Source organism: Acomys minous, assembly GCF_964271855.1.
Source record: "Acomys minous genome assembly, chromosome: 10".
Classification (NCBI taxonomy): Eukaryota; Metazoa; Chordata; class Mammalia; order Rodentia; family Muridae; genus Acomys; species Acomys minous.
The window spans coordinates 37,521,615-37,593,703 of record NC_140491.1 but is presented as its reverse complement, the minus strand read 5'-3'; the positions used below and the strand labels follow the sequence as shown (position 1 = coordinate 37,593,703).

Sequence of the window (72,089 nt, the reverse complement as noted above, 5' to 3'; positions counted from 1 at the left end):
TGTCATCTTCTGAATTTTTGTAGAAGCAGACCCAAGTCACTGTCTTTTCTATTTTCTCCAGAGCCACTGGCAATTCCATCATGTTGTGACCCACTTCCAGTGCTGTCTCCTGGGATAGGCTGTTTGTCTTTTAAGAACTAGCCGTTGTCCTTAGAGTTCACGTTTAAAAGACTTCCTGAGTGTTCAGACTAATTCGGTGCCTTAAGGACCCTCCCTATTTCAGTCGCTTCACTCTCTGCCAAGACTCCCGCTTTTAACTCTAGCAAAGAATTTTCCCTACAACAGGCTCCTAAGTCACAATCCTTCTTCACGAGCAAATTATTCCTCTCCGTTTCTTCTTTAGAACACAAAGCCTTTGGCACTCTTTCCAGAGAGCAGTTGTCTTTTGTCTCCCCCTCCACATGAACCGGCTTTTGCAATCAGACCTGTATAATCTGAGTAACTCAAGTGGACAAATGACCCCTATACTGCTTCTGTATTACAACTGTGTGGTGAAAAAAAAAAAGTGTTTCTACTGCTGAGATGACAGTAAGGTGGTGGTTTGGTTTGTTTGGTTTTCCTTTGTTTTTCTGTTACTAACTGGACTTTATACTACAGCAAGGGCAATTTAGACTTACAGGGGCATTGTACTTTCAAAATAGGTGTGAAAAGTCAACTGAGACAATGTTTTTGTTGTTGTTGTTGTTGTTTGGTTTCTATTTCGTTTTTGTTTGCCTGTTCAGTTTGTTTGTTTTTGTTTCTTTTCTTTTTTTTTCTTTTTTCTTTTTTTTGAGATAGGATCTTCAGTACGCAGCCATGATTGGCATTGAACTTAGAGTTTCCCCCTTACTCTTGATCCATCTGCGTCTGATGCTGAGATCATGGGTGTTCATACACCACTACCTGGTGAAGGAATGAAGCAAAGTATTTTGTAGCTCTAGCCACCGATGTTGAAGCCATTGCTTGGCCTACTTGGGAATTTTCTATTTTGAGTATTAATAACCCACCTGTTTCATAGGGTAGAGAGAGGGTTGAGGGAGGGAGAAGTGTGGGGATATCATCACAGCAGGAAGTTGTGTTCTCATTCATGTAGTAAGATACAATTAAGATATTTCAAGAGGGCTTTCAGGGGGCCTGGGGGGGGAGAGAGAGAGAGAGAGAGAGAGAGAGAGAGAGAGAGAGTGTCATGCCCATGCCTTTCTCTTAAAGTATTATTATTTGTTAAAATACCTGCCTGATGTTATATAGATGAATCTGGGAGCTTTAAACAAATCTGCTGATGTGTCTTGTGAAAGAAAAGAGACGTGTACTTTAAAGTGTTCGAGTTTTCAGAGGGCTACTTCAAACATTAATAAAAAGAAAGCTGCTCTAAATGCCTTTATTCTTATCTTCATAAACCAAAGAAATCATGAGCCTTTACCACTGACAAACACTTCTGTCCTAATTATTTATATTGAAGAACTGCAAATTGTGTCTATGCACACAGTGACAGAACGGAACCATTCATATAGTTTTAACCCTTATAATGTCCTTACTGTTTATCTTTAGATAATCTTAGCAATATCTCAGGTGCTTTGGGTGCATTTTTACAGCTGCTGTGACAAGCTATCTTACAGAGTATAGAAGAACTGATCAGTCAGTTACAAACCAAAAGAGAGATCCCTTGCATCTTCAGCACAGCATTTGTGTTCCACATTCCAGGTCATGATTAATAAAACACCAAGGAGACACAGACACACAGACTCCTATGCAAGAAGAAACGTGCAAAAGCAACAGAAACCTCACCATAAACCATTAGAACAAACCCATTGACCCGGAATGATATTTATTCTCTTAATTATGTTTTGCTAAAGACTGATAATAAAAGCAATCTTCTAGGGAAAGACTAAGGAACGGCTTTAGAATAAAAGAGATTAGAGAAAAATGAAAATGGAATGCAATGCATATTCCATGACTTTTTTTTTAACTGTAAAAGCATTATTAAAACATTTGGTAAAATCCAAATTAAGTCTGTAAATTATACAAAAGCATTATGTTACATCAATGTTAATTTTCAGAGTTTGATTTGAATACAGATTTTCCAAGCCAATTAGATGATGACACAGACTTGCCTAGTTAATTTTAACAAACGATAGAAATATAAAATTCTTGAGGCATTGCCACAATTTGATTTGCCTTCTGTGATATGTGACGTCATGTTAGGATGGGAGATTTGTTTGTTTTTCACTTATTTTTAATTGTGCTTGTGTGGTGCATGTCCATGTGTGTCTGTGTGTGTTTGTGTGTCTTGTATGTATGAGTGACATGCCCAAGGAGATCAGGGAATCTGGAGTTAAAGGGGTCTGGGAACCAAACTTGTCCTCTCTATGGGCAGTATGTGCTTTTAGCCTCAGCATCCTCCGCCCAGTCCGTAGAGTGGGAAATTTCTGATAAAGACAGACTATGAGAGAATTCCAGCTGGAGAGGTGAAGGGAAAGCACTGATCTGTTTCATAAAATGATCATACAAATTAGGTGAGGTATGTGTAAAGCTCAGAGGACACTAGAGCTGGTTGTACATTCAACAGTGACTGTTATTCTTTCTCATGGATTCTATAGTTAAAAAACAAAAACAAAAACAAAACCCCAGAAAAACTAAAACTTGTTATCTCAATTACATTGTGATGCAAACAAATGAGACTATTGGAGATATCCTATGTTCATTTTAGGGAGGAGAAAATATTATAAATGTTAGTTCCCAGCCAAGGCTGCACAGAGAAACTCTGTCTTGGAAAAGCAAAGCAAAACAAAACAAAACAAACCCCCTCCTAAACAACAACAAAATCTTAGTTCCTACATAAAAATCCTCAGTCATACTGGTGGAACTTTCCAAGGACACTCCAGAGTACTATCCTGATACTAAGCCTTGAAAAGCATGCCTATGTATTTCAAAGTCTCTTTTGTAATATAGTCTGGTGTACTGCAGTGTTTATTAAACTGTGGGCGCTGTCACATTCGTAGGCAGCGAGGCCTATTCAACAGGGGCAGCAGCCAGGAATGCACAATAGTTGAATTACAACAGATCAGAATGTCCAGAGTAAACTGCACGTACAAAGGTAAGCGTTGCTTAATGACTGTTTCAGTAACATATGTGTGTGTTGGGTTACAGTATAAGGAATGCTCCTCACTGTGAGTTTTGACCAGGGAGCAGGCTGGGAAGAGAAGGGCTGATCTCAGGACAGTCTTGGCTTCAATGTCTAACTCATTGGAAAGTACATGCAAAAGAGCATTGGGCTGACCCCAATAGTCTCAGAACAAACAAACAAACAAACAAATAAAAAACCCTAACAACAACAAAGATTGTTTCTCTTGCTCCTGTCCACGGGAAGCTTCACTTTCTTCACTGCGTACCCAAACTGGCACCACAGAGGCCAGTAACAGCAAAATCCATAACAGAGGTAACTGTGTGGTCTGTGTAATGATCTACACCAGCAGCATCAGGAATACAAGGATTGGCCTGGAACCTGAGGCAAAGGAAATAGTCTGTAAAACTACAATAAGTAGCGTTTATTGACATCCTCAGTCCCAAGAAATAACTATGACCCTATTTGTAAAATGTATTTATTTACCTTCACTCACTCATTCCTCCTCACTTTTGTTGTTTGTTGTTTGGGGACAGTATCTTGCTACGGTGCCCAGGCTGGTCTCAGGTTCACAGTCCTCCGGCCTCGTCATAGTCCTCTGCCACCAGGGCCAGCATCTAGCCTTGTGCTCAGTAAGTCAGGTCTTTCCTTAGGAGCATGGATGCCCTCCCCTCCTGGTACTGCAGTGGGCCTGGTACTGTTGTGGCTGGCCAGAGAACAGCTTCCACCTGGCAGATGAGGAAACTACCAGAGCTGCTCATGGAGCATCAGTCACTGAACCCAGAAAGCCCAGGTTACCATAGCAGTGGACCGCTTCCCCTTTCTTTGCCTTGCCTCACTTGGACCTTTCACTGTGCCGAATGTTCTACCGAATCCCAGGGTTTGGTTTCAGGGCTTGATATTCATCAGGAAGTGACCTAGTTGCCTCTTCCAGCCATTTCCATTCCTCCCCCCCCCTTCCTTCCTCCTCTTTCATGAACATCCCTAGATAGGCCAGAGCTTAGGAAACTGCACTAAGCACTGGGCAGGTTCCTTTTTGCCTCCAGAAAATGTGGCATCCTTCTGCCACCAGTCAGGCACCCATTTGGAATCACAGGCTGTTGGTACAGGGAAGGCAGGGAATTACATTCTCTTCTCAGGCGGCCGCTGCCACAGGCCTTCAGTGGAGTTCAGGCCAGCATTTATAGACAGGCAGCCAGAGGGAAAAGGGCAGAACCAGAAGGACAGACATACTGAGTTAGGGACGTCGCTGCCTTCATTTCTAGGTGACTAAGTTACATCCTTCTATCACTTTAAGATAGACTATTACAGTATTTAATTTATAATTTAAGATAGGATATTCAGACATTACGTATTTGAAACACATTGGCTTTAGATGGACCTATTGGTTTCAGCTGACAAATTGACATACTTCTTAAATTTAGGAAAGATACCTTGTTTAATATTTATTTATTTATTTATTTATCGTTTTATGTGTTCTGGTGTTTTGCCTACAAGTGTGTCTGTGATCACTAGCATGCCTTGTGCCCATGGAGGCCAGAAAAGGACATTGGATTTCTTGGAACTGAAGTTGTGCATGGTTGTGAGCTTGTGTGTTTGTGCTGGGGAATAGACCCAGGTCCTCTGGAAGAGCAGCCAGTGCTCTTAACCATTGAGGCAGCTCATTACCACTTAACCTTGAACTTGAAGGAGCTGGTGAAGCCACAGAGGCTGGCTTGCTTGCTGATTCGTTTCTTCTTGCTCATGCAGGAATTTGATTGAATATTTCTTTTTCTTCTTTTCTTGAATTTTCTTTGTCTTAATTAAAAAAAAACCTTGCAAGTAAATCACATGTTTAATGTCCTAAATTGCAGCAATACAATGGATAAATATATGGATATTGTGGATTTAAAAGGTCTTTATAATCATGTGAATTTGTGAAGTTCAGTGAAAATACCGCATTTTGTTGTAGGCAATAGAAAAGTGTTTGGAATCTTGGACTGCACTGACTTTACTTTTTCCAGGTTTCTCAGTATAGATACTGAGGTAGGTTTTTTATTTGTTTGTTTGTTTCTGGGTTTTTTGTTTGTTTTTTTGTTGTTGCTATTGTTGTTGTTTTAGAGACAGACTTTCTCTGCGTAGTCTTGGCTGTCCTGGACTTGCTTTGTAGACCACAGTGATCCACCTGCTTCTGCCTCCCTGAGTGCTGGAATCACAGGCACCGGGCACCGAGCCTGATTGATACTTAGTTTTTAAATCAAGAGAAGTTCTAAGCACTTTATCTCACCTGTTTACAGCCTGTTTTCTGCTGGAATGTGCAGCAGCCTTGGTCTCTCTGATCCTGGGAAGCATTCTTCCCATGATTTCCTCTTATATCGCTGTACACTAAGATTTCTAACTTTATTGACAAATTATGCTACTTTTAGCAACAAAAAAACGACTATCATTACTCTGTAAAAGCTGCAGTGCTAAGAATAATTCTAAGCAAAATGGTATAGAAAAACAAACAGTACGAAACAGCTTTTTCTATTCTCTGCAAGACCATCTGTTCTAAAAGGGGGGAAAAAAGGCTTGTTCTTCCTCGAGTTATATTTTAAAGGGTTGAAGCAATCATTCAGATAATCGGACTTCACTGCTGTGAAATTTCATCAAAGTGTCCTCAGTCCTTGAGCTGATGTATCCAGGTCCATTTTGCCAATCGGATAAACCCTGCCAGATCTCTTTCCTAGAGGCATGAGTGGTTAACTTGATCTCATTGCGCTGCAAAAAGAGTCTGTGCTACATATCATTTTTCATAAGCGCTATTTGTTGTGTTAGGAAAAGTCCGGCGAGACTCCCTGTTAGAACGGATGTTGGCTGGTGCGGGCGCTCTGGTAGGGGAACCTCCTTTGCTTTCTACCGAATGAAGAAGGTTTTGGAAAAAAAGCAAGGAAAAGGATGCAGGGGAAATGAGCACATGGGTAAATAAAGACTTTACTTCTCCGGAAGGGGTAGTTTTAAAGCGGCAGGGAGGGGAATCTAGGCTTGGTGGTGCGCAGCTTCAATCCCAGCACTCAAAGGTTGAGGCAGAGGCAGGGGGATCTCTGTGAGTTTTCATCTACGTAACAAGTCCCAGAGCAGCCAGAGCTACACAATGAAGCTCTGTTTTTAAATAAAATAAATGGGGCTGGGGGGCGGGGGGAGAGAAAAGAGGAAAATATGAACAAAGAAGAGCCCTAAGAAAATTCCTGATTTGTCAGCATTGCGTTCATTTTCCTTAAGATTCTTATTCTCCCCTCCTTCTCTCTCCTTTTCCCTCTCTCCTCTTCCTCAGAAGGCAAAGGGTTTGAAGACAACTGTCTCTTTTTATATCTTTGTAAAGGCCAGGCAGTCATCCCAAGCGCCCCACTTGCCAGACCAGCACTCAGAGCCTTTGCCTTGAAAGAGCACTAGGTGGTGCCCATTTACTTTGCAGTGAAAAGGGGATTCCCCAGGGGAGCGGGGCCGCTCATCAGGGCCGGGCTGCCTTTGGTGCAGTCCTCCTGTAAGAGGCAGCCAGGAGAATGGTGTTTTGTTTTCTCTCTCTCTCTCTCTCACTTCCTTAAAGCATCCTGGACTTGCTCTTTTTGAGATGGAGGTTTAGCTTGAGGAAGAGTGTGCCTTTGCAAATGTGGGGGTGGGAGTGAAGGGGCCCTCAGCCACTCCCTTTGCAATGAAAATGCTGCGGTGCCCTGCCATCTGTGTGTATAAAAGTCACAGCTGACATCTCTTGCCAAGACTGTCCTCCTGCTAGATCATCTGGCCAGGGCAGTGCACATGCTAGTTTTATTTTTCTACTTTGCCTATAATAAAGCTGCAAAAAGAAATTAAAAAAAAAAAAAGAATAAAGGTGACTCTTAAATTTCACTTTGTCTCCTCACAAAAATAATTCTCTGTCAAATTAAATCCGGTTAAATTGAAGATTTTGTATGCCGGCATTGATTCCCAAACCTGCTGCTTGAAGGGGCTTCTTTATTCTGCTGGGCTTATGCCTTTAAAAAAATAATCTTATTAGGCATGCTGAACAGCTTGTTGCTTTATGTTCAAGGAGAGCAGGTAACTGGCTAAAATTATGTGTTTTTTGTTTTCCTCTGTTTTATACACTCAAGGGCTGTCAGATCTGTTTTAAAAATGTTGAACCAGTTGGAAGTTTTTTTTTCTTCTTTCTAAAGATCTGTAGCAACTGGCACAATCATGCTATTGTCACTAAATAGAAAGAAGAAAAACACTGATTTTTTTTTTAAAAAGTAGAAATATGTAAAATGTTTTTCTTTCAGTGACTCACATCTTGAAGTTTAACTGAGTGAGCTAGGTCCTCCACAGGTATTTATTTGTTTTTTTTTTTCTCAAAGAAGGCAAGAAAAATGCTTTTCTCAACATCAAACTAGACTTTTCTAGTAGAGCCTGAATTCTGTCACAGCCAAGGCAGAATAAGACTTAGTTTCAAGAAGCTAAACTAAGGCAAAGCTTTATGAGGCCACGAGAACAACTTCTGAGCTCTTGCTGCTGGGTCATATGTCATGGCATGTGGCAGTTGGCTGCTCATTAATTCTATTTATATTAGTGTGAGAATCCACCCCACTGTGTACACATGTGTTAAAATATTCATAAATTATCTTTATTTGGAACAAATATACATTAAATGACAAAATAAGACCATTATTTAAACACAACACTAGTTAACAATCAAACACGCATAGCTTTTTCACTGCCAGTATGCTGCAGTGTGTTTTGTCAGATGTGAATGAACTGTTCCATCCGGTATTTCCCTGAGAAACTTCACCTTTTGTTTTTCAGTTCTGCAAAGGAAATAGATTTCACTGAAAGGAATAGATTTGGGAAACAAAGGAGGTTCTGTTACCTCGAACCAATAATAAACTTGACTAGAGCAAATAAGATACGCACCTTCTCAGCCCTCGGAAATCACAGGAAGTGGCCAGTCATTCATGTAGACTTGAGCTGAATTGGGTGGTGTTTCATGAAAACATACCTTGAGTTAAGCTGATCAGATGAGGTCTTGATAAAGTTGGCCAAAAGATAGAAATTTTAATTGTGTACTTTTTTTTGTTCTCAAATAAGGGTTAAGAAAATTTAAGACATGGGGAGCTGAATCCAAAAATCAAAGCACGTGACTGCTTTTAGGAAGTTAGTGTTCCCCTGGGATACAACCCGAATAATGCTGTGTGTGCATCCCATGTGGTATATGTGGAGGCCAAGAGGTAGAGAGGTAGACAGTGGGGTGTCTTCCCCAATATCTTTTCTACTGTGCTTTGTGAGTCAGGGTCTTCTGGAATTTCTCTTTTTTGGCCCACGGGATACTGCTGTGAAGCTGACATGGTGGAGGTGGTTTTCCTCACTGCAAGCATCCTGGGTGGGTACAAAGCACAGCTAAAAAAGATGAGTTCCTGTCTAAACACAAAGTGGTCCTAGATAGAAGTATATTGCCTAACTCACCTACCTCGTCACCTTCTACGTCAGCACCAAGAAAACATCTAGGACTCTTAGCTGTTAGGAGCTCACTTCAGATTTAACTGGAACAGTAAGAGCGCTATATTTCCACCTACTTGCCTATTTGTAATATGCTAGAAAGCTGTTATAAATGTAAACACAGTCATTGAAAGTACCATTTTTTTTTCTAGATTGAAACGCAACTGATAAGTAAAGCAAAATGAAACAGTCTGGATTAACTTCATTATTACTGTGTGTTTCCTTTGAAGAAAAGCACACTTAGGGAGGCATGTGTAAAGATGAAGTATTCCTTTCCATGGGGGACAGTGCTTGCCTTGGAATGAACAAGAATTGCACATAAATTGTATTCTTGTTTGCTCTCATCAGCCCTGATGCTCTCACACAGAGCTCTGTCTTCCACTTGCCTTTAGAAAGGAATTTTGTTTGCATATATACCGCCCCCCTCTGTTTTTAGTCTTTTGAGACAGGGTTTCTCTGTGTTGTCTTGACTACCCTGGACCAGGCTGGCTTTGAACTCACAGCAATCTGCCTGCCTCTGCCTCCCAAAGGCTGGGTTAAAGGCATGCATGTGCCACCACACCCGGCCCGCTTATACACCTTTTAAGGAAATGTACATTTTCTTTTCTAGGCAATGCTTTAAAGTGTGAAACAATCTATATCTATAAAAAATATGCCTTTATGACATTATTTGTAACACCAAGCATTGGAAAGATTTTAATTATCTGAGAACAGGAGCTGGGTTAGGAAAGATGGCATTGGGGCTGGGGAGGTGGCTCCATGAGGAAAGTCCCTGAGCATAATCATCATGGGGACTCAAGTTCAGATCCCCAGCACCAGTGTGAAACAGCTGTATGGTGCGGTGCGTGCATGTGGCCCTAGTGCTGAAGGGCCGAGAAAGATAAATTCCAGAAGACCCTGACTCACAAAGCACAGTAGAAAAGATAGTGAGGAAGACATCCCGCTATCGACCTCTTGGCCTCCACATATAGCACGTGGGGTGCGCACATGCACATAGCGCACTGAAGCATATACACATACAACAAAAAAGGTAGTAACATTCACTTGATAGAAAATTATGCTGTCAACAAAAATCATGGGTATATAACAATGTGGGAAATAGGTGATTAAAATATCAAGTGGGGAAAATCAGAATACAAGATTAAGTTGTAACACAGTTGCAATAATGGGAAAAAAAAAACTAAAGAGCACACACACACACACACACACACACACACACGCACACACACACGTGTCTGCCTGCCGTCATATGAAGGACCCAAACTGATTTTGCACCTGTTTTCAAACTTCTATTATCATACTAGGATAATTAGAATGCATTAAATTTTTTTTTAATCATTAGGAAAATCAGGAGTCAACTCACATTCCCCCTTAAACATCAGTTACTACAGACTTCTGAGAGAAGTTGGATAGTTCCCACTTCTAATAACATTAACACTGAACTCTTTATCCAAGGGTGTCTTCTTTTTTAGTAGTCAAACCCAATTTGCCTTTGACAGCATCATAATCCCAAGTACATTTTATTAAGAAAAAAGACTTAAACATATTTCTGTGTATTATATTGAGCTCAAAACCAAAGCATTTTCACCTATCCGTTCTCAACCCCCCTGAGCAGCCTCTTCCACAAAGGAAACAAAGGGCGCATATCAAAAACACCACAAACTCCTTTCATGATGCTGAGAAGTTAGAGGCACACTTTCATGTGAATTTTGGCCTCTGTACAGCACCACTATGCATCGTTTTCATCTGAGACCTGAACATATTGGGGAAACTAGAGCCCTCCTTTCTTTTATCCTGTCATTTTCCAAGCCTCCCCCGCGCCGCTGGCAGTGATGGGCATATGGCAGGCACCCTCCATGGAGTCTCAAACAAGAGGAGGGACTTGATTTCAATTCCTACATCCTGTCATCAGTGACTCTTGGGATATTTTGTTCTTGCAAGGCTAAGGATGTGATTCGAATCTGCCATACGGACAGAGCTCAGCGGGCTGCCATTTTTACCACTGGAGTCCTCCATCAGTTAATTAAACATGATACAACCACCACATGTATTTGTAAAGTAAGATTAATATGGTTAAGTCGGTGCAAATGAGGAGTCTCCCCATATTGGAAGATCACACTTCTCGAAAGTCAATACTTTTAAGCAGCCTTCGTCACTTTAATCTCTCAGACTGCTTTGTGCAACTTGAAACCCTGAGCTGTCATCTTTAGCCAAAAATACAGCATAACTTCCTCAGCTTTTACCCCATTGTTGAAATCAGCATTCACAACGCTGAGCAAAGATCAAACCTTTCAGCGGACTACAGGGCTGCCTCTGACCGCCTGCGACACCAGAAACACATTTAATAAATATTTCATTTTGTTTTAACATGAAGACTTCCTCTGTCCTCCATTTTTTCCTTTCCCGGGGAGCTCAAGGCTACCCCCAAGCTGTGCATTCCATCACTGTGGTCAGTTAGGTTTATAGCCTTAATAAAAGGATTTTCCCCTCCACGTGCTAGGGAGTCTTGTTAAACCAGTGCAATTACAGAGACACAGGATAGGTGCTCTACAAAGATCAAAGCTCACCTAAAGAAAGCGCTGCAGGAATTCAGAGTTCTCTTTGAAAAGTGCTCAGTTTACAAAGTATAGAGGCATTAAACCCCAGGAATTACAAAGAAAAAAAAAAGCCTAGTTTTGAATAATGTTAAAGTCTGACAGTAGTTAATACGTGATCTCTGTCAGCCACTCGGAGTATTATTCCTAATATCTGCTCACAGCATACCAATAATAGCTCCAAAGGAACCATTATGCTCCAAAGACATACGCACATGATGGATCCTTAATATCGAAAGCATTACCTACTCAGTAGGTACATTTTAATCTCCATATCCTAACTCAGGGGAAGGGTAAGAAAATAGCCTGTACATTTCTGCAGAAGGAGAACAATGCAGCCAGTCTGGGTCTGGAGCTCGGTGTTGGCCGGGAGGATCCCCCAGCTTTGTTTTCCACACTGAAGGAGAGTGCATGTTCTTCTGTCCTGGGCTGTACTGTCTCTCTTCAGCATCTTCCCCTAGGGCAAGGAAATCCACCCAACTATTACTGGGAGTGGAAACACCCAAGCTCAAGCAATACAATGTCCCTACTACTTCAATAGAATGTGTCATCCTTCCTGCACACACACACACACACACACACACACACACACACACACACACACAGCATGCGCACACATAAACGGGTACATGTATTGTAGTAGCTGTCATTTTTTTTTTTTTCAGAATAACATTGATAAACCTTGGTATTGTTTCCTGTTCATAACACCATATGGCTGGGAAGATTTTTGTGTCTTTTTTTTTTTTCAGTTTCTCCCCCTTTTGCAGCCTCTTCCTCCTCCTTCCATGATTACCATTATTATTACTATCACCATCGTTATTGTTATTATTACTATTGATGCCGCCTCTTGCTCTGTAGCTCAGGCTGGCCTTGAACTCGCAATTCTTCTGCCTCAGCTACTTGACTGTTAGAAACACAGGTCTGAGTCACCACACCGGGCTGGGCTAAGATTCCTCTCTTGATTGCTTCACCCTCAAGCCTGATCGTGTCTCTGATGTCAGACAGCATTTGATACAACAGGATAACGGGGATGAACCCACTATTGACTTCCGTGCGTCATCCGAGGAAAACGAGTTAATAGGCAGCTGTTCAGGCAAGGCTCCCCATGCCTGTTATTGCAGCATCGAGGGAGCTAAGGCAGGGAGAACCGCCATGGTGTAAGGGCATCAGGAGCTACAAAGCAAGCACCTGCTTAAAAAAAAACAAAAAACAAAAAAACCAACCAACCAATCAACCAACCAAACAAACAAAAAAACAGCCAATGAATGGACAAAAAAGGCAACCTCTGTCAGGACATTTTAAACGTCTACTTAGGAGAAAACATTTAGGGTTTGTAGCGTCCAGGAACATTAACTTGGAAAAATGCAGAGGCATGTACAAAGCTCTCATTTTGCCCTGTATATCCATTTTAATAACACATGGCAACAGTAATAAAAATAAGAGCTGATATTTATTGGCCCTTGTTTTGTGCATGGCTGTTTATCTAGCAGGTCACATGGAGTATACCATTTAACGAGGCAGGTTTCACTACTATATTTATTCTCCAGAGGAGTAGCCTGGCACAGAGGGTTGGTGAAGGTTGCCAAAATCACATGGCTATGAAGCGGGGAGGAGGTGATTGTAATCTGTGTTACAAAGCTGCAAGCAAAGCCTCTTCATTCTTTCTCCGATTTGAATTTTATTTGTGTGCCAACATTCTATTTTATGGTTTCTGTTATTTGGACATAGCTTTCAGGAGAATTCTAATCCTTGAAGTTTAATATAACAGTCCCCCAACCCCCCCACCCCACCCCCGGATAAACTTACTTCTTTTAATTGTGCTATCAAATCTGTAATATACTGTTCAACCACTCACCTTATTCCTTTGAGCCCGGGCTTCTCATTGGACATGGAATGCAGTGTTTCACCTGGATGGACTAGCCATGCTTCTATCTCTGTTGCTTACAGGACTGGGGTAACAGGCACATGAGGCCACACTCATGTTTTTATTGCAGTTCATAGGATCCAAAACCAGCCCTTCAGGCTTGTGGAGCAGGAAACTCTTAGCCACTGAGCAGTCTTCTCAGCCTGCGTTAGATTCTTATTCTTGGGAAATTATTTAAATTCTCTTAAACTCCTGTAGTTTACTATTGATAAAATGAAAAACAAAACAGAACAAAAAAACCCAAAACAACAACAACAAAAACCAAAACAAACAAAACAAGACAAAAAAATCGCATTTGCTGCCTATATGTTGATGTCCTTGGAACTAAAACATACAACATTTTTAACACCACGTAGTGTTTTGATCTACGGTGTCTAAGACACAATAGTTCCCACTCTCCTTACCTAACTACATTTGTAATAGGTGTGGCTACAAATACTTGTCATTCTCCCAGCAAAGATCTTTCTTGCGAAGGACTGTTCCCAGTCTGGCTCTGTATTAGAGGGAACAGTCTGGAATCAAGATTTAGTGTTTATGTCTTTTCAAAACATCTCCTAACCACTCCGGCCAGATCTGATGATCTGAAAATCCAGAAATGCCCTTTTCTCCAGAGAACTTTGCTTGATAGCTGGACATCAAGGAGGCTCTTGAATCAGGAAGAAAAAGGCTCAGTTTCAGTTTACAGATTATGACTCTTGCGTCTTCTAAAAACCCAACTCATCTGTGTGCATTGTCAGACCTCCTGGAGCAAACATTCCAAACCCTCTGATTGGCAACAATATTGGTGACTCTGTTCTTTTAAAACCTCATAACCTTGTGTTTCAAGACAGTAACCTCCTCCTTAGACCATGGAGACCTGGCCTACAGGTCAAGGCTCTTCCTCACTTTTCCTTCTAGTAGATTTAGTGCACCTGGTTTTGCCTTGAGGTCTTCGATTTACTTGCTCTTTAGTTTAATGCAGTGTGGTAAGTATGGATCTATTTGCATTTTTCTGCATGTAGATATCCAGTTAGACAAGCACCAGTTGTTGAAGATGCTTTTCTTTCTTTTATCCTTTGTATACTTTTGGCTTCTTTGTCAAAAATCAAGTGTTTGTAGATGTGTGGGTTTATTTGTGGGTCTCTGATTCGATTCCGTTAATCAACCAGTCTCTTTCTATGCCAGTACCATGCAATTTTTACTACTATTGCTCTGTAGTATAGCTTGAAGTCAAAGGTGGAGATATCCCTAGAAATTTTATTATGGTATAAGATTATTTAGCCATTCTGGTTTTTTTTTCTTTTTCCATTTGAAGGTGAGAACTGTTCTTTCAAGGTCTGTAAAAAAAATTGTGTTGGAATTTTGATGGGGGATTGCATTGAATCTGTAGATTGCTTTTGGTAAGATGGCCATATTTACCATGTTAATTCTACCAATGCATGAACATGGAAGATCTTTCCATCTTCTGATATCGTCTTCAGTTTTTTTTTGTTTTTTTTTTTTAGAGATTTGAAGTTCTTGTTATACAAATCTTTCACTTGCTTGGTTAGAGTTATACCAAGATACTTTATATTATTTGTAGCTATTGTGAAGGGAGTTGTTTCCCTAATTTCTTTCTTAGCCAGTTTGTTATTTGTGTATAGGAGGGCTACAGATTTTTAAAAATCATTCTTTTATTTAGCCACTTTGCTGAGGATCTTTATCGGCTGTAGGAGTTCTCTGGTGGAATTTTTTTTGTGTCCCTTATGTATACAATCATATCATCTTGGAATTGCCATAGTTTGACTTCTTCCTTTCTGATTTGTATTCCCTTGATTTTGTTTTGTGTCTTGTTGCTCTAGCTAGAACTTCAAGTATTATCTTGAGGAGATATGGTGAGAGTGGGCAGCCTTGTCTTGTCTCTGATTTTAGTGGGATTGCTTTGGGTTTAGTATGAATATGTGTCACACAGAATGCACTTATTCTGAAATATTCCTATAGCTCAGCTGATGTTTAGTTTGATTGGCCTTCTTGTATTTTATCTGGCAACTTATGTTTGTTTGTTTTTTTTTTCTTCTTCTTCTTCTTGTATAAGTAAAATAACAAATTCAGTTCAGCTTCTTTCTAACCTTTTGAGATTTTACAATATGGAGCTGGCATGTGGCTCTGATTTTCATAAGCAGGTGGAGGACTTGGAATCAAAGGGTAATGAAATGAATTTGTTGTAGAGACATTACCAAGCCAGTGATTGTGACTGCACAATTCTCTGATTTGCTTTGTTCATTTCTCTTAAAGACAGAAGTAAGGAAGACTCAATTAAAATGGTGTGGGAAAACCAGACTGCCTATGAATTCATTCATTTATTCTTTCTTTCTTTTTTTCTTTCTTTCATTCATTCATTGAATAAATATTTAAGGAAGGCCTACTGTGCGTTCACACAATGGGATAGGGATAATAACATATTTATATTTTACCTACTTACATTCATATTCAGGGCCCCTGTATGGGGGGGGGCTCTGTGTGTATTTGAGTATTAATGGCTATTATTTTGTATAGCAAGGGCCATAGATGTCTGTGTCCTGGTTCTTGTTTTATAATCAAACAGCAACAGTAGATATATTCCCTACTACTGACAACCAGTGATGCAGGTGTTATCAGAAGTCTCTTAGTTTCACCTCTGCAAACCAGCTATATACTTAAAGGTTATGGTTATATCAATACCTATATTTTATATCTACGGCTACATCACTGCAACACCTCTACTTTCCCACAGCATTAAGTTAAATGATGACTTATTGTATATTTTTAGAAGCCAGAGGGTCAAAATACTGTTCGGGAAAATTGCTTCATCTTTCCGACATCAAAATCACTCCTATCAATTCCCCTTCTTAATTTTAAGTCATTTTTATCCATTTTGAGGTTTATGGAGAGTCTTATGTGTTTTTGATTGGACTCATTCAAATAAGCTGTACAGCTGTTACTATGCCTTGTAATTTTTTTCATTACAGTAAAAAGCCTTCTAAATCACTGCTACTTAGAATTATATTGAAAATACTTGTGATACTTTTATATACAGTTGAGTTTAGTGCCAGGATGTGAAAGCAAATTGATTGTAGGCAATTCTGTGCTTGAGCACCCCAGAGTAAAAAGAATTACACCAGTAACCCTGGGGACCTAAATACAGCAAGCCTCTCTGTGCACTCAGACATCCACTGACATGTGAAAAAAATAAATAAAAAGGAAACGATTGCTCAATTCTTATCTTAATCCATACCAACACATTTTAATTCAGAGAAATAATTTCGAAGGAAAAAAAGCACCTCAAGAGACACTTACGTTTAATGTTTTTAATTTAGTGAAATGATCAGCAAGGAAAGTATGTCATCTTCCTGATAAGCATTGGAACATCTCCTACGAGTGTCTGAAGCATAGACAGCCTGCTTCCTGGAGGACATGTGGGCTGCAAAGGGCCTGGGCCTGTCTCAGAGGATACAGCCATGTAGACATTTTATCTCTGACACCCTGGGCAGAGTGAGAAGTCCTTGGGGCTTATGAGCGGAGTCTGTAATGACATATACCTCCGTAAGCTCAAGGAGCAGGCTGCAGGAGTGACCTCAGACTGTCAGGCATCACCAGCGAGGATGACTGAACACTTGGGGGAGGGGTCTTTGGTTGGGATAATGATCCTTAGTGTCCTGGATCTTTAGGGTGAGACAGTCAGAAACAAAACATTCCAGATTGGACATTAGTTGTTAGACTAACTGTATACAATTCTCAATTCCTTCACCTGGTTGGTTTTGCCTGGGACAGGTAGTAGAGCCCTTGAAGGAATTGAAGCCAAAGGCTAGGATGTGTTTGCTGTCTTGAGCCATGAGTGCTTAAAAAGAAGAATGTCTGCTGCCCCGTTGGGTTACAGACAATATGGCTCTAAATGTGAGGCCTCTCAAATGAAAGCATATTTCTACCAAGAACATAGCCTTGAACAGCTTCCAGGAAACTTTAAAAACAGGTCTCAAACTCCTTGAGATGGGTGCCTCTTAAGTATTGACGTATTTTTAAAAATCTACTTTTATTTTGGGTTCCTTATAGTTCTTTCTCCCTTTTCCACCCCAATCCCTTCCAACACTCCAACACCAAGTAGGAGAGAAAGAAGGGTAGTGGGAAGAAACGATGTAGTTTTCCTTAGCTACTTCCTCCTGTTTAGGGTCATTGGGTTCCTTGGGACAAGTCCAATCTCTGTTTCGGGGTCTCTCCAACTTCTTCTGATCCAACTGCATTAGCAGTAACCAGGGGCAGCAGGTGGGAAGCCGCAGCCGCCGTCTTCTTTCTCAGAGCTCCAGTCTCTCTCTGGGTCTGGCTTTTATCCCAATGGGCAAGGACCATGGCCCCAGATGAGGTAGTTCCCTGTTGACAAAGATCACGCGCCCTCTCATGAGGCAGTTATCAGCTATGGACAAACTGGAGCAGCCCTCATATTCCACACCTGAGATGAAAACAAAAACATGTTTACATAAAATCAAAATGTCCACAGAACTAAATCCTGCTCTCTTGAGGAAGGTTTCCCATTAAAAGTATTAACTCTGGTTTCTCTCACACCATCCTCTCCACAATGTTTAGAGACATATGTGTAAGATGATAAAGCCCGCCATCTCATAGCCTGTGTTCAAATCCTAGCTCCAACACTAATGAACTGAGAAAACTTAGGCCAATTACCCATCCCATCTGTGTGTAAGCTGTGGGTGTCATCATCAAGTGTATCTTTAATGGCTGGCTCTGAGACTTAAAACTCTGAGGTCCTTGGTTATTTTTGTTGTTGCATGTACTCATAAAACATCAAGTGTATTAATTCAGATAGGCGACAAGTGCCATTTTCAGGTATGTAATATACATACATGACTGTCACTGACTACAGTAAGGTTCTGACCAGTTCAGAACCTCTTGTTCAACCATGTGTCCTCAGGGGTCCTCTGGTCCAGAGTTTTTCTTTTATAGGTAAGTACAGCTCTCTAAAGTGGATCCTAACACTGACATTGGCAATGCCATAGGCTGACTGCCATGTCCTTTGTTCTTTATTGGGTTCTGGTTCTTGACACCGTGTGAACTAGAGCTGGTAAGAGCTTTCAGACCAGCCGTTTGATCATAAAACAGTTTGCCCCAAATACTGTCTACATATACCCATATGTACCACTGATTATTCACAATAGCTCCTGTGAGTCTTTCTAAAAGACAATTGCTAAAATGCTTGACTCGCAGAGTGATCTTGACTTTTTTTTTTTTTTTTTTATCATTCACTGTTCTCAGCATCAATTATGTTCTCAAACTTGATGGAGATTAATGACCCGGCCTCAAACCTACCTGGGAAATATACCTGAGTGGCCTTTATACTCCTATGCTCTTTTGTAAGGTTCCACTCTCTTTCATCATTTCCTTTATGAAATATTCTGGCCAACAGCTACTTCACTGTGTCATCCAAGGGCTTATGTAATACTTCGTTTTGATAAAATGGCGGCAGTTGATATCCATGACATCTAGTTGTCCTTTTATTGTTCAGCTTAGACCTCTGCTCTCCGAGGCCCGAGTTGAACACACTTCTGGCTGCATTCTTACCATTTATACTGTAGATGGATGCAACTTCCTGTCTGATATTCTTGAGAATACATTATGTAGATTGTAGTTCATTTAGACTGCAGCTGCCGGGTTGTGACACACAGAGATTAATCATTATGCCTTGGATAGCTTCATTACTTTGACTTACCCGTTACATCTTGCCGAGATTATAAAATGTTGTTTTTAATTTACAAGGCCTACACTAGCACTCACTCACCTCTTTGGTCCTATCAGGTCATTGGAAATCACTGTTATTTCTCATAAGTTTTGACTTTGAAGTTAGAGCTTTCTCATCTCAGATTGACTAACATGTCTAGAAAAGAAAGAGCACCATGGGCTTTATTAGAAGTAACACAAAAATTTACAGGGCATATTTAAGAAGCTGATGTGAGGTTTTCAAAGGAAGCACCAATGATCGGAGCTGGGGATGCTGCACAGTGGCAGAACACACTTGTGTAGCACATGGGAGGCCACGAGTTCAAGCAGCTGCATTGCCAAGCAAAACAAAAGAAAAGGAACCAAAAACAAAACCATCTTTTAAACTTTCTTTCCAAAAAAAATGACATTATCACAAAAATATAAATTATCACTTGCTCTGTAATAATAAAATAACCAGTTTAACTTCTGCCATGTTGGTGCAAGCTCACTTGGACATCTCCTTGTTGGTATTATTGTTATCGAAGCTGAGAAAGACTTACCAAGTTGCGTAACTAGTAAGTTCTAACAATATCATTCAAATCCAGCTGCTGCTCTGGCCCAAACATCCACTTTTACAACTCTTGCAGAGTATGTGCCTTGGAATCAGTGTGAGGACTCATGGGTTCACACACATACACACTATATATATATATATGTATATATATATATATACATATATATATATTATATACATATATATATAATCAAAAGTATAAGCACAAAAAGCAAAGGACATGAAGTTGTGAGGGGTGGAGAGGTTTTGGGAGGCATTGCAAGCGAGAATAGGGTGAGTGTAGTCGAAATACATAATATGCAAGCATGAAATTCTCAAATGCACGAAAATATTATATTAAACTTAAAATAATAATTCAAAGACCCAGAGAAAGAGAATCAATAGGTTTGATGATTTGCTTACTGGTCCCTAGGGAGTCAGCACATCCGATTCATGGCCAATGTCTGTCTCATGGCTTGGAATGAACTCCTGAGAGTAGGTGGATGCTAAATGACTCCGCTTGGTGTACAGCAGAGGGCTTTGGAGCAAAGGGTTAGGTGCACTATGTAGAAGATATTCTGAACTCATTCCTGTAATATTTCCTATAATTTTACACCCCCAGATCTAAACAGCTAAGTTAAATAGTACAACAATTATATGGACCTGGATACTTATAAAATCAGAGACAAAGAGAACTTAATTCCTGATTATGTAGATGAAATATAAGTCTTGACTGGCTTAAACAGCACAATTCATAGTAGTCAATACAGGACAAGTCTCACTTCCTTTGTTTTTGACTGACCTCCAGAAATGGTCATTGTTTGGCACTAAAACAATCTTGCTTATGGCTCAATTGCTAGTGTTACCTTTATATGCCAGTTTAAAGATTTTTCGGATAAAGCATGCATTATCAGCATGTAGTTGAAAACAGGTGAAAAAAAAGTGTCAGTTTGAACTTCCCACCCCCAATCTGGGTAATATAAAACTTAAAAAACAGTTGAGGGGTGAGAGTGCACTTAACTCCTCATCTGAGAGGCTCCTGGTGAGGCAGCAGGTGGAGACCATTACAGAAAGCTGTAAATGATCAAGTGCTGAGCACAACTGACTGTCAGATGTCCAGCCTCATCTGATGCATCTACAAAACAAGCCCTACACTCAATCAAGGCTCAGGGAGCACTGTAGAAGAGGGCACAGAAAATACTGCAAGAGCCAGAGGACAACAGCATCTACACACACACATACACACACACACAGGGGGGGGGTGCTGAAGAAGGAAAGGGTGAGAGAGAGAGGGAGAGAGAGAGAGAGAGACACACACACACACACACACACACGGGGAGAGAGAGAGAGAGAGAGAGAGAGAGAGAGAGAGAGAGAGAGAGAGAGAGAGAGAGAGACAGACAGACAGAGAGAGAGACAGAGAGAGAATGAGAGAGAGAGAGAGAGAGAGAGAGAGAGAGAGAGAGAGAGAGAGAGAGAGAGGGAGAGAGAGAGACCAGGTGACAGCACTTAGGGCAGCGGAGGCAGGCAGATCTCTGTAAGTTTGAGGCTAGCCTGGTCTACAAATCGAATCCAGGTCATCTAGGGCTACACAGAAAAACCTTGTCTTAAAAAAAAAAAAACCAAAAACAAAAAAGAAAAAAGAAAAAGAAAGGAAGGAAGAAGAAAGTGAAGGAGAAGAAGAGAAGGAAGAAAGAAAGGGCACTCAAGCAACTATCATAGATAATTATACAATATCAAATATCTGATACATTTGAGTGAAATGAATAAAATATTTAGAAGAACAGGAAATGGTGGGAGTATTTCATAAACAAAGAAACTGTCAATTAAAAGATGAAAAGTTCTAAGAGTTCAATTAGCCGTGTTGCGGGGACAAGTCATGCTAAACAGGAAGACATGGAAGTAGAAAGCAAATGCTGTTTTCTGTTAAGGAATCTCATATTCTGAAAGAACACACTTGGCATTTTTCAACTCAAATATGTGTATCATGTCATCAAAGGGGATTTGTCAATATGATCTGTACTGAAATATAATGTTGATCCTTAATCAGCCAGAGAATTGATATCCTTTCTTTTCTATAACAAACTTTTCCTCATTTAGTGATTAAGTTGTATAAATTTTAGCATCAAATTACAAAGCAACATTTAAAGTCATCTTCCAAAAGTAGTATGTTACCCACAGTGCATCCTTAGACAGCTATGTCTTCTATAGATCTTTAGGTAGCAACATAGTATCTACCTACCTATCAGGCTCACATTGCCAACAATGGTGTTGGTTTCTAACAGTTACCGAGATCCACATCTTAGGAAATGACATCAGAGTAGTATTGCCCAACACTACCTGGGCCCTCCCAGACCAACTGCCAATAAAGAAAATGTTATACAGTCTTGTTTACAGGCCCATCTGATGGAGGACTTCCTCAAGTGAAGTGCCTTTCCACATAACTGTAGCTTGTGTCAAGAAGACAAACAAATAAACAAACTAACAAAAACCCCAAAACACAAACAAAGGAACAACAACAAAAATTAGAAGAAAACCAAAACAAAAAACGAAAACAAAACCAAAAACATTTTCTTAGTGGTTTATTAAACATTACATATAGCACATGTCAAAAGATGTAAAAATTTTTTTATTTAATCTACCGTGTTTATTTTCTGCAACATAAAATGAAATGTTTTTGCATTTTCCCAATGCATTTCTCAGAAATAACAGTCACTAAAAAATATTTTTATTCATGTAGAGCAATGTTAATATACCTTAGCCAAAGAAAAAGCACACTATTATCTTCTGAAAGAGGAGAAGAAAACCTATTTGTTATCAAAAAGGATCTGGAAAAAGAGCAATTATTATACTGGTCTTTCCCTAATTTGACTTAAATTAGTGATTTTATGTTATCAGAGGATGTGAAATATACAGTATGTGCACATAGGAGACAAAAATATTGCTTGCTCATATGTATGTTTATGACATTAATCTATCTCTCAATGATCTAATATAGAATAAACCAATTGAAAGCAATTTCATTGAAATACTTTCAGAAATGTTGAAATGAAAATATTAATCTTTTGGAAGTGTCATGCTGTTTTTTTTTTTTTTAATCTCAGGAAGATGGGTTGAGGAATACTGAGAATAAACAAGCAGCCAATAAGACACAAACCAAGACATAAGGATATCAGTCTACAGCTACGGGTTCTCTCCCCTCACTCCTCCCTGCATTCCTTCAGTTTCTAGACAAATATTATGGGAAACCAATGATGAAGTATCATGCCGTGCTTTGATGTAGAAGGAAGGCTTTATCTCACTGAAACTGTACACAGGCAATTTTCCTTAGGGGTGGATCTAATTCTTCAGAGAACAGGGTTACATGGACCTGTCACAAGCCTGCTTACAGATAATGTCTTTAGACTGGTGCCTATGCAACAGGCCCTTTCTCTCACATATACTTCTTGCTCCCTCATATACCTATTGCTAAGAGCACTTTCTTATTTCAATATACGCTTTTCTTATTTACAAATCATCAGATAATAAAAGAGGCGAGTTTTAGTTTTTCAAGAACATCCCCATATGTTCTATGTAGGTATGTACAGTCATTCCAAAGAAGTGTGATCGGTGCCAGACGTTATGTGGATTGGTCTATCATTGGTACATGTGTGCGTATGCATGTGTGTGTGTGTGTGTGTGTGTGTGTGTGTGTGTGTGTGTGTGTGTGTTTCTTTTTTTCTTTTGTTACAGAGTCATAAGCTTACAGTTCTTGAATCTTAGCTTTATGAGTGTTGAGATTATATGTGTACCACCATCATGTCTGGCCAGTTTCTTTACCATAAGAATAAAGACAGGATCAATAAAATAAAATAAACTCAGCTTTCCAATAACCTATCACTCCATTTAGAAAATGGTGTAATCTGATCTTTACAGCCCGTCATGATCTGTTCTCTTGCTTTTTACAGCCCATCATCATCTGGTCTCTGTCTACACCTGTTTCGTTGTTTCATCTTGTCTCTTTCTGTATCTTGAATATCTCTGCCTCTTTTCTAATTTAATATTCTTACACACAAGTGCTTGTTTCCTATTGGCATTATTATAATCTCTGCATTGTTTGTGTCTGTCTACTCATTGTTTATTTATTTGTCTCTTCTTTCAAACATAAGGTCCCCAAGACACCTTGCCTCTCTCTTCTGTTTGCTTCTATAGCCTCAGAGCTTAGCTATTTGTACTTGGTACAAATCTGCTGGGTAAGTAAGTGCATGAACAAGTGAATGCACATAGACATTTGAAGCTTACATTAAATTGGAACAGGCAGTCTTCAAAACAGGAACAGACTGGAAGATGTGAGTTTTGGGAAATATATTTTTCTTTCTACACCCTGCATGTATCACTGAAAAATTTCATCTCTCTGTGTCACAAGTTTCTAGAAAAGAAATATCATAATGGCATCTATCTTAATGTTTGTTGGATCAAACTGTGTAACATATCTAAAGTACTGTGATTGGTAAATGCTGACAAGTAGTCAAGCAGTCTAAGTCTCAACACCTTCAAAAATGTTATTACACACTAGAGTTAATGCCGTATTTGAACAAAATCCCAGTTATTTGATTTTGCCAATGAAGACACAGGAGCTAGATGCTGGGGTGAAAACCTGCTAGCTCAGAGAAGCAGAGAAGGCACCCAGATGACCTTCTTACTCAGCTCAAATCCCAGAAGGAAAAAGCTCTTTCTCCTTCTCCATGCTGTCTTACATACCTTTCAACTCAATCTTCTCCTTTATACTTCCTGTGTGTCTCTCTATCCATCCTCTAGACTTCCTCTCACTCTCTCTGGTTTTTTCCCCATGTTCACTTTCTGTCACTCTGGTTGTTTGCCACACCTCTTTACCCAAGGTTAATTTTATTGAATTCTGTTTACTGAAAGCTCTGGGATTAAAGGTGTGTGCTGGGGATGATCCACACCACAAGTACTTGTTTATAGTAAATAGAAAGCTCTGGGATTAAAGACTGAGCCATACCACAATTAGACACAGATGTGACCAGTTCACAATCTCAGGATTCACAGTGGAATCAAATATCCTGCAACAAGTTAATATTTTAACCCATTGTATACTTTTAAGTTGTATGCTACACAATTTAAAAATAGATATAGATAATGAAATAATTAGATGTCAGTGTTGGTTGAAGGCAGGTTGTACCATGACTCCTTACTTTGGCTAGTGTATGAGCCTACTAGCTGACAGCCATTTCGAGGTTCAGGAAAACCATAGCACTCCCCTCTGTGAGGTTGGCACTAGACATGTCAAATGTATATGGCCCTGTTTAGCTTTATAGATGGATGGTGTCATAAGCATGCTGTCTATTTTTACAAGCAGTACGGAGAAAAAATTAATGATATGTAACCCCTGATGCCTACCCAACTGACAGTCTCTACAGTGTCAAAAATTGCTAGGCAGAAATGAGAAGACCTTGGGAGGACTTCACACTAGAATTTGATTCAGATTCAAAGTTTGTAAGAGGTCTAAAGTACTCCATCAGTTCACTTGAGCAGGTAGATGAGAGTTCCCTTGTTTCCTTGGAAACACAGTCCTGGGCATCTGTAGCTCAGAACATGCATCCTCATGATGCATGAGTACGGAGCTCATCAAGGGTGCATTTATCATATGAGATCCGATATGTCACCTTAAAAAGAGGAGCCAAAACTAACAAAGAATTACCAAGCTAAAGTCTGACATTCATGCTGACATTTTAGAAGACATGATAGATCTGTGTAATAGAGGCAGACCCTTAGAAGCTGGCTTATTGTGTTGGCAGTTTGTCCATCTGCATATCCTCTGAACTGTAAAGGTAAGCATACTTCTTGCAAGATGGGTTGTGTTTAGAGTATATGCTGACACTGCTTGCTCCTGGGATCTCCATGAGAAAAATAAGCATGGAGTTCACTAGCTCTGCATAGAGGCATCCGGAAAGCCTAATTCATTTTCATACTGGAATATTTACTGCACATAGGTGACCTCAATCTCTTCAGTTTTAATTGGTTTTGTTTGTGTCTCAGGATCAAATTAAGGGACTGAAAACAGCGAGGCAAGTATTCCACCAAAGAGACGCCCCAGCGGCATTAGTCCTTTAAAAGGAGAAACTCTATGTTCTAAGATGTTTCTGGTTCCTGGTTGTGCCTCTAGATTACAATGAGAGTTTGGAATGTTCGGGCACGTTTCGGTTTATCTTTGGCATGTTTAAAATATCTTATTTTTCAGGGAGATCCAAGACAGCTGTGCCCTGCATACATGGTTTCTGAGTAGCAGGACTGCCGTGACTGCAGAGCTAGCAAGAGATCGTGCTGCAGACTCCAAAACGCCAGTGTCTCTGTTTCCCAGCTAATAAGAGAGCCACTATGTTCATAGCATCTTTATTAATAAAAGCCAGAATCTGGAAACAACCTAGATGTCCCTCAACCAAAGAACGGATCAAGAAACAGTGATACATTTACACAATGGAATACTACTCAGCTACTAAAAACAAGGAAATCATGAAACTTGCAGGCGCATGGATAGAACTAGACAGGATGATCCTGATGGAGGTAATTCAGACCCAGAAGGACATACACGGTATGTACTCATGTATCAGTGGACATTAGCCATGTATATAGCATAGCTATACTATAAATCCCAGACTCAACAAGCAGGGCCCTAGGGAGGTCCTCCTTGCCTCTTACTTGGATAGGGAAATAGAATAGAGAGTGGAAGAGGAGGAAGAGAGGGAACTAAATATGAGAGGCTGTGGAGAGGGAAATGAGGCAGGGAAGAGATGTGAGAAGAGTGGGGAGGGGAGGTTTGAGGTCCTGGAAAGAAAAAGAAAAATTAAGGTGAGGGCATCACTGGGACAAGCTAGAGACCTACAATAGAGTAGACTATGGGGGTGGGGGTGGGGGAGGATATGGAGATGTCTCTGGCTGAGCCTTCTAGCAGCTGGGGACATGAGTCTGAGGAGGCCACCTTCTAGCCAGGCAGGACTGATAGTGGTAAGAGAGTAACACCAATCCACCTACAAAGCCTTCTAACCAAAAATTACTATGCTTACAAGATATACAGAGATAAAGATAGAGTTGAGACTGAGGGAATGACCCACCAATGCCTGGCCCAACCTAAGACCCACCCCATGGGAGAGAGCCAACCCCTGATACTATTAATGATACTCTGTTATGTTTACGGAGAGGAGCCTAATTTAATTGTTCTCTGAGAGGCCTCCCTGAGCAGTTGATAGAAGCAGATCCTGAGACTCACTCAGATAAGCATTAGGCGGAGCTCAGAGAATCCTGTGGAAGAGTGGGAGGGAAGGGTAGAAGGATTCGGAAGGGACAAGAATGCTGCAAGAAGACAAATAGAGTCAACCAACCTAGACCCATGGGGGCTCACAGAGATAGAGCAGGCATGGACTGTACCTAGACTCCTTACACATATGTAACCAATGGGCAGTTTGATCTTCATGTGGGTCTCCCAGAAGTTGAGGGAATGCTGTCTATGACATGGACTCTCTTGCCTGTTTTCAATCATTTCCCCCTAACTGGGCTGCCTTGCCTGGCCTCAGTGGACGAGGATGAGCTCAGTACTGATGTGACTTGATGTGTTTGGGTGGGTTGCTGGGCAGGGAGCTCCCCTTTTATGAAAACAAAGAGAAGAAAGATAGAGGGAAGGGGGTGGGAAGGAGGGACCCAGAGAAGAGGGGTAAGGGGGCTATAATTAGGATATAAAGTGAATGTATAAATTAAAAATAAAATTAAAAAAAATCTTAAAAGGAGAAACATCCGTTTTCCCCAACTGCTACTAATAGCATGTTGAGTTAACCCTGTCTACATCTTTTAGAGTTTTACATGTTTAGCAACTGAAGAAATCACTACAGAGAGAGGTCAGAGCAACCTGTCTGTGGTCACACCAATGTTCAAAGAGGAGACGTGAGGGTAAATACCAAGTCTTTATGTTCCCAAACCTGCTCATGTCACTTAAAACCATCTTTATCCACACCCAGTGGATCACAGTGAAGGATGAAACACTCCATTTAACTAATGTTCTCATTAACAAAAGGTGTATGCGCCAGTTATAATTTATTACAGGCCCAAATATTTCAGTAGGGAAACTCAATGGCAAAGGAACAGATGCCAATTCAAAATTGAGGCGAAAACAAAAGGAAGCAAGTGGACATCCCAGCCGTCACCAGCAGGGTGGACAGTGTGTGGAAATGCTTGTCTGCTTCCCTTGGGCTCTCACTAGAGACCGGAAGCCTACATGGGAGGCAGGGAGTAAGAAAGCGTCCACTGCTTTCATAACATGATACTGAGGGCCTTTTCTTTCTTTCTTTTTTTCTTATTGAAAAATGAAATCAATATTACATCTCATTTGCTATCCCATCCCATGCATTCCCCCACTCCTCCCTCCCTCCTGCTTTCACCCCATTCGCCTTCACTATGACTGTGACTGGGGGGGACCTCCTCCCCCTGAATATGATACTAGGGTATCAAGTCTCTTCTTGGTAGTTGGCTATCCTTCCTCCGAGTGCCATTGGGCCTCTCCATCAGTGTTAATAATATGAATCTGAACAACAGAGATGCTGTGAGTGAGATTAATTTTGTTGATTCAGAAGACGCCCTCAGGCTTTTCAGAGGCCATGGAGATCACCATGGTCATAAATGCCTGATTCGAGGGGAAATAGTACATTCTTGGCTAAAAGAAGGCTGTCTAACACAAACTTTTTTAAAAAAATATATTTTTTAACTATTGCCAACAGCCAAAGTTCCCTCTAATTCTGCAAACTTTTTTTTTTTAAAGACCAGTTAGTGAGCCTTTTAAGACTTGTTTGTTTGTTTCTTTCAGGACTACATGGTCAGAATGAATCACTGTGAAAGTAGTTGTAAATGGAAAGCTCTGGCTGTAGTCTTAAGTACACATGTATTTGTTGGTACCTATCTGGTCTTTTCTAATCCCTTTGCTGGTTAGTGAGCCACACAGTTTTATACACATTTACCTACCTACTTGGTGGCCACAGAAAGAACCAGCATCATGACCACAGTGGGTTTATTACCTTAGTCTTTTGTCTTGACATGCGTCACAGATGATGTCATATGAGAACAGAGAGAGAAGGTGCACATGCAAGTGAGCTCCAGTGTGAGAGAGAATATTTATATTGGGAGGAAAAGAACATTCTCATAATAGTTTTTGGAAGTTTAATGAAGACCACCAATTCAGCTGAAACTATCTCTAAGGATTTAGTTGACATGCAGCTAACATTCCTTGATGACTGTGGCCTAAATTCAATTGTGATAGTTCAGTAATGTTAGAGGAAATGGTAGGTGTTCTTTCCTCCATTGGCATGTTCAAATACTACAGTGCCTGGACCCTCTCTCTAATTACCTAGGAAACAGAGTGAGAGATAACACAGAACTGATATTGATAAGGCACGTCGAAAACCTGAGTATTCTCATTTCTGACAGTAAAGATGGACACCTGGTTTAAACGGAGCTCATGGCTTTGCCTAATTGCTTGAAGCCTCTTACATATTTGTATCACTTCAGACACATTAGAGAGGAATAAGAAAGTGTAAGGGTCTCTCTGTGGAACATCTTTCTTACCCCAACTTCAGAAAACTGAAAATGATTTTCCCCCTTAAAGAAAGAAAACCAGTTATTGTTTCATTTTAATTAGTTAATTAACTTATTTATTTACTTATGGTGATGGTTTACAAAGCCATGGCTTCAGGCATGTGTGTGCTCTACCATTAGCCTTCACTTTAAGAACATTTCACATATGAAGGATATATACTTATATATCCAAACAGTTCTACAGAGCAGAGATTCCGAGGTGGGCATACCTCTGGAATTCCTTCATATGAACTGAAAACTTTACAACCTCATTTTGTTCCCATGTTTTAAATTAGTTCCATAACATGTATGACAAAGGTCAGCATGATGGGTAGAGATAAAAACTTGGGAAAGCATCCAATAAAACAGATGACAGCAGGATAGTTAGTGACAGTAAATGATTTTTAAGAACATGCGTATTATGAAAGTTTGGACAGAGTGTACTCTAAAAGGTGAACCATATATCTTACTGACAATGAGTTTTAGTCACTCACAGTTCTAGAGCCTTGAGTTGTCTTTATGTTCTCAGAATTCTGCAAGAAGCAAGCAAAGCTAAACCTGTGCCTCGAACTCCAAGCACTAACAAGAGGGGCCCTGACAAGTCCATGCCTGGCGAAGAAGGAATTGACTATAGTGACGGATGCCATGTGACTGCCAAGGAGCAAACAGTAAATCAGAGCTGAATCCCTTGACAGCTTTTAAGGGATTTTAAGATAAACATCTCAGGTAACCGTGATAATATATCAGTTCATTTCTGTGACAAATGTGGATTGTCTGTTAAAATGGAAAGGGGAATGATTCCATGCAAGCATCTTCCTTTCATCATGACTGGACTATTTTGTATGAAGAGGTGAGAGAGAGAGAGAGAGAGAGAGAGAGAGAGAGAGAGAGAGAGAGAGAGAGAGAGAGAGAGAGAGAGAATAGAACTGTAGTGATTCTGTACAGTGAACTGAGCAGTGTACACACAGTGATCTGGGGGCAGTATTGTTCATGGGTGCAGGAACATCCCTGTCTCTGTGAGACTTATATGCTCATATCAACCCCCTTCCTTGTGAGATCAGATACCCCACTGCCTACAGTTCACTTGGAAACATTCATTATCCTATTGCCACATCGCCTACTAAAATCCAGGATAGTACTATATTGTCACCAAAAAAGATATCATATGAGCAATATTTTACCTAAGCAGCACAACATTACATTTTCTATGGAAAATGCACCATACTGTAATCATCACTATGAAGCTAGCTAACAAAGCAATTAAGTAACTCTCCCTGATTCAAATTCAACTGTTAGATATCTGCCTCTCTTGTTCTAGCACCTTCTTCCCATTATCCTGAATACCAGAGTCAACCAGGAGTGCCTCACCCTCCTTGTAGACATAAGCTTTTCTCTAATTCCATGGTCATCTCTGTTCCACAGACAGAGGACATATTACTTCTCAGATGTCACCTTATTATATGAATTATGTTCCTCCAGCATCTTCCCCACCTCAATATTGGTCCATTTGTAACTCTCCTTACCATTACTGTCCTATTCCTTTATCCTAACTTAGTGAAGATCAAAGCTTCAGATCTTTTTAACAGCCAGGATGAGTGAATCCTGAAACAAGACAGCAACTGCCTTCTACACAAATACAGGGCCTGCCATCCCAAACACCTCTTCCCGGACATCACGGTCTTGAAGATATGGGCCATCTTAGCATGGAAACAAGTAGTTCGAACAGAAGACATGAGGAGGAAAACTGAAATATAGTCCATCTTTTAATCATACTTTCTTTTTAAAAATATTTTATTAATTTATTCATATTACATCTCAATTGTTATTGCACCCCTTGTATCCTCCCATTCCTTCCTCCCTCCCACTTTCACCCTATTCCCCTCCCCTATGACTGTAACTGAGGGGGGCCGCCTCTCCCTGTATATGCTCATAGGGTATCAAGTCTCCTCTTCGTCATTGCTTAGGGAATTGTTGGGTTCTTCAAACGGCTCTACGTCTTGACTTTGGCATGCATTCCAGCACGGTCCTGTAGGGCAGAGGAGTGGCTCTGTCGAACACAGCAGTATTTCAGCAACTGTTAGTCTTTTGGTGACCCATGAGTGACTATTCATATTATTTAAACATTTCATCAGTCTACTTTCAGAAATATTGTGTTTGCTAAGCCCAGTATTGAGTTTTCCTAGTGATGTATTTGGCTTTACTGAGTAAAATAAATCTATCTCTAAAAACTTCTGTAAATTTAAAGGTAGCCTCATAGTGGGATTTAAAAAAATTTTTTACTATGGATTTCCCAAGGTTACAATTCAAAAGTAAGATAATGGATGGTTAGGCAAAACAAGACAAAATAAGACAAGGATTTTTTAAAATTCTCCTTCCCCTTTAAGAAAAAAGTCTGACATTCTCCACAGTTATGTGGAGAGCAGGGACTGACTTTGACATGAACTCTGGTACTCCATATATTTGGCCACCTCCCCTTGGTGGGGAGGCCTGATGGCACTCAGAGAAAGAATAAGCAGGCTACCAAGATGAGACTTGATAGCCTATGACCATATAGTAGGGGAGGAGGTCCCCCTCGGTCATAGACCTAGGGGAGGGGAATAGGGTGAAAGTGGGAGGGAGGGAGGAATGGGAGGATACAAGTGATGGGACAGCAATTGAATTGTAATCTGAATAAATTAATAAAATTAAAGAAAAAAGAAAAAAGCCTGTATCATTTGAATGACAACTAACTGCTGAAGTAGCTACCAGTCAAGGTGGTCAGTCACAGCTTCATGTTCCTAAGGGTGCTTGCTACTCTGTGGGATCTCCCAGCTCTGACCCACTCTGATGATTTCCTAATGAACAAGCATGAGCGTTAGTGATCACCACCGTGGGCTCGCCCATCTACTTCAGTGGCAGCTGCAGAAGACATTTGTCCCTCCCAGAAGTCCTCCTTAGGCAAAGTTCTCAGGCCAGCTCTGGTGAGAGGAATGCCAAATTAGGATCTTCTGGTGGGAAGACTCGGATAATCCTGGCTTCCTTTTCCTTCACTGTTTTAAGAACAGTAAAGACCATTTTATTAAATCTCAATGCTCTACACTAATACTTTTTATTTAACCAATAGGCCATTAGCAAAGTAGCACAAATAATATTACATGTAACAAGCATGCGCTACGTGATCAGAAAACAATTTGACTCACAGGCTTTCCTCCTATTAAATCTGTCTCCAAGTTACTCAGATCTTTGGTTTGTTTCCATATTAATCTCAACTTTTCAGTAACTCAAATGTTTATCAATATTGCAACTTAAACAGTGATGCTTTGCTTATCGTTTTTACATTAAAATAAACTACTATTTATTAATTGTTCTGGGAGAAGTACTGAGTTAAGTTCTTTGCTTGTTTTTTTTTTTCATCTTAATAAGACCATAGGGATTAGATTTTCATTATTCATTTGGAAGATTAGGAAAGCAATGATTAGGAAATAAAATTGGTTAAGACATACAGTTAAAGTAGCTCACCCAGTGTTCAAATTTTATGACAGTTAAATATGAAGGCCCTAACTTTAATTTATGTCCCATAATTTATGTCTGGAAGGTATGAATTTAAGTTTCCAACTAGAACAACATCCCAATATAGAACATATAAACACAAGTGCTATATAACACACATTATGTGTAATATGTTATCATAATATGTATCTCTATCTCATAGCATATTAATATATTTATTTTATTTTTTCCATATTCATTATCAAATCCTAGATTGTCTACTTATTAGACAAGCGCTCTACCACTGAGATACATTTTCATTTACATATATGTACATATGTGTAAACACTAAATATATGTATGTATATTTATATATATTGGCTGTGTGTATGTGTAAATACATGTATACACACACACATATATTATGCCTTGCCTGCAAGTCTAAATTGGATTAATTGTAGTGGGAAGACCCACCTCAGTGGTGGCAGCACCATTCCACGGTCTGCAGTAACAGACTGAATAAAATGGAGAAATCAAGCAGACCACTGACATTCAATGCTTCCTGCTTCCTGCTTCCTGCCCAAGGACGTGCTGTGACAGGATGCTTCACACTCCTGCTACCACGATTTCCCTGATGAGGTGAATCACACTCTCAAACTGTTATCCAAAAGGAACCTTTCCTTCCTTAAATCACTCCGTCGAGATACTTTATTACAGTAACGGAAAGATAATAAATGCAGAAAATGGGTGCACAGAGTGAAGCTATACCTGGTCATGTGGTTGATAGGTCTTCAGATATTGTTTGCTGCAGAAACCTTGCGGAAGAATTTGGTACCTTGGACGAGGAAATAAACTTGAATACTGTCCTCAGAGCTCAGTGGGATAGAGTTTGGAAGACAAGAGTTCTGAGAGCATTACAGACAATGGGGCCTGTGGCTTCGGAGGATGGTTTCTATCAGAAACTGGGACACTTTGGGATTTTTCTGACCAAACAGTCTGGGAGCTTCCTTTTCCTGTCCTGAGAAGCTGAGTAAAGTTGAATTTAAAGATAATGGACAAGTACCATTCAGGCACACAGTTAAAAAGAACAAAAATTGGACAAGAATAAAATATAAAAAAAAAAATCTGCCCTTTGGTGAGTAAAATAATGGAAGGTTAACATTGTTAAAAATGTGTGTGTGTGTGTGTGTGTGTGTGTGTGTGTCTGTGTTGTGTTTATGTATGTATATGTGTATGTATAATTGTCTTAGAGAAGCCTCTTAATCTGCACTGAGAGAATAGAATAAATGCCCTGAGTTCAAGACCTCACCTATCAAAGGCTCCAATTTATATAAAAATGCAAATTGATCTATTATCTTCTAAAAGGAGAAGGTCTGAACTATGAATGCGTCTGAAGAGGCTCCTTACTCAGACACAACTGTCTGGGAAAGCAATATTGCAGATTCAGGCAAGAAGGCATACAGAGGCCATTACAGCTGGGGACCAAGAGGCTAGACTGCAAATGGGTCAGGCAGCAGAGCGTGTCATCATTCGGGTGGTAGTGGTCTTCAGGTATGACAGATACAATACTCAGTGTGTCTTGGAATCTCACTCTTTATGTACTTCCAGAGAAATGCTCATAGTGGGAAATCTGAGCCAGATTTGAAGTTCCTACGTGAAGGTCCTGTGAGGCCAATACACGAAGCTGAGAACATGAGACCTAAGCTACAGTGAAGCCCTCAGAATGTTAAAGATACCCAACCACGTGTGCTGATAAGAACCGTTGTATGTAGACATGGAGCTAGGTCAAGTGGAAAGTTACCTGTGCCGTGAACATCAAAGTTGGGGTGTGGCAAGGCTCCTTGAAGCCTTTGGAGCTTAGATCATTCCACTATGAGCTCCAGATTCTGGACATGGAGCTGCAGGATTTGATGTGTTCCCTCCTGGGCTCTGGTCTGATCCTCTGTGGCCAGGCTTCCATCCCTCCTTTGTGGAACAGGGATGCTTATTTTGTGACAACATATACTTGGGTTACGTGACTTGTCTTTGTTTGTAAGAGCTCACAGTCAAGACACTGTCATATGTTTCAGATGGGTCAAAAGTGTCAGGTGCAGGTTTCAGATGGACAAAGACATACATTTCTGCAGGGTTAAGAAGTGTACTAGCACTGTCCACAAGTGGACAGACCTGTGACAGCACTGTGGAGGCTCTAAGGAGACTTGAGCCCCAATATCAGAGACAGCTCTGAAGAAAGTAACTGAGATCCCCATGGCAGAAACAGGGAACTTTTTTTTCTGTGATAGGAGATGGTTTCACAGCAGGAGGATGTGTGGCCAGCAATACCACCTTGGATGTAAACTCAGTTCCCCAGGTGAGAAATCCTGGCACCCGGAGAAGTGTTGGCTAGTCATCAACAGTATTTCAGTGGGGTGCCTGTCTTCATCTGTCATATCTGTTACCCACAGGGAAGCACCATGTCCTGGACAGCAGCTGGATTCGAACATTACATTGTTACAAAGAGACTTGAACTTTTAAACACTGGTACAACCCTTAAAGACGATGGGGACTTTCTGATGTCTGCCTGAATGCATTTTGCATTATGAGGCAGCCATGAGCCTGTCAAGGATGGGGAAGGAGGTTATAACGTAGCAGTGATGAGATTTTGGCTGTTACATTGACAAGAGGCTGACATGGGATGATTTCCACTGATTGTCATCTAGAGACTCCAGAGAACCATCTGAGCCACATCCTCCTGGATAGGCCTAGAAGAAATTATTTAGATTAAATTCCTTGAGATGGGAAGACCTACTTTAGTCACTGGCAACACCATTCTGAGGTTCCTGGACTAAATGCAGAGGAGAAATAATGCTGAGCACTAGAATCCCCCCTCTCTGCCTCCTGGCAGCAAGCAGAAGGTGAACAGATGCCTCTAGCACCTCTGGCCACACCTTTCCTGCCACGGTAGTCTATCCTCTGGAGATGTGGTGAGCTGAAATAAGCCCTTCCCTCCTTAGCCTGCTTTTGTTGATGGTGTTTGCTCACAGCACCCAAAAAGTAACAGAGAAATAAATACACTTGCATATTTTTTGATATAACTGTAACTGAAATTCTCCAGTTCATTACAAATGGCGCACAGATTTTACATGGTCACTTAAATGTTTCCTGCATTTCTACAAAAGAATCTGCAACGAAAGCCATTAACTGGGATGCAATTTGTAAGCCTTTCATTAAATAATGATTCTCAGCTGGATTTCTTTAAAGGGATATTAATGCAAACATATGTAACCAGCATTGCAAGAAATTAGCCTTGGTGCTTTAGTCTTGAATCAATCATTTTCAGCTATGCGTTAGAGTCATTGCTGATACATTTCTGTCTCAGACAGCTTAGCACGGAGTGTGAGATGAGGATGGTGGCTTTCAGAGTGTGATTTGTGTGAAACGCTCCTAGCAGTTCAGGTTTCCTGGGTTTGCAGGGAGTGATCAACTCCATATGTAGAGAGTTGGGGATAGAGTTCAGTACATTTGTACATGTTTGCCTGGCATGTACAAGAGCCTGGGTTCAACCTCCAGGACTACAAACAAACCAAGCAGAGCAAAAATAAAAGCCCATCCATACAAAGACAGAGCGGTGCTGTGCTAGGCTCAGTGGTCAATTACTTATTTCTAACATGTACACTCTTGGGTCTATGCTAAGAGATGAGTCAGAATTCACCCTACCTACAGCTCCTTTTGGATCATGTAGCCAGATGGGTTATGGTGTGGGGGCGGTCGTGGTACGTTACAATCGCCAAGACCCAATTTAGGTTGCCAAGGTTTGAACATCTCATGAGGCATTTTCCAGTTTTCCTTTAGAGCGTTACTGCACTGGTTCAGCAATATTTCCCTGAGTTTAGAGTATTTATGCTATTGTGCATACTTACCTTATTAGTCACAAGGCATGGCTTTACTAGAAAAGATTAAGCCGTCACTGAATGACAGCTAAGGGTTTAGTTAAGAAAGATTGAGAGAAGCAATAAGGCCGACTTCTAAGGCACTGGATTAGACATGTCTGCTCGTTCTGAGGACAACCATTGTGAAAAGCTCCACTAAGTTGGACAAGCTTGTGGCCATGCCAAGGCCCAAAAGGTCCACTGTGGAAATCCCTGTATAGTGTTGGTTGTAATCACATTTGGCTGTGATTTCATCTTCCGTCCTTTATGCCACAACTGTTCCCCCTCACTTCTACTTTCCATTTGAGCAACACATTTCTTTTTTAATTTATTTCCGAGGAATGCATTTGATTAGTTGCTACTTTATGGTGTGATTTAACTTGTTTTTTTCCTGATTAGCTTAAGATTCAAATTTGTAGTCCATATGCTGTGTGAACAGTGTCGTGTCTCACCTAGCTCATGGTATCAATAGTATGCTGTCAGACTAATTCCCAAGTCATTTTCCAGGTGATGTCAGATTGATACATTTGCTATGAAGTTTCCCATTGACCTTTCACCTAATAATTTTGGTAGTGATACACGAAGATTTCCTCAGCTTGTGATGATTTGAGGATACTAGAATCTTTCTGAAGGGATGACACTGATTCCATCTAAATGTAGGAAGTGAGGTGGGATAGAATGCTGAAAAAGTAGCCAGATGTCACTGAGCATGTTCAGTATAACACTAATCAAAAGACAACACAATTCCAATGGGCAAATCCATGCAGTGCTTTCAAGTATATTTTATCAGTCGGTTTTCCATTGTTAATCAGTTAAAACACCTGCAGGCTGGGGCATGGTCAAAGCTAGAATGTGGAAAAGCTCTATCAAAATGATTTAACAAAAACAGAACAGATTCAACTCCCTGCTCATTAGTATACAGTCTAGTGATATCCAGATCCTTACAGTTTCATGTTAACCTCAAATGAGATTCCAAGAAAGGTAATTGGTGACAGCTAAATCATACTAAATAAACGTTATAGAGACACTCCTTCCAATGCAAACCTTTAGTAAAAACAAATTATGAAAGCAAAAAATGTTTTACTGTTTTCAGTATGTTTATGCCGTAACAAACATCAAAATAGGTCGTTTTGATGTCTTTAGGAAAGAACCGATAGGGAACTGAAGAGATGGTTCAGTGATTAAGAGCTCTTGTTGCTCTTGCAGAGCACCAGGGTTCAGTTCCTAGCACCCACATCATAGCTGATAACTCTGTAACTCTGGGTCCACTGGATCTGGTACCCTCTCCTGGGCATGGCATGCATGTGGTATGCAGACATACACGCAGTCAAAATACTCATACATATAATATTGAAGTGAATCTTTAAAAGAGAACAATTATAATAAAAATAAAACAAGAATAAATTTCAGGTTTTTTTTCTCTACTGCTTTCTTGCATTACTCAAATTCCTTACTTTTACAACAGAAAACTCCAAATGGCTCAAGCCATTATCCCAAGTTGAGTGCATAGCTGCTCATTTCCTCTCACGGTTCACAGGAGGAAGGACCAGTTTTTTCCTCCTGTTGCATTCCTCAGGATGTCATTTCTTGAGTCTCTGGGGAGGTCTCATTGGAGAAAGGTGGTTGTACTGTAAAAAACATGATCATTTATGCTACCTTAGAAGATCTGCGAGAATCTTTCTCATCCGTTTCTGTCTCCATTTTGTTGGCTAGATCAGTTCCCTCCCCACAGTAAATAAGCAAATAACACCTGACTCTTCTAAATGTGTTTAAGTCTAGATTCAACTCCACAGAACTTGCCTATGATGGTTAGGTTTTTTTGTTTTGTTTTGTTTTTGTTGGTGGTTTTTTCTTTTGTTTGTCAATTCGACACAAACTGGAGTCATCTTTGAAGAGGGAACTTCAATTAAGAAAATACCTCCATCTGATTGGTCTGTAGGAAAGACTGTTGGGGCATCTTCTTGATTAATGACTGATGTGGGATGGCCTGGCCCACTCACAGCGTGCAGTGCCACCCCTAGTCTGGTGTTTCTGAGTTTTAGAAAAGTCAAACTGAGCAAGCTGTGAGAAGCAAGCCAGTAGGCTGTATTCCTTCAGGACCTCTGCTTTAGTTCCTGCCTCCAGCTTTCTCCTCAGGTTTCTGCTAGACTTTCTATCCTGAGTTCCTTCAAGGATGAACCTGCCAGTGAAATAAATAGCTTTCTCTTCCAAGTTGATTTTGGTAAGTGTTTTATCATAGAAACAGAAAGCAAGCTTAGGCATCGCTCTTTCTCTGTAAAGGCAGAAAGCGAGAGTGTTTCTCAACTGTTTGCTTTCTCAAAAACACCCACTCCTTTCCACATGATTATCTCTGATAGATTATATATTTGAAAATATTTCTTTCATTTTCCAATAAGAGAACCTAAGGTTTCTCTTGGTTTCTTCTTTTTCTTCCTGTTTTGTTCATTAATCTCCCTTGCCCCCAGGAAGTGCCTAGAATAATCCTTGGTACAAAATGATGAACAAATCTTTAAAGACCCTGTTTATATGAAGAATTTGGAATAGCATGCCCATTTCTTTGATGTCATGAGGTCCAGTATGTGTATTGAGAAGATGTTCTCAACTTTCTCATTTTAGGTCTCTAGTACATAAAGCAACCACAGTCATTTCCCAGTGTGGCTGAGAGACACCTGTGCTGAATTACTCTACGCATTTGTGGCAGGTATTTAGGTGTTCCACTTACTCTGTTCCATGTCACTCTTATCCAACAATGGCCCAATCATTGTCATTGATTTCCAGGCCTGCCTAGCGTCCACACAGCATGGTCTTTGGCTTGGCTACTCATTCCTTTCTAAGTCTAGACACAGTTTCTTCCTTAGTCCTCCACATCACTATAAGAGTATGTGGGAGTTAAGGGGCTCTGCTGAAAATCGGAGACTATGGGAGACATACAACAGAGAGCAGAGCCATCGCCATGGGATGAAGACTGGTCTTGCTCCATCACAGTGGAACCCTCACTCCTGTGGTTTTTCTTTAGCTCTGGGTCTCCCGCTGCATTCTGGGGGCATGCACCTTTAGCTGTGGCCCTGTTTGCTCTCTCTGATTCTCTCATTTTCTATCTATGCACCTACCTGACCTCCTCAGTAAAACTAATATCAGAGGCCAGTTGAGGCTGGGAAATAATTTTATTTTATCTATGTATCAACTCTGTCTAAAGGAAGGAGTCTGCTCTTCTGATACTTTTTATAGTCAACATCTTTCCTTTTTAGGTTAGGCCCAAGTTTTACTTTTGGAAACCCAGAGGGGGGGGAAGCACACTAAAAACTTTTGCCAAATAACAATAAGCAATTCTTCCTTTGGAACTGTTCTGATGCACTCAGAGCGAGTCATAGAATGTTTATTCTGCTTTAGAAGGAAAATCTTGGGGCAGAAGAGAAGGGCCTGCCTGAGAGTACAATGTGATTCAGTGGCGCAACACTGAGCAAGGTACCTGTGTGGGCGGCGAACTTGACCCTACTGGCACTTTCTGAAAAATTGTCAGACATGTTCCAACACTGTCCAAGTTAAGTAGATGATTTTTTTAATCTCCTGAGGTTTGACAGTGATATGATGATGAATTTCCAACATTTCCAGTACTGCAGGGGGGAGCCTTAGGCTGGCATCACAGGAATATGTGCAGGCTACCGGTTACTGCTGTCTCAGTTGAGCTACATGGTGGCCTCAGAGCACAAAGTGAAGGTAGTCCATTTGGAATCTTTTTTTAAAAATATATTTTATTAATTTATTCATATTACATCTCAATTGTTATCCCATCCCTTCTATCCTCCCATTCCTCCCTACCTCCCCATTTTCCCTTACTCCCCTCCCCTATGACTCTGACTGAGGGGGACTTCCTTCCCCTGAATATGCTCATAGGGTATCAAGTCTCTTCTTGGTAACCTGCTATTCTTCCTCTGAGTGCCACCAGGTCTCCCCATCAGGAGGCCGTGGTCAAATATGGGGCACCAGAGTTCATGTGAAAGTCAGTCCCCACTCTTCACTCATCTGTAGAGAATGACCTGTCCCTTGGCTAGATCTGGGTAGGGGTTCAATGTTTACTGCATGTATTGTCCTTAGCTGGTACCATAGTTTGAGCAGGACCGTTGGGCCCAGATCTGCCCATCATAATGTTCTTCTTGTAGGCTTCTAGGACCCTCTGGATCCTTCTATTTCCCCATTCTCCAATGCTTCTCTCACCTGGAATCCCAATAAGATGTCCTCCCCTCTGTCCCACTTTCCTGCTAAGTGAAAACTTTCATGGGACATGTCCCTTAGGCTAGTGTCCAGATATAAGTTTAAGTCTTTCTGCTTCTGTGTTAACTCATTTTTTTTGATCATTTCTAGCTCAATCCATTTGTCCACAAATTTCGGGAATTCCTTGTTTTTAATAGCTGAGTAGTATTCAATCGTGTAAATGTACCATAGTTTCTTTATCCATTCTTCTACTGAGGGATACTTAGGCTGTTTCCATGTTCTGGCTATTATGAATAAGGCTATGAACATGGTTGAGTAATGTTCTTATTGTGTGCTGGAGCATCTTCTGGATATATTCCAAGGAGTGGAATAGCTGGGTCTTGAGGAAGCCTTATTCCCAGTTTTCTGAGATAGCGCCAGATAGATTTCCAAAGCGCTGTACTGGTTTGCATTCCTACCAGCAATGGAGGAGTGTTCCTCTTTCTCCACATCCTCGCCAGCATGTGGTGTCACTTGAATTTTTGATTTTAGGCATTCTGATGGGTGTAAGATGGGATCTCAGAGTTGTTTTGATTTGCATTTCCCTGATGACTAAGGAGGTTGAGCATTTCTTTAAGTGTTTCTCTGCCATTTGATATTCCTCTGTTGAGAATTCTGTTTAGTTCTGAACCCTATTTCTCATTTGGGTTATTTGGTTTGATCGTGTTTAATTTCTTGAGTTCTTTATATATTTTGCATATTAGACCTTTGTCAGATGTAGGGTTGGTGAAGATCTTTTCCCAGTCTGTAGGCTGTCACTTTGTTCTGTTGACAGTGTCTCTTGCCTTACAAAAGCTTCTCAGCCTCATGAGGTCCCATTTGTTAATTGTTGACCTTAAGGCCTGGGCTGTTGGTGTTCTGTTCAGGAAGTTGTCTCCTGTGCCAATGTTTTCCAGGCTCTTCCCTACTTTTTCTTCTAACTAATTTAGTGTCTCTGGTTTTATGTTGAGGTCTTTGATACACTTGGATTTGAGTTTTGTGCATGGTGACAAATATGGGTCCAATTGCCTTTTTTTAAACATACACATCCAGTAGACTAGCACCATTTGTTGAAGATGCTATCCTTTCACCATTGAATAGATTTGGCTTCTTTGTCAAAAATCAAGTGACCATATGTGTGTGGATTCATATCTGGGTCTTTGATTCGAATCCACTGATCAACCAGCCGATTGCTGTGCCAGTACCATGTTATTTTAATTACTATTGCTTTATAGTACAGTTTGAGATCAGGTATGGAGACTCCTCCGGAGCACCTTTTATTGTACAAGATTGTTTTAGCTATTCTGAGTTTTTTGTTTTTCCATATGAAGTTGAGAATTGAACTTTCAATGTCTTTAAAAATTGTGTAGGTATTTTGATAGGGATTGCATTGACTCTGTAAATTGCTTTTGGTAAGATGGCCATTTTTACTATGTTAATTCCCCTGATCCATGAGCAAGGAAGATCATTCCATCTTCTCACGTCACCTTCAATCTCTTTCTTCAGAGTTTTGAAATTGTTTTCAAACAAGTCATTTACTTGCTTGGTTAGAATAACTACTAAATATTTTATATTGCTTGTGGCTAACGTGAAGGGTGTGTTTTCCTAATTTCTTCCTCTGCATGATTGTCATTTGTATATAGGAAGGCTACTGCCTTTTTTGAGTTAATTTTGTATCCAATCAATTTGCTGTAGTAGTTCTCTGGTGGAATTTTGGGGATCAGTTGTGTACACTATCATATCATCTGCAAATAGGGATAATTTGACTTCTTCCTTTCCCATTTGGATACCCTTGATCTCCTTTTGTTGTCTTATTGCTCTGGCTAGAACTTCAAGTACTATATTGAAGAGAGGAGGAGAGAGTGGGCAGCCTTGCATTGTTCCTGATTTTAGAGGAATTTCCTTGAGTATCTCACCATTTAATTTGATTTTGGCTATTGGCTTGCTGTATATAGCCTTTATTATGTTGAGGTATGTGCCTTGTATCCCTGATCACTCCAAAACTTAAACATGAATGGGTGTTGAATTTTATCAAATACTTTATCTGCATCAAAGGAGATGATCATGTGGTATTTTATTTTCAGTTTGTTTATATGGTGGATTACATTGATGGATTTCCATATATTAAACTATCCCTGCATGCCTGGAATGAAGCCTACCTGGTCATGGTGAATGATATCTTTGATGTGTTCTTGTATTTGTTTTGCTAGTATTTTAGCATCAAATGTTTATAAGAGAAATTGGTCTGAAATTCTCTTTCTTTGCTGGGTCTTTGTGAGGTTTAGGTATCAATGTGACTATGGCCTCAAGTTTGGAATCTTAATGCTGAGCATGGACTTAGGATTCTGGCTTGCAGTCTAACTCTTCATTGTTACCTGGCTGCAGGATCTCGGGCAAATCAATTTCTTTATTCTTTGAGCCTATCTTAAAAAATGTGATCAGGGTATAAAGGGATTATAGATAAATATAAATAAATAAACGGAAGAAAAATGAGTAACCAATTGATTTACCAAAGTATATTGACTTTTGATAAAAGAATACTAATATAAATATCAGCTATCAAATCAATAGATTAAGTAGAATCAGAGTTTTATTGATATTTGGAGGCAATTTAATTAAGACAAAAAAAGTAGTGGAATCAAACATTGAATAGACATGTCAAACAGATTAATGATAAGCATAGTATGTAAATTTAACTTTAAGATGCTGATCATTGAGTTTATTGTAGAAGTTAAACTAAAAAAGTAGTAGACAAGAAGCCTTCTTTGGAGTGGGTGTCGGTTTTCAAGATAGGAGCAGGTCACTACACTCCAGATTGTCTCTTTCCTGGGAAGTTATGCCACATAGAGGCCTTTGGCGTGTCCTATTGCCCAAGGAACATCTTAGAAGCACGTGAGAAGCCACCTCACAAACACAGCTGCATTCCTTTATTTTCACTGAGGACTTAGAACTCTTTATTTTAATTTAGAATATTATATGTGGGAACTGTGTCAGCATCATTTTCCTTTCTCCTTCTTTCCTCTAAATCCTTCTCAGATTCATGGTCTCTTATTCTCTCCCCCACCTATCCCCCCCCCTCTTTCTCACACACAACTATTCATAAGTACAACCCATTGAATTCATTTAGTGTTGTCTATTTGTATATGTGTTTAGAGCTGACTGCTTAGGATTGGATCACCAGTCAAGAAGCTCATCTCTGGAGTAGACTAATCTTCTCCTTTTCAGTAATCATTCATTGCCTCTGCATGGTATGTAATAACCCTCTGGAATGTTGGTGTCTCAACAAAAAAGGACATTTTAGGCTGTAAGGAAGAGAAAATTGAGGAGTGAGGTGTTAATGATTCTAAATTTATAGGAGTAAAATCTAGCCACTAAAGAAAATTAACAGTCAAGACTAGAGACTACTAAGTTTTCAGATTAAATTATAAAAGAAAGATATACTGATGGGATAGTGGAACAAATGCTATGAAAGAAACCAAAAACTTTTTATTGGGTTTAAGGCCCACTTCAGGAGATGGAACCCATACCCAACACTGTTAAAATGGCCCAAAACTCGAGACTAGACAGGTCATGGTCCATATATGTAAATTATTCTGTTGAAGGAACATAGCAATAAAATGACTCCTAATGGTATAATCCTATATAATCCTATACTTATGGATCACTGACGTTATTGGTCCAACTCAGAGAAGTTTCTTTCTGTCATAGATTAACACAGATGTAATCAATACAGAGACCCGCAGCTGAACATTGCATAGAGAATAAGATATCGTTATCAAACCCCTTTTCTAAATGCTCAGGCATCTATTGTAGAAGAGAAGAGAGAAAGAGTGTAAGAGTCAGAAGTAGTGGATAAGTCCAAGGACATGGTGCCTTCCAGACAAAACAGAACTGATACATGTTAGGGACTCACAGAGACAGTGATGGCATGAGAAAGTCCTGTAAAGGTTCAAACAAGACAGGATCCCAGGACTGAGGAGAAGTAGACACAAAGCCTCACCTTTAGCCAAGAAGATACTTGTAACTGATGCCTGCTGGGAAAGGAAATAGTGAGTTTTCTCCAGTGGAGTGTCACTGGGAACATCAATCACCGTGTAACTCAGGAGTAGTGGCCAGCATAAAACAGACCGAGTGGATTTTTATGTGCCTTTTATTTCACTTTGTTTGGGCATAAAATATGTATTATATATAGAATATATATGTGTTATATATTATATAACATTTATAATATGTATTTGAGTGTATGCACATATATCAAACAAAGCAAAATAAAAAGCACACAAAATACATATATGTATATACATACATACATACACCCACATACACATTGGGTGTTTGTTTTGATTTTCTTTTTTTGTTTCTTTTTTAAGAGAGGGAGAAAAAGAGAGAGCAAGTGTGAGTATGAAGTTGAGTGAATAGGAAGGTAGGATATATAAAGAGTTGGGGAGTGGGAAAATATAATAAAATATTTGTATGGGAAAAATTAAATAATAAGAAAGAAAAGAAAGTCATTTTTCTCAGGAAGTATCAGAATAAATGAAATTCACTGAATTTTATTTAAATCCATTCAGATATACTCAGGTATTTTCATCAATAGGGGCTTAACCTTTCACCTCTGGGACACAACCGAGAGCAACAGCAATAACCTATAATATTTTGGAAGCCTCTTAAATATCTTTACACATCAACTCAAAATATGGCTTTCCGTGCCTGTTTGGGGGGTTCTGATAGATGGTCTATGGCTCTTGGGGGAAGCATTTTCTACTCAGAAGAGAAATTTTTATTTAAGCTTTATATGTACATACTGACTTACATGTAGTGTATTTTAGATAATTATTACTATGATTTTTTTGATGTTCTCAGGCATCTTTACTGTTATCTTGCCCTCCTCTCCATTAAAAAATATGTATCTCCCTGCTTCCTGCCTAACTAAAGCCTCCCACTTCCCATTGCCCCCGTGCACAATCTCTATTGTTTCACTCACCATCCCATAATGGTCCCCTTTAAATTCCCATTTCATGGTTTGTGCAACTATTCTAGGGCATCACATCTGGGATATCACACGAATTGGTTATTCAATAGCAAGTGGTCAGCCCCCCAAACATATACAGATACATAATAGTAAACTGAGCATATTGCATTTATGTATTTAGGAACACAAAAGTATGTATACACACACACACACACACAACACACACACACAAGAAATAAGCCATGGAATTTGAAAGAAAGCTGGAGGGGATTCTTAGGAAAGCTTGGAAGGAGGAAGCATAATGGGAAAATGAGGTAATTTATAATCTCAAAAGGAATTTAAAAACTTAGAAGAAAAAAACTAAAAAAGAAAAAATAAAATATTCACCCAGGCAGGGGCTAGAGAGGTAAGGGCTCTTGCACAAGCATGAGAGCTCGAGTTTAGCCCCCAAACCTGCACACAGTTTTATGTGCACACACACACACACACACACACACACACACACACACACACTCATAGGCACAAACATAAACATGTACAGGCACATGCATGTGCACACACATGTACACACATATGAATGCATATGCACGCACAATGCACACAACCACACACATGCACAACCACACACATGCACACATACTCATGAAAAACCACACATGCACACACACATGTATGCACACACACATGTGCACATACAGAGGCACACACACACATGCTTTCATAGGCACACACATACACATGCATAGGCACATGCACATACATGTGTATGCACACACATGTAAACACATGTACATGCACATGCATGCAAAATGGACAAGTACATATGCATGCATAACTACACACACATGCATGCATACACGTGGACTACCACACATACACACACATACACATGAATGCATACATGCACACACACACATGTGAACACAGGAATACATACGCACACATACACATGCACTCACAATTTACTCACACAAATACAGAGTTGTCTCTTAAAATATTACCACATGGTCTTCTGGGCCAAGGTGACATTTATCCATCAAAGCATGTACTCAATTTTCTTTTGTCAAAAACCTCAGGAAAATAGTGAAATAAAAAATATTAAAAGCACTCTAAGAATTATGTATTAAAAATTGTTTTCATTTCAGTCACTTGAGTTGCTATCAGTACAAGACATTCATAGCTACAAAGCAAAATGAAACAAAGAAAGTAAAAGGAGTTTACTCTTATAAACACACTTGGCCTTGCCTGAGAGCATATTCTTATAGGCAGGAAGGTTGACACAGTGTTTAGTGACTGGTCAGAGAGAAAACCAATTTTTTTTCTGTCTGTGAGTAAGTACACTGTCCTGATTCTGCAACCAAGACGGCTACTTAGCTTTTACTGGCTTTGGCCAGTCAATAAAATGTCTGTAGTTCTTTCTCATTTCTGCACATAAAAAGGTCTGTGATGCCCGAGTGACCCACATCAGCACTAAATACTCGTAGAATTTCAAAGTTCTCTTTTCTCCGCTAATCCCATGCCAATGTGTTGCAATATTTCAACCCATTATCTCTGTTCACCTGCACATATGCCACATATGTGAGTGTGGGCACTTTCTGCTTGAATGGATGAGTAGGAAAATCTCAGGAAGACTTCCGGCCTCTAAGACGTGATTTCAATGTAGTCAGGAGAACTTCTTTTCCATTCCCCATCCCCCTTTTACAGTAACAAAGGCTTAAATTGATGCTTTTGGTGGGTGACTCTTTGCTTTAAGTCCGAGTGTTCTCTTGTCATTGCTACAGGAGAGGTGATACCTCCTGTCACGTCAGATATTGAGTGTCTATGATCCAATTTGTCAGAAATGCTTGGTTTGGAGAAGGAGGGTTAGCTGCCGAGGGCACTGGGCACCTGGAGGGCAAGCATGGAGTTAGCAGGAACTGACAGAAGAGCTCGGACACCCAGGACGCCCTGCACTCACAGAAGGTCCACAACATGGAAGACTCTGAAATCATGGGAGCATTTACTCTTCTTCTTTATTCAACAGGCTTTCAGATATCATACACAGGAAAAAAGGAGACAAAGACCCATTCTCTACAAGAGTGATGGTGCACTGAGTCAGGTTTAAGTTAAGGAAAAGGTGACGTGATTAAGCAGCTTTGGGTTACTATCCAAGGCTCACTGAAACGCATGCTCATGGAGGTTCTAGTCCGAGGCTGAGCATCTTCTCTTCTTTGGGCTTCTGATGAAGGCAGCACATCATGGTGGGAGCACATGACAGAGCAACCTGCTCACTCCATATCTGAACCCCCTTTCAGGGCACTTTCCCAGTGACCTAAAAATCTCCCATGAAGCCCCATTTCTTAAAGGGCCACAGTACCTCCCAGTGCTACCGTCTCAAGAAACACATCTTCGGAATGTGGAGCGAGAAAGGCACTTCTGCAAACTGCAGCGATGATGCAGAGAGGGAGAGAGGGAAGCCATGGCCATGCTCTGGCTGGGAGGGAAAATGAGAGACACAGCTCTTGGAGCAGGCAAAAGGAATCATCTTGTGCATCTCCTTCAAGGGGAGCGGGAGAGTTAAAGGTTGTCAAACAAGGCACAGATTAGCTTGCCGGTCCAGAGAGCAGAGTATACTCAGGATTTCAAATATGATTCATGTGGAGTCTGGCCATTACCTAAATACTGCATGTGACAATGAGACAGACAATGAAGTGGGTGGCAAAAAGGTTATTTGAGATGTCACATTATACAGTGTAATAATGACTCTTTAAGGGGTCTGAATAGAAATTAAAAGACTGGCACTCTGAGGTGTCAAGACAAGCCAGAATATAAACAATCAGAATATCATTTAGTTTCAGCCAGAGTCCTAATTCTAAACAACCTACACATTTTCAGAGTTACGGGAATGAAAAAACATTGATGGCTAAATAAACATGGTGAGTACATGATTAATGTTTTAAAATAGCAAACACTTCACATGTGTGGCATTCCTCTAGCAGACTGGCCTGGGAGACCTTGCTCTCATTCCTTCTTTGCGGTCTGTGTTCTGTTTATTTATTCTTCTTATGTTGGATTCCTCTCTTTTAATTTACCTTTCATCTGCATTTACTCCAGGGTGCAAAGTGAAAATGTCTAAAAATGAGTGAAAAATCTAAAACAATTACAAGATTTAAGGCTGAGCAGCAACCAACCCAATGAATGTACATTTTCAGCAAGAGCTGTTTTCTTTAGACCTAGAAGCACACCTATAAACCAAACTTTATAAGTCTAACACAACAACAGCAACAAAATGATCTAAGGAAGAATGGAGATTGAGATGTGATGGAGTCTGTTTTCCTTCTTACTTTGGTAATGTGGGGACAGCGAGGGACCCCGAGCAGGAATATGGTCTTGTAGACTCAAACCATCTTGGCGAATCTCAGTGCATGGTGTGAGTCTTAAAACTTGGTGCCATGCTGTTGGTAAATTGGTGTGTATTTTTTCTACATGATACCCATTTTTTATTAAGAACATTTTCCTGTAACTATATAATGTACTTTGACTAAAACCCTCCTCTTTTAGCCTTTGTTTTCCCTTTCTGCGCCTTCTTGGTTGTCCTTTCCCTTCTCCTAGAGTATTACTTATACTTTCCTGTACAAGTGGTTCAATACAGCCATATGATATCTAGCATCCACATGTGTTAAAAGAACTAAGCATTAGTTGCTTTTCTCAGCCTCACTTAATTCATTTAATATGGTTATGTCTAGCTGCATCCCTTTTTCCTGTGAATTTCATTCCCCTTTACAGCTGAATAAAACTCCTGTGTGGACATACACCACAAATTTCAATCCAATCCCTTACGAACTATCATACAGATTTATTTTATAACTTGTCAGTGTATCTGTAATAAACACTGGTGTGCACATACATCTGTGATATGCAGGCTTAGAGCCTATTGTAAAATTATGAAAACGTGGCATAGTTGTGTCATATAGTAGAGATACTTTTAAGAATGGGGAGAATCTTTATACTGATTTCCATAGTAGCAATGGACTAGTTTATATGCCATCATGTATGTACATGTATGTAGAGCAGAATACATCTTGTGAGGGAGGGGGCTGGGATCAGACTGTAGAGTGATTAAATAAATGCATACATAAATAAACAAATAAATAAATGGAAAAATTGTCCCCATGGACTCATATGGAGTGCACTGTTTCAGAGGTTAGGCGATGTGGCCTTATCCCTAAATAATTCAGGCTGTTGCCAAAGACAATAGGTTGTTCTCCACCAACTGAGACTAGCCAGCTCCGATTGCTGAAAACAACATCCACACATCTCATTGAATATGGAAGGATTGAGTTGGTGCCTATGTTCTTCACCCCAATGTTCTAATATCTATGACCCAGAAAGGTACTCTGCAGGCTACCCTCCCCTACCCCCTACCCCCCAAAAATCAAGCCAAACACAAAACCTTTTCTTTATTATCTGTCTTGTCTTCAAAATATGCTAGGGCAATGGTGGCATAAACCTTCTGGGAGTAACCAAATGATGGCTTATTTGACCCTGAAAGGGTGACTGAGCGCTAGGGTCTAGATATTTCAGAGACCTAGGGTAAAACCAAATACCACTGGCCTAAAGAAATAAGTAACAATAAAATGACTCCTAATTATATTCTGCTATATTCATAGATTTGTGCCTTATTTGTTATCAGAGAGGCTCCCTCCCCCAACAGATGGAACAAATACAGAGACTTATAGCAAGATGTGTGTGTGTGTGTGTGTGTGTGTGTGTGTGTGAGAGAGAGAGAGAGAGAGAGAGAGAGAGAGAGAGAGAGAGAGAGAGAGAGAAAGAGAGAGAGAGAGAAAGAGAGAGAGAGAGAGAGAGAGAGAGAGAGAGAGAGAGAGAGAGAGGGAGAGAGAGAGAGAGGGAGAGAGAGAGAGAGACCTTGGAACACATGTCTGTAAATGATATTTCTCCATCAAATCCCTCCCCTCAAAGCTTAGGGAACCCTGTAGAAGAGGAGGCAAAAGGAGCCAAGAGACAGAGAAGGCGGTGGACACAAAGGACAAGGCCCACTGAAACAACTGAGCAAGGCTCACATACACTTAGAGAGACTGAAGCGGCACGCTCAGGGCCTGCAGCGGTCTGCACCGGGTCCTCTGTATATGTAGTACAGCTTCCAGTTTAGTACTTTCACGGGACTCCCGAATATGTAAACAAGTGGGTCTTACGTTTGTGCATTCTCTTGGAGATCTTGTAATTTTCTGTTGGCTTGTCTCATCTAATTTTGATATGGTGATTTTCTTTTTTATCTTATATCTCGTTTTTTTCAAAAGAAAGTTGACCTTATCGGAATAGGTGTTGCCTTGTTAGAGAAAGGGTTTCAGAAGCCCAAGGCAGGCCCAGTGGCGCTCTCTCTCTTCCTGCTGCCTGCAGATGCAGATGGAGCAACTTCTCCAGCACTGTGTCTGCCTGTGTGCTGCCGCGCTCTGTGCTGTGAGCACAAGGGACAAAACCTCTGAAACTGTATGTAGGCCAGCTCAAAGCTTCACTGAAAAAGGTTGGTATCGTTCCCTATTTATTTTATGAAACAGGTTGGGGAACGTTCATGTTGTTTCTTTAAAGTCCAGGGGGCAAGGGATTGGTGGAAGCGCTTAGTGGGTAATGTTGCTTGCTTGTTGTGCGACCATGGTGACTTGACTTTAGGTCCCAGAACCCATGTGGAAGTTGGGCACAATGAACTCTGTAACTCTAGCCTAAGGCAGTGAGGAGATGGGGCGTTGGGGGGTTGCATGGTGAATCCCCGCAAGTTCATGGGCTAGATGGATTCAGGCACACAGAGGTGAGGACATCCTCACCTTAGAAAGTAAGGACCAACACCCAAAGGGTGTCCTCTGACTTTCACATATGTGCTGTAGCATGCACATGCTACACCCACCACCACCACCATGCACACAAATACATAATGAAAGAATTCAGTATCAAACCTAACCAGGCCTGAATTTTGGAAAGAGAGGTAGAGAGGTTTTGTTGTTGTTGTTGTTGTTGTTAACTACTAATTTAATGTGTTATTTGACATAGATGTGCTTTATTTATTTTTCTGCGCTTGCTTTGACGTCAGTTGGTTGTGCTCTGTTCTTTACACTATTAGCAGTCTTTGAATGGGGCATGTATCCCAGGAATAGAGTACTTGCCTCACATGTGAAAGGCCCTGGGGTTGATTCAGTTCTATAAAAAATTTTTTTTGATGCCTTTTAAAGAGCCTAATAATCTAATATGTGTAGTCTGGCAATGAAATGGTGTCAATATTAGAAAGGCGCTATACTGACTGACCTCAGCACTGTTCTTTTCTGCGAACATGGAGGCTTGTTTTCACTTTTGTCTTCTGTCTTGATCACATCTTTGTGGTAGGCTTCTTACAAAGAGCTCTGTGATACAAGCCATCTAAATTCTGGAAAACTAAAATCTTTGACAGGCCAGAATGCTATTTTAGGTACAGCCTGGGCACCCTGGAAACCATAAACTAGCTCATTTAATCTGCACAATCAAAGCTTGCCCAGCTGTGTAAACCGGGGCTCTCTAGAGCAAGTGATTCTCACCCTGTGGGTCATGCGTGACACCCTCGGGGGCTGCATATCAAATATCCTATGCGTTAGATATTTACACTGCGATTCCTAACAGTAGCGAAGTGGCGGTTATGACAGCAATGAAACAAGGAACTGTGTTAAAGGGTTGCAGCGTTAGGGCGGCTGCGAACCACTGCTCCAGAAGAACAGACCTGAGGGGATGAACAGATACTAAATGGGATCTATTAGATTAGCTTTCAGGATGTCATCTGCATAGGGCAACAGTAGCTGCCTCTTACAGAAGAGGTTTAGAATCCAGTAGCTTCTCTCTGCTCACGGCTAGCTGTCTCAGCAGTCCCAGTGTGTTCTTGAGAGCATGGAGGATTCCGGGAGAGCCTCTGGTCTTCGGTCGGTACTGGAAGCCCAGCACAGCTGGTTCTAATATCAGCAAAGAAGTGCAACAGCAGCAGGTAGATAAAGTCACCATGAAGGAGTGGGGGAATGCAGCAGAGAGCAAGCACGTGCCCTTCTTCCACGTCCTTTTTTTCTGGGCTGCCACCAGAAGGTGATGCCTGCATGTCCGCTGCGTCTGCCACTTCCAAACAATATGACCAGTAATATCGCTTCCAGGAGTGTCCAGGGCTTGTGTTTTAGTTGATTCCAGATCTGGTCTAGCTGACAACCAAGGTCAATCATCACACAAGCATACAGATGGCTGAATCATAATTCAGATGCAAGTTTGAAGCCCTCAAGTCCAACCTCCTTCTATTTGAAAACAAGTTTTAGCTCTTTTAAAAGTCTCAGGTCAAAGGATAGAGAATTTATAATTCATAATTACCTAAAAGGCTTGTATGTATGAAATATTAGTTTAAAACTTTTAGTGCTTTGGAAGCAAAACAGTCAATATTTCAGAACAGCAATTCTTTTTTTAAAAATTTTTTATTAATTTATTCTTATTACATCTCAATGGTTATCCCATCCCTTGTATCCTCCCATTCTTCCCTCCCTCCTATTTTCCCCTTATTCCCCTCCCCTATGACTGTTCCTGAGGGGGATTACCTCCCCCTGTATATGCTCATAGGGTATCAAGTCTCTTCTCTAGCCAAGGGTCAGAACATTCTCCACAGTAAAGTGGAGAGTGGGATATGACTTTCTCACGTACTCTGGTGCCTCACCTTTGACCATGTCCCCTGGAGGGGGAGACCTGGTGGCACTCAGAGGAAGGATAGCAGAACAGCAATTCTTAAGCAGTAACTTAGTACAGAATTAAAAGCCAGTGTTCATATTAACTCCTGAGTAAATTTGCATCTTGTATTTCAAACCAGTTTGGCACACACACATATTACAGTTGAAATTCTAAAATAGATCCCCAAACATAAGGTGGAGCCAGGTGTGTTAGTGCAGGTCTTTAATCCTAGCAACCTGGAGGCAGAGCCCAGAGGATCATGTGATCAAGGGCAGTGTGATGACGCTCTCTTAGAAGCTAAAACAAAAACCAAACAGACAACCAAGCATATACAGCATGCCAATTTCAGGCAAACTCATGTCACCTTCACTTGAGCAGGTCATCACCTACCATCTATTCACAGGGCTGGATTGTACATGATGCTTCCTTACTGTGTGCCTAACTTTACATCTTTTGGAATAACCCAGTATGATTGCAGAGATTTGTAGAAGTTCAGTATTGTGTCCTCTGCTATCAGCAAGTTGGGAACATAGCTGCTTTTCCAAGACAATGACTATGATTTCAAGATCACAGACAGTTGGCTGCATCAAGATACCACTTTCTTTTCTCACTGGGGGGTCTAGTGTCACAAATGTTTTGAAGCAATGCCTAATGTTTTGCAGATCTTTGCTTTAACTATGCATATGCTTTTTGTATTTAAAAAGTCTTGCAAAACCCATACTTAGTATGTATATATTTACACACACACACACACACACACACACACACACACACACACACACACACACACGCATATACACACATACAAAGAGAGGCGGGTGAGGAGAGGGAGGACATCTTTGCCGTTGGAAACAGGGTTGAGACTTCTTTGCTACACTGAAAAAATAAATCTTATCCAAAGTTTTTTATTATCCTAGTAAAAAATATCTTAGTAGACAAGGTTCAGTATATTAATGAAGTAGTTAACCTTGAAAAGTTTGAATTTCAGCGTGTAAGATATAGCTTATAGAGTGGAGAATTTGTTGGACTTATTCCACAGGCTGTGATAATACTAGTTAACTGAGCATGCGGTCCAGCGTGCCTTTCTCTTTACACACTCATCACTTTACAAATAAACTTCTACCTTCTTAGTAAAAGTGCCACCTGTTTCGGTAATGATTTGGAGATGCTTTGAAACAAAATAGATCCACACAGTTTTTTCACCATGCTAAATATATCACCGTGTTAAATACACACACACACACACACACACACACACACAGAGGTATCCTAGATATAGTTTCCAATTGAAATCTATATGGCACCATATCATCTTCTACTTGACCACTGCAGAAACATGTGGTTGAAGTAATTTTTTTTCTGCCTAGTCAAATCTGCCTTAGTAAGTGATATTATCTTTGCACATGCCTATGGCATTGAGGCCTTCTATTTGACATGAAGACAAAGGAAGCCCATACTATCATGGCTGGCTTATTTTATTCCTTCCTTTTAAGCTTAGCAAGGCGTAGGTTTCTGCCCTGCCATACAAGATCCAAGACAGCTTTGCCGAATTAAGCTGCCGTTCCATCTTTGACATACCCCCAGGTGAGTGCCTGGGCTTCATGCTCGCACTCCTAAAGCAAGCGAACTTTAAGCTAATTATGTGCTAGTCGATTTTCCCTTGCTGAATTTTGGCAGGTTGCTTCTGTAAATTATGAAAAATAAATGTGAAATATGCAGATGTCTTTTGTTTGTAGCAGATGTTTGGTAGGTCTTGCCAAAATCTAATCAGCTGTTCCCCTGGGGGTCCTCCCCTTCCAGTGCTATCCCAGAGCAGTCAGAAACATGCAGAGGTGATCAAGATGAACTCCGTGGAACTTTGGGGGAGAATGCTTACTTACAGGGCTTTGTTACTGAACAACAATAATAGAAATATCCCAGTTGTCACTGGTAGAAGACATTGGACACAGAACAGCTTCTTCTGGTAGTCATTGATGACAACGGCCAATGAGTGAGCTCAATTTTGCCATTGTTAGAAGCACTTGTTTAGGGCCAAGAATGCTGTTTTGAAGATGAAATTTCTTACTTGGTTATCTAAGAGATCCAATTGCACCGTGAAAAATGGGTAAGAATAAAGTATCTGCATAGGTATTCTACATACATATGTAGATTACCTATTCAAATGTCAAATTAGAAAAGGTTTTTTACCATATCAAAGCTGTCAATGAGTTTCCTCTCTCTTGTAGACTTTAAGTGAAAATAGAAACCAGTGGCAGTGTCCTGGCAGCTCAATGGAGAAAAAGCTGTAGTACTTGCTGGTGGTATATGCCAAGGTTATCACAACTGCGTGCCAATTACCACCCCAACAAAGAAAGTAGAGATGTCCACTACTTGCAATTCTGCTGGCCCTGTGAACTTGGGCAATTATATAGCTCTTTCTGACCTCAATTTTCTTATAATAACAATCCTACAGAGGAGAATTTTCATTCAGTGAGACGATGTAAGTCAAATGCAGACACACAGTGGATATGCCTTACACATTATTGACCAAGAACTTGTCAACTGAAGAACAACTCATTCTGTAACCATCTATTCTCTACTCTACTTCATCCTATCAAGGACGTACATATCTGCTTACACTAACCAAACGGCCATCTTTTGCTTGACAAAATAAATGCCTTTATCTGCTTCCATTTGCCAAAGAGACGAAGCATCAGCCTTTGGCCAGCATTACCTCTTTCATTTAAGATATCACAGCATGGTATTATGTGAAACTTGCAATATTCCTCTAGTTTCCTTCCGAATAATTACAGATGCCCTTTGTTTTCTTACTGGCTCATTTCCAACACCACTTTTCTCTTCTGAAACCCTTTCTAAAACCACAGATGCTTCTTTAGTGGAAGGTTCAAGTGTTAGGATTTTACTGATATTAATATAAGAGACACTAAACTGCGTCAGTATTTCTTGTCAATTATATGTCTAGTACTTAAACAATTGGATGTGAGCAGTACAAGAAGGGCCCTTCCAAGGGCTCTCTGCTTACTCTAGAGAACACTTCTTACTTGCTCTGCTTGAAGCCAGCATTTCCTCTTCAGAGCAATATCCCCTGGCTTTGATTTAAGCAGAGTTACAGTCTTGACATTCCATTTCCATGCCTTTTAGTCTATATTTCAGAAACATATGTGGCGCATGCATAAGACTTATATAACTGGTTAGAAGTGATAATTTTGTCTAATGGTACATTATTATTTCCCTCTGACAGAAGAAATGTTCATTCTTTTGGCAATATGTTGACACAAACTCAGCTATGTTTAGCAAATCACATTATATATATAAAAAAAACAATCCACCTTCTGAGTCTGTTCATAAAGCCACCTAAAAGGAAAGCAGATGAGCTAAAAGTAAAATAATTAAGAGGTGAATGGAACTTGTAGCCTTGGGGCTTTTAATATGAAATGAGTGATGTAAAGTCTATATACTAAAGAGAAGGACGTATTGTGTTAAAATAGCATTTCACCCGATTCATTTAATACCTACATTCTTAAAGCTGGATAGTAATGGTGCTCACCATTCTTTGAGATGTTAGCTCAAAGTAGATACTCCAGAGTTCTGTAAACTTGGGGGAGTGTTCAGGTGACACGTTGCTGAGTTTGAGAAGCACAGGGATTGCTTCTCTTGCTGCTTTATGGCATAAAAGAAATGGAACCTCAGCCTGATCCACGTAGCTAATCTACATGCTAACAGCCAGAGACCTCATCTAGAAGTCTGGCTCTGCTGACCTCCAGCGAAGCATTTTCCACATTATACCTGCCTAACTCTCATGGATATAAATAGTTAAGAATCCACATAATAATAAGAACATATTAATAAAATATAAACCAAACACACAAACTTTTGACAAGTACAAAAACACTATGAGCGCAATTAATGAGGAACGCTTCGTGGAAGAAATCAGCTTTGAAGAAGATAGTGCGGGCAGATTCTACACAATACACTGCGTATAAAAGATACACTGGAGTCTTAATTTTTAACTTCAAATCTGACTTCCTTCAAACTTAAGCCTATAATTCAAAATTTTCTTTCAATCTTTGAAGGCGTAGGTCCTGTCTCCCAGCAGTCTCCTACAAGGATGTGTTATCAAGCTGAGAAAATGTGCATTCCTGGCTGAAGGACACTCCCAGAAAACAGAAGTAGAGGGATAGAAGATGCAGGAAATCTTCTCATGCTCCCTCTAAGGGGATTCCTAACTGTGGTCCAGAGATGAATAATACTATGAGCTAACTCAATGGGAATCTCAACTTTCTTTTTTTTTTTTCCTTTATTAATTTATTCTTGTTACATCTCAATGGTTATCCCATCCCTTGTATCCTCCCATTCTTCCCTCCCTCCCATTTTCCCCTTATTCCCCTCCCCTATGACTGTTCCTGAGGGGGATTACCTCCCCCTGTATATGTTCATAGGGTATCAAGTCTCTTCTTGGTAACCTGCTGTCCTTCCTCAACTTTCAAGTGTGTGTGTGTACGCGCTCGCGCACATGTATATATGTGTGTGTATGTGTGTGCATATGTATGCACACACATATTTATTTATATGTATGTAAAATAAGGTCTCATGGAGCCCACCTAGCCTGGAACTTAATATGTAGCTGACAATGACCTTGAGCTCATAACCCCTCTTAACTCCCCAATCCATACTCAGGCATTACAGGCCTGTGCCACCCACTCCACTCAGCGTCCTCGCTATTTTTAATTGCATCTATTTTTCTTGAAAAACAAAAGTTCTAAAATAGATGATAATATCAATAAAAATAATAATTCTTTGTTGAGCTACATCTGGAGTTAATGGGAATATATTTTAGAGATAGCATATGGATGCATTTATCTAGCTTTAACCACCTCATCAACGAATATTATTTTTTTAAAAGATGCCTCATAAAGATGTATGAATAGATAGACCTATGATTATTCAAAAAAATTGTACAAATCAAAATAAGTTTGCCAGAGCAATTTAAAATAATTAACCTTTGACAAACCTCCCTCTCTGGTAATGAAACAGTAACTATATGAATAAAAGATAAGTCCTGACATTCAATGAATTATAATATTCATCCCATAAATTCCTTGATATAATAGCTCTATAGTCTACATTTTTATAACACTAAAATGTCCCAAATGCCAAAAACTCATTCATTTCTCGTGTTTGGTTTGTGGATAGCCTGGGTGATTTAAAAAAATTTTTTTCTTCTTCAGATATCTTTCAATTAGTGTGCATTATTATTCTCCTTCACCCCACCAAAAAAATAGTTCCTGTCAGCCATTCAAGCATCTGTGTAGTACATATACATAGTAAAATTAAGACTTGTGCTGACTGTCCTATAGCTTATGAAAATAAGTGAACACTGGCGTGATTTGCGCATGGGAGCTGCCTTCAATGTGGCATTGTCATCTGGCTCATTGTCACATTTGAGAACACAGTGGCCAACGGTGCATTCTTCAGACAAACTGCTGCACTCTCACCACTTTTTTTCTCTACTTCCTTGAGATAACAACATATATTTAGCCTCATAGAGATGCTGAGCAACCACGGAGTAAAAGACCAAGCTTTGTGAAGGCTCTTTGGCATGACCAAGGCTAAGGTATGCCGAGAGAGCATTGGTCCAAACTCTATTGCAATTGTATGCATTCCTGGCTACCCATTTTGCCCATAAAATAAAGAAATTGTTAATCATCTAGGGGTGGCCATTTGGTTTCTTTTAACTCTTCCAAGGCATTTGGTAGGGTCTTGGGAACAAAACAGACCATGAAAGGTGCAGTAATTTTCAGTTCAATGCCTTCCAAATTCATTATTTACAGCAGAATGTACCTCAACCCACACATTGTTCAACACTTCATCATATTTGATCTTTTAATCATGATCTGGATTCAATGACACCATAATAAAATCAGACATGTTTACTGACTACCTGCTATGTATTAGATATTGGGTCGAATTCTACAAAAAATATCTTTAATTTTGTCACAACTCACAAGTTCAATTCTAGTGTTAGTTTTACTTCGCCTAAGGAAATTGAGGACAAGTCTCTGTGTTTTGTCCCTTTCATCACTGAGTTTCCTTAGATAAGCTGTGACCTCTAGCTACTTGTCCGTCCACAGAACATCCTCAGAAATGGTTATCTCCGAGTCATGACTCACTTCATTACAGCATGTCACAGTTGCATCTGTGTAAGTTGGCAATGGTGGTTTTAGAGCTGGCTCACTGGTTCCCCTTCCACAGTCACAGGGGCATCTGAGTGGGCACCTGCTAATCCCAGACCTCAAAAGTGGTCCCCACAGAACTGCACTCGAAGGCATCTGGGGTACCATCTCTTAGACTTCAAGTATCTTTTGTTTATACTGTGTGTGTGTATGTGTGTTGTTTAAATACAGATGAAAAAGCAAGAAAAGATTCATAAAAAATAAAAATGATCAGTAAGCTATACCCAAAAGCTTTCTTTCTTCCTTTTTTGTTTCTTTGGTTTTTTGTTTTGTTTTGTTTTTTTGTTGTTTATTTTTTTGGAGACAGGGTTTCTCTGTGTAGTCTTGGCTGTCCTGGACTTGCTTTGTAGAGCCTGCCTCTGCCTCCCCCAGTGCTGTGATTACAGGCATGAGCCACCTCATACAGCTAAGCATTATTTTTTAATCTGAGCCACATGATAGTATTTGGGTTTTGGAGTTGGTTACACATCACTGAAGAAGCCCAGAGTGACTTTTTTTCTTCTGTGGTTCTACCTAAAGCTCTTCTTTCCATTTCTTCAGGTAATTTTTTCAGAAGTCATTGGAGAATCACAAATGCCCACACAAGGGTAGAGGGCATAGAGTTGGTGAAAGGACCTCTGGACCTGCTGGTGATGAAATGGGCTGCTATGGGCTGGGTATTAACATCCATAAAATGTCTTCAAAGGAGATGTTGCTCTTACCCAACCTTCGCTTTTCAGCTGGACCTCAGAAGGATTAAGAACCTTGTCAGGTGTTTTGCATGACCTGTTAGTAGGTGAGCCTGAAGTCTGAATCCCCATCTTGTCAGGTGTTTTGCATGGCCTGTTAGTAGGTGAGCCTGAAGTCTGAATCCCCATCTTCTCCTTTAGCATCAGTGCAGTTCAAAGTTTGTCTATCTGTATGTTAGGAGCTAAGCACATTTGCTGCTTACCATAAACTTTGATTTGAGGAGGTTTAAAAAAAAATTCACATTTTAACTCATGGAAGTTGTAGTTCCCTTTCACTTACGGCATGCTTACCCTTCTCTCAAGCTTCACAACTTTGTTTCCCTTTTTAGTAAACTACAAGACATTGTACTGGGATGGGATTAGAAAGACAGTCCAGGTTGTAGTAATAGTACTCAGTACAAGGTAGCCCGACATTTAATGAGGACTTTAGATTTTACATTATTGGTGATGGTGGTAGTTGATGGGAGCCTAACATAAAATTCTTATTACAGCAAATTCTCGTAGTTTTTAATGTAGAACAGAGTAGAAAAACATATTTGGTATCATAACACAGCATATAAATTACATGCATACATACAAATATGTACATGTATACATGTAGATATAACCGTTACAGGAATATTATGTAAAATACGACTCTATTAAATGTGTAAGTGCCATAAATATACCATATTGCCTGTACTACTTTATTTTAATGTTTTCAAAGGAGATCAGAGACTCAAATCAAAACAATTTAGGTGAAATCTTTCACTTTATTCCTTAATTTTGCTTGGAAAAATACAGAAAGGCCAGTTGCCAGTGACCTGTGTCTGGATTAACTCTTGATTTCCAGCTGAGTGACTGGCTATTTGAATGTTAAGGGAACAGTAGAAAAGTCCTCTTTTCATTTCTTTTTCACTGACACTTGTGACCTTGAGGAATGATGCCATGTCCCTGAACCTGCATTGCACAAAGGGCTGGATCTCTGTGGCTCTCCTGATCTCTTTCTGCTTTGAAGGTCTGTGATTTCACATTTTTTTTTCATCTGGTGCCAGAACACTGGTGAAATCGATCTCTGTCCATATATTCTCTGCAAGAACTAAACACTTCTAGAACAATGAATGGGTTTGTGTTGCTCAAGAAGTTTCTCTGAAATGTTGACAGAAGAGAAAGTGAACATTAGAAACACTTTGTTTTGCACTTTGTTTCTACTGTTTCCATGGTGACGGTTTTAGCAAATAGAGCCACATTACTGCTGTTTTTAGAATTCTCCTGGTTTTGTAGCAGCTTTAATTTGTTTAATGAATGTATTCTTATGCTCCTTTTGGTTTGGAGAGGCATAGCCATTGTTGGCTTTATGGAAGCCCAGGGAGATAGAAGTCTAGGTTTTCATTTTCAGAACCTTTTAGTTGTAGGGTCTCTATTGGTGACAGAAGCTGCCTTGCCACCGGCAAGGTCTTTTATGTGTGCCTCACAAAGGCACAGGGTGGCCTTCAGCTAAGGCTAGTGAAAGGAAGTTGGTAACAGCCTGGAGTGGGACCAACTTTTTTTGTAGTAGCCCAGTTGCCAAGAAAACGAGTCGCTTCTGACTTTTCGCCATTTGTAGCTGTGTGAAGAGAAGACCCAGTCCTTGCCCTAGTCTGTGATAGAATGCCTTGGCAGAGAACATTTAGAGACAAGGAGACAGGCTGCGGAACGCAGGAGTAGGTGAGAGCTTAGGGAGCTTTGTCTTTTCTGACCAATAGGAGCTCAACTAAAGTTTAATATGACGCAACTGTATTATGGTTGGAATCTTTACATAGATGGGGCCAGTGTGCACCCTCAGCACTGAGAAACACATGTGGACTTGGAATTCCATTCGGGCACTAGATACACAAGATAATGCCACTGGCCAAGGCCATCCGTACATTTGCCAAAGGGATTTGGACAGCTCTTTGACTAAGGCTTCCCTTCCGTTAGATGGCCATTAAATAGTGGGAATGACTTGCAAAAAGTCTCCTAAAATGTGAGCCATTGAAACATTTGTAACCAGATTGAGTGTGCCTGACAAAAGAGTGCTTCACTTCTGATTAATATTTTCTCTTTTTTTTTCTATTATAGCTTTTATAATAAGTGTAGAAAACTGGTGAAATTCAGAAAAGCACTATTTTTAAAAAGGCGAAGATCTAATAAAGTAAAGTCATAATCCCATGAGGAGAGGATGAGCTTTTGTTAGCATTGTGGTGCTGTCTTTCCCAAAATGTTGACTTAGTCTGAAATTTAGTTCTCTGCGGTAGGACAGAAGTTATTTGATGTTAATAAATGTGACTTTCTTATCATCTGTTCTATGGGACTTGACCTAGTTTGTGGGCTTCCCTGAAAGCATTTTGTAAATCAACTCTACTTTGTCTATCTAAAGCTGGTTTTGGACTAAGGAAAATAAGTGATTTTTTTGTTGAGGTTGGGGGAGGGGACTGAGTCTTCAAGTCATACTAAATCCAACAGGATAGGTAGCAGGTGTGTGTGTGTGTGTGTGTGTGTGTGTGTGTGTGTGTGTGTGTAAGAGAGAAGGAGGAGAGGGAGGGAGAGAGAGAGAGACAGAGAGACACACACAGAGAGAGAGAGAGAGAGAGAGAGAGAGAGAGAGAGAGAGAGAGAGTATTGTGTGTGATGTAATTCCTGGTAGCTTAAATATGAGTTCTGGAAATCTGGGCTAGAGATGGTAAAGTGGTAAAGGAGCTGGGGGAGGGTGAATAGGGGCGGGGAAAGATAAAGAGGACAAGGTGGTTAGCTTTCATTTGCAAGCGTGATACCCGCTGCTTTGTTTATGGATTTGATGCTATTCATACAGTCTTTGCAATATTAATTTTTAATTTATGATGCTCATTAGGAGACACTTAAAAGAGAACAATTATCATTTATCTTGATATATTATTTACTAGGACTGCCTGTCATGGTTAGAAGCCCATGATTAGTGAAGGGAGGGGGGAGGATAAAGTAGAGCTTCCAAAAGGTGCTGGGGTAAAAGGATCGAAGCTTAAGGAGCAGTTGTCGGAACCTAAAACCCAAAGTTCTGATGTCGAAGCAAAAGCCACACAATCTCTAATCAAGACTCAGGAGGCCCCTCTAAGACAAGCCTGGAATAGTACTTAATGAACCTGCAGCATCATATTAATGAGATGCTCGGTAAGGCTATCAGCTCATCAATTATTCATCCAGCTGCATTCCTGATACTTTGCTACCGTCCTCCTCTTTCTGCGTTGGTGTGATTACTTTTTTAACCCTCCATTTCCTCACTTGGAGTGTAAACAAAGCCTTCTGTTCCTTCCTTCTCTTTTGTTGTGGTCAAAGGCAGTCTCCTCTCACTAGCCAAGCAGGATGTCAAACTTGATAACGGAAGTCGGCTTTTTGGGGGGGAAATCGTAGCTTCTGAGGGTGTCAGAGAGTAAGGGTACCCTGACTTGTGCTTTTAATGCTGAAGGTTGTCTTTACATTAAAGATAATGGACCGTGCTGTAATTGCCTGTTTATAAACGACTCTTCCCTACTAAACTGTGAATTCCTAGAAGATGGTACACACCAAATGGGTGAGTGAAGGAGTAAATGAAGGGAATGGGTGGATCTGAGGACTGAGTCACGGCTATTGCTGAGTCATGGCTATTGCTGAGTCATGGCTATTGCTGAGTCATGGCTATTGCTGAGTCATGGCTATTGCTTAGTCTTATCTACGTTGAAGGCTTTGAAGTGGAGGCCTCAGCGTTACCCACAGGTCTCCAAACGAAATCAAGTAGGTTCCCATAGGAAACCAACTAAAACAGCTAAAAACATTTGTGAGCTAGGGTCACGTAGATGAAGACGTAACTGCAGGTCTGATGCGTGACACACAGCTCTGGATGGCACCCCCGTAGCAAATAGGTTTATTTTACATACTCACGTAGAACTTAGAGCCAGCCGCATCCTGAAATCATGCACAGCTTTAGGGACAAATTTACAATGAATACAAGTATGAGGAACGTTTCAGTGTGTTTTCCAGATACAGAGTGGAGTTTCAGGATGCATAAGCTTTGGAGTAGGGAACAGGGGGGGCTTGCTCTGAGATGACGGGTGGCTTGCTCACTCAAGGTCAACAAGAAAACGGCGTTCTGTCCCTCAGGAAGTGCTGCAACAGGGGGTGTAGTACTGACCCACACTGACTGTCTCTGTGTAGGAAGATGGCAGGGAGACCCAGGGCTGGAAATATGTTCTTATTTGTGTCCTAGATAGGCAGGAATGCGGGCAGCAGAGTTATTACAGTCTGAAAGGCCGACTGACAAGTTAGACCGTGACATCCCCTACACAGTATGACTATTCAAGCAGAGACCAGAACGAAGAGTTTTAGCTTTCTTAGGAAGGGAACTCTAGGCAAAGAGAAGGAAATGTGGATGTGCACAGGTATTCGTTAGCTTTGGCTGAGTAGAACACAAAGCCAGGGACAAGTGGCTACCCTCTCAGATGCTTCAAATGCGTGGAATTTGCAGAAACCTAAAAGCCGCTCTGTAGGCCTTCTGCCTACTAATGGCCACTGCCAGTGACTCATGCTGAGCATGAGTGGAGGCGGCCTGAGGTAGCTGTTATAGTTCCTTGGGACTCTTGGATGGGCAGAGATGCTTGAGGCCCTCAGACTGGTTGCTTACAGATGACACAAACACTGTACTGTTTATTCTATGCCTTCATCCTAAAACGTAGTTTTCCCTCATTGTATCTCTGAAATCAGAACCTGCTTTCTCATGAATGTTTGATGCTCACTTTTGGACAAGCGGCAGTGGTAGTGGCTGTCACTGCCTGCATGTGATGGATCCTGGTCACAGCTGTACATGCTCTTGTGACTTCGGTGGAGGGATCCACGCAGTACCATTTACACTGGGTTGTTTCCCTGCAATACAGCTAAACAAACACATGGCGATTTGTTACCGAAGCGAAACTGTTACTGCAGGGAAGAGAGGCAAGGAAGCAGGAAAACGCCCGTGGAGTGCGATGCTGATGAAACACGACCTGTGAGAGAAGGGACAGCAATCAATGCTCTGAATCAAGGAAGATGTCCTCGGACAGACAGACAAGCAGCTCTGAAGATAGTGAGCACCCCAAGGAAAGGTTGAAGTTGTCTTATTTATATTTCTTATTAGTATAAAAATAACGACATGCCTTTTGGTGGACAGTGCTCGATCCCTGTCACCTCCTGTGTGTGTCCCAGTGGAGGACACATAAGGAACCATGTCTTTGCACTCCATTTGAAGTTTTTCCCCATTTGAGTCTTATGGTTAAAAAAAAAAATTGAGTTCATTTTCAAAATTTTAATCCTTATAGTTGTAGTTTGGATCATATTACAAAAGAGCTAGCTCAGGACTGATTTGCCCTTCCTTGCCTAGTAAGTTCTCTCTGATCTCAACTTAACTCATCCTGTTGTTTGATGGAAGCAAATCGCTGAAGCTGGAGGTAGTTTACACTCAGGCAGTTGACACCACACTCCAGGTCCTGTGTCCCCCTCTCAAATGTGAGCACCAGGAGGATCTCCTAGGACCGGAGGCCGTGGGGTTTCCTGCATTCGCTGTTGTATCTGCACTACCCTTAAACCGACTGTGTGTGTTTTAAAATACGACACAGCCTTGGGGGTGGTTTGAAATGTCACCCTTAGGCTTAGGCATTTGAACACTTGTTCTCAGTGGCACCGTTCGGATGGCTTATGAGGACACGAAGCCTTGCTGGAGCAAGTATGTCAGAGGCCGCGCTTGGGGTGTTCGAAGCCTCCCCCCCTCCCCCACTCCTCTCTCCTTTGTGCCTGGGGTTGAGACGTGACTGGCCAGCATCCTGTTCCCACTGGTGTGCCATGCCCTCCCGCCATGATGTTGTTACTCTCTTATTCCTCTGCAATCACAGCCAAAATAAACTCTTTCTTCCATAAGTTGCTTTTAGTCATGATGTTTTACCACAGCAAGGAAGAGTAACTCATAGATGTCTCACTATTCCTTGGAGGTGTATGTGTGTGTGTGTGTGTGTGTGTGTGTGTGTGTGTGTGTGTGTGTATGTGTGTGTGTGTGTGTTTGTGTGTGGTATGTGGGGGGCTAGTTTTAGACTAGCGCTGGCCTCTCCCCACCATAGAAGTCTGGGTAACAATGAAATTTGGAAGTGTAAAACAATTTTAGGGAAAAAAAATCACACTGGGGGTGATTGTAATGGGAGTTAGTTTAATTCTTTCTCATTGCAGATGAAGAGGCTCAATTCAAAGAAAGGAAACCGAGCGTTTCTTAACTTCCTGTTTAATAATTAGTCCTTCTGAGCAAACATTGTATCCTAACATCACCACTCCATAACCCAGCAAGGCACAGTTTCACATGAAAATGTATGTACGTTGGCTATGTATAAAAACCACAAATCTTTGTTCTCTCATCAGTGATGATATTTAGTAAGACTTTTTCCTAATTAGGAACTTAAATTTGAGTTTAAAAGTACAATCTTATTTCCCAGAAGCATTTTTAAATTTGATTTAAGTGTGTGTGTGTGTGTGTGTGTGTGTGTGTGTGCATGTGCCCACATATGTGCACATGTCCCATAGTAGGCTGTGAGTAGGAAGGTCAGAGGGGAAGTTTTGGTAGTTAGCCTCTGACCTTTCCACTGTGGGATTTGGGAAGGCTTGGTGGCTGGTAGTTTTATCCACTGAGTTGTCTTGCATGCTCCTAGAAGTTTTAATACCAAGTAACTCTAATCCTATTTGTTTTCACCCTTCACCATATTTATTGTAGTGTTTCCAGTTTCCAAATGCAAAGCTGAAAAATTGCTGCCACCTCTCTTGGATTTAAAAGGACACCATGAATCACCAGCACTCTATCAAGAAAGGAAATGTTGGCAGAAAGTGATAGGAAATAGCTTTCTCCCTCTCTGCCTATTCGCATCAAGGAATTAGCAACGTATGTTTGATGCTTATTAAACTAGAAAATACATTTACTGAGTGTGAACATTTAAGGGATATGAAAACAAAAGCAGAGATAGCTGGCCAATATGTTTATTGCACAACAGAAAGTAATCTGCACTGTGCAGTTTCAAGTTTGTCAGTAGATAAAAATTCAAACCACATACTTAGAGGAATATATTTATGATATATTGTGTGATCTCTCTCTCTCTCTCTCTCTCTCTCTCTCTCTCTCTCTCTCTCTCTCTCTGTGTGTGTGTGTGTGTGTGTGTGTGTGCATGTGCCCACATATGTGCTCTCTCTCTCTCTCTCTCTCTCTCTCTGTCTCTCTCTCTCTTTCTCTCTCTCTCTCTCTCTCTCTCTGTCTCTCTCTCTCTCTCTCACACACACACACACAGGGAGAGTGAGAGTGAGAGAGAGAGAGAGAGAGAGAGAGAGAGAGAGAGAGAGAGAGAGAGAGAGAGAGCATCTCCTATAATTTGTATGCACACATAGGCATGCACTTCTATTGAATTAATATATAACATATGATTTTCCCCCTAATGTATGATCTTAAAACCTGAAAAGTTCATTTTCCAGTATTTCCACCAAGCCCAAAGTTATCTATTTTCTATGTAGAACTTTCATATTTCATCAGACAATTTTTCAGTTGTTTTCAAAATTAATTTCAGCTAGCCTGTGTATTTTATCTAGAGAAAACATAGAGAATTTTTTCAAATAGAGATTATGAAAGTTAAAAAAAGAATTTAAGAAGATTCTAAACTAAAAAAGAAATTGAAAACAAAAAAGAAGAAATTACTTCCTGAAATCCAATAAAGGGGTCATGATATAATCTAAGGGCCTTTTAAAAGCACATTTCAAAATTGCTGCCTGGAAAGAGGACTCATGGTGGATATGTAAGCCTATGGCTGGATCACTGCAAAAGGAAATGATTTGTAAATTAAAAGCTGCCTCTCGACAGTCTACAGAGCAATGCTATCAGAATCAGGCATCATTTTTTTTTCTTTTTTTACCATTGACCATGTGTGGACTTTCATTCAGAACATAAATACTTTCTTTAAATGACTGTTTTACAACACAAAAAGGCTTTCTTCTTCCTATATTTTTGTTCAATATTTGTGTTATTGTCTTAACAGATTGGTAAAATAGTTCTAAGCCCAGAGCAAAGAGTGTTGGGCTGCAGAATGGTTCCAAGAGTAGAGGGAGAAATTGCAGCATCCAATTCCTCCACTGCTTTCTGGGCACCCCACAAAGCCACTGTCTGGGTTGGGTTGGGAGAATGGTCTGGTCTGCTCTGTTTGTTTACCTTACATGATAAACTGTGTGTGTGTGTGTGTGTGTGTGTGTGTGTGTGTGTGTGTGTGTGCGTGCGCGCACATGCGTGTGTGTTTTGGGGGGGATCTTGATTATTAATGAGCATAGAAACTAGGTAGTAGGTCTTAAAAATAAACTTGTTTAAAAAAATCAAAATAATTTAAAATTTATTTCCACAAAAAGTCCTATTCTTGCTTCAATTACCAGCACATACAAATCAACTCTGTAGACTCTATGTTCAGTGACTGACAGGGCATCACATTTTCAAAATGCCATTTGTGATCACCGCCTTCAGTACAGCAGGACGTTGGAGCTGAGTGTCCATGCTGGTTTTCTCCGCATTGCCCTTATGTCTTAGTCATTTAAGGAACAAAGCTTTTGAGTAACGGTATTACTCTTGCCTCTGATTCTTTTTTTCTTATAAAATTTAGTTTTCAGGTCAGCTTCTAAAGGGGAAATTCAATCAGGAGATGCACTGTTGAAGAGGGCACATGCTACTCTTAATATTAGCCTCTTTTAATCTGGGTAAGGCCATCCAACTTTCTGATTTTTGCCTAGGGAGAACTTTCCCCTTATTTTTAAAGCATATCCTTTCGACTCATTGGCTAGTAATTGACTTTGTCCTTTTTTCATTTATTTCCCTGTCTGCTGGTTGTAGCATCTTCTCCCTGGAGTCTCAGGTTAGAAGTTTTCCCTTTTGTGAAACCATGACAGGTGCCTAATTGAATGATGAATGTCCCTTTATTACTCTGTAATTGAACTGCCAGCTTTTTGATTGGTGTGCAGAGATGCCCCCCATCCCCATCAGGCTCAGCAGGGGCCTTGGTAGTTGGCAGTCTGGTCCTATACTCCATCTGTCTAATTCCATCTAGTCCCCATTTACTTTTGGGGAGTGGTACAGAGGTAAGCAGTGAGGGGGAGGGAATCATAATAAATTATGCTAATTTGATATGGCTCTGACAATGAGAAGATCGCATTGTTCCATGTATCTTGTGGGTAAATGCTTCAAGGCATTTTGTCGTCACGGGTTCCTAATCTGACAGGCCCGGGATGAAGATTAATGGTCCTCACCTGAGTGACAGAACTGGGGATTGTGGGGAAGAGCGGGTCATTCATCATACTCTGACAGGTGTCATTCAATCCGACAGCGGCTCTATCGTCACCTAGCTAGCAGTTCCATTTTTCTGCCAGTTAAGCAAGGAGTTTAATAACATCCCCAGAATTAAAACTCACTCTTTGTAGCAGCTCTGACAGCTGAGAATAAGAAAATCAATTCTTCACATGGTACAGCCGTCAACTGACTGGAGCTTTGGCTCTTCGTCTGGTCTTTGGGCAAGCAAGAAGACTTTTGTGAGACGTCATTTGCCAAAAATGTACTCATGGTGCTAACTTTGATATTGTGCTTATTGTAGGTACATTAGAGGTACAGGCGGGTCATACTCATTGGTGGCTTTCCTCCCAGCCCGCCAAAACACATCCCCACACTAGCTGGGTCTCTCCTACTTTATCCTCATTAGCACTGTTTACTGCTTCTCTCTTCATTAATATTGATCCCCTCCCCAACGAGCAGAAACAATAAGGCAGACACTAATTTGAGACATTTGGTTTCATTAAACTGTTTTGACTTCAGGTATCAGGGATCTTCAAAGGCAGAGAATATGATTCACGGGCTGAGAATGGGAAGTGCGCTTTCGTGTTTTGGCGTTGTCTTGGTGAATAACACTCTGGGTTGGTAGAGGTGATAGATTAAGAAACACGGCGTTGGATCCCTGTACTCTCCTCCTCCTGTGGGTTCTATTTGCCCACCATCACAAATAATAAGAATATAGTTTCTGCCTCTGTCACTAAGGAACCTGGATACCATGTAAGCATGTAGTCTGCCATGATGTAAACAAATCCCAAACTAGCTCCATGGAGAAAAAAAGGCTACAAGAATGTACCCCGAGGCATCCCATTGAGTGAAGCATTCTGTGACCTTCTAGCTTACATCAGCCTCCAGTGACCGTAACTCTATGCAAACTTTCTTAGACATTTCAATATCAGATGATAGAACAACAACAACAACAACAACAAAACATGTGTTTGCTGGTCACTGCACAAATTTCTGGGTCATGGAATTGTGGCCAAGTGAAGTTGTTTTAGTTCAAAGGCATTACATCTAGCGTGGCTTGTTATAGCCAATCGATAGCTGCGGCAGTGACTGGGATGACGGGGCAAGACAACACCAGGAGGTAGCTACAATGATGAAAGTGAGATGATGTTGATGAGATAGGTACAGTTACATCGATCACTGCTTCCCTACAATGCAGATGCAGAAATAGTTCGTTTTGCCTAACAGCATTGTCCTATTCCTAAAACTCCCTGGATTCAGTGCTTTTTACCTCCTATTTCTTTCTTCTCTTTCTGCAGACCCTTTCTTGTGTATACACCAGAATAGCTTTTTTTGGACATTTTCTTGGAGAACGTATTATTGCCTAATGAAGAACCATGACATTACACCTATACCTGATAGCTATATCTTTCCCGTTATATATGGCCATACTCGAAGGAAACATCCTTGAAAAATAAATCCATGGCACAAAACCGAACATGGTCAAATAATTCAGTGCCTAATATACATTGGTTAAATCACCCAAGTCAGTAGGCAGATTCACAGAGTTCCCAGATCAACAACAATCATGACAGCTGAAGACTTTGGTAGTCTAATGGAGACCTCCTGGCACTTCACTCTGTCTCAGAGATACACAAGGGAGTATACAAACCTCTTCACTCCAGAGTGCTGTGCCAGCCCCCACTATGAAGGCAGGTTGTGGGATGCAGGGTGCCCCCCATGTGGCTCAGAACAGCGCTCCCTGGTCTGTGGGACTGGAGGTGGCAGCAGTGGCCCGCACAGTCTAGCTTTGAAGTGTATGTGCTAGGCCAATGGCTTTTAAAACTCCAGTAGGGTTCCCCGGACTCGGAGACACGAAGAATTAAATGGCAAAACAATAAAAAACAACTAATGAACCTTGGCAATTTGTCTATTTGTTTATTATTATATATTCCCTGATTCCTGCAAGGACTTTCAAGAAGGTGAACAGACAGTATCTTTCGTAGAATCTGTGCTCAACATCACCATCCCACCAATCAGTGCAGGCTGGTTTTTCCCGGAAGCAAGTGGAGTGGAGGAAATGTGAAGAAAGGCTCATCAACAATAAATCCAAGTCTTACTGACCCTACAGTTTTATAGGAATTGGCAAAACCACTCAGGAAATGGGAATGGTTTTCAGAGATGCCTCCCTAACCCCCGTTTCTGATAGTGTAAGCTGGAGCTGTTCCGTCTCCGAACCTCACATTTATGGCGAGAGGAATGGAAGACGAATTTTGTGTTGCTCTCTTACATGGAGCTGCTGGGGCTCATCAGCTCCAGCGTGTTGTGTTGTGGACCTCTTGCGTGTAGGCAGGACACAGAAGTCTGCAACAGTGTGCTATTGGTCGGCATTATGATTAGAACTGCTCAAGCTATGAATCTTGGAACCAGGTTGGGGCTTGAGCTAATGCGTGGGGAAAAAAACCCTAAGCATGAATTGAGGCCAGTGCTGATAAACCTGCTCTTAAGGATAGAGTTCCTTCGGCTGGCAGCTGTTTGTTCTGTGTTCCTTCAGCGGGTC

General features: G+C 40.6%; 1 protein-coding gene across 2 annotated transcripts; it reads left to right on the top strand.

Moving 5' to 3' along the window:
* Positions 1 to 29,544: 29,544 nt before the first annotated feature.
* Positions 29,545 to 67,098, top strand: LOC311606889 (uncharacterized protein). 2 transcript variants are annotated; one of them, XM_084798283.1, is made up of 5 exons: positions 61,136 to 61,222; positions 63,683 to 63,769; positions 65,106 to 65,312; positions 66,424 to 66,558; positions 66,959 to 67,098. In XM_084798283.1, exons 1-4 carry the CDS (start codon positions 61,153 to 61,155, stop codon positions 66,465 to 66,467), a joined length of 408 nt encoding a protein of 135 aa, XP_084654409.1. In that variant the 5' UTR covers positions 61,136 to 61,152; the 3' UTR covers positions 66,468 to 66,558; positions 66,959 to 67,098. The 2 variants fall into 2 exon arrangements, 1 of the variants encoding a protein (XP_084654409.1); XR_014782448.1 differs by lacking the exons at positions 61,136 to 61,222; positions 63,683 to 63,769; positions 65,106 to 65,312 and adding an exon at positions 29,545 to 29,699.
* The last annotated feature ends 4,991 nt before the right edge of the window (positions 67,099 to 72,089 follow it).

Bases quoted from the DNA above. Each gene is read 5' to 3' on its own strand.
- LOC311606889 (XM_084798283.1), top strand. From the start codon at position 61,153: ATGTCCCTGAACCTGCATTGCACAAAGGGCTGGATCTCTGTGGCTCTC. The intron at 63,770-65,105 runs GTGAGTGAAGGA...CCTGCAATACAG, and splicing joins AGATGGTACACACCAAATGG to CTAAACAAACACATGGCGAT. The intron at 65,313-66,423 runs GTTGAAGTTGTC...TTCTCATTGCAG, and splicing joins AGTGAGCACCCCAAGGAAAG to ATGAAGAGGCTCAATTCAAA.